This window comes from Equus quagga, chromosome 2 (assembly GCF_021613505.1).
Source record: "Equus quagga isolate Etosha38 chromosome 2, UCLA_HA_Equagga_1.0, whole genome shotgun sequence".
Classification (NCBI taxonomy): Eukaryota; Metazoa; Chordata; class Mammalia; order Perissodactyla; family Equidae; genus Equus; species Equus quagga.
The window spans coordinates 99961606-100029384 of NC_060268.1; the positions used below are offsets into that span (position 1 = coordinate 99961606).

Below are 67779 nucleotides of genomic sequence, written 5' to 3' on the forward strand. Positions count from 1 at the left end.
AATCTAAATCTACTCCCAAATAACACCATACTGTGTAGTGCAGGCATCTAAACAGTGTTCTCAATTCCTCTGTCTGTCCCTTGTGACATTGCTGTCATTCATTTCAATTATCCAGATGCTAATAATCACCCAATACATTGTTACTATTATTATCTCAGTTATCTTTTTGATTAAGAAAATAAATTATTTTATTTTATCGTCATTTACTCCTTTGCCAGTGCTCTTCTTTTCTTTACATAGATCCAAGTTTCTGACCTATATCGTTTTCCTGTATCAATATCTTCTGCCTGAAGAACCTCTTTTACCATTTCTTACTGGGCAGGTCTGGTGGTAATGAATTTCCTCAACTTTTATTGTTCTAAGGAATTATTTATTTCTTCACTTTTGAAGGAACATTTTACTGGATATAGGTGGAGGATTTTTTTTTTTTTTTTTTTGAGGAAGATCAGCCCTGAGCTAACATCCGCCGCCAATCCTCCCCTTTTTGCTGAGGAAGGTTGGCCCTGAGCTAACATCTGTGCCCATATTCCTCTATTTTTATATATGGGATGCCTGCCGCAGCATGGTTTGATAAGCGGTGTGTAGGTCCATGCCTGGGATCTGAACTCACGAGTCCTGGGCCACCAAAGCAGAGCAAGTGAACTTAAGCACTGCACCACCGGGCTGGCCCCATGGTTGGAGGGTTTTTTAACCAACACTTTAAATACTTCATTCCATTCTCTTCTTGCTTGCGTGGTTTCTGACTAGAAATCCAGTTTACTTCTTATCCTGGTCCCTCAGTAGGTATGTGATTTTCCACCACTACCACCCACCCACCAGCTTCTTTCAAGATTTTCTGTTTGTCTTTCATTATCTACAGTTTGAATATGGTATACCTAGGTGAAAACTGTTTTTATTTTTTTGGTTTTTTGGGTGTTTTGGTTATTTAACCTCCTTCATGTTCTCTGAGCTTCCTGTATCTGTAGTGTGAAGTATGCCATTTATTTTGGAACGTTAAGTGAAACGTTCTCAGCCACTATTATTTCAAATATTTCTTCTATTCCATCTTCTCTTCTCCTTCTGATATTCCCCTTATGCATATGTTACACCCTTTGAAATTGTCCCTCAGTTCTTGAGTATTCTGTTCTGTTTTGGAGTTTTTTGTTTTCATACTTCTTTTTTTTTTCTCTTTCCATTTCAGTTTGGAAAGCTTCTATTGACCTGTGTTTAAGCTCAGTGACTCTTTGGCTGTTTCCACTCTGCCGATGAGCCCGTCACAGGCATTCTTCCTCTGTTATAGTGTTTTTATTTTCTAGCACTTCCTTTTGATTCTTTCTTGGAGTTTCCAACTCTCTGCTCACATTACTCATCTGTTCTTGCACACTATCCACTTTTTATATTAGAGCCCTTAGCACATTAATCATAGTTACTGTAAATTCCCTGTCTGATAATTCCAAAATCGGTGTCATCTTTGAGGTCTGCTTCTGAGGATGGCGTTTTCTCCTCAAAGTGTGGTTTGTTTCAGTTTTGCCTTTTAGGAGGGCTTGTACTTTTGTGTTGAAAGCTAGACATGCTGTATCAGGTAATAAGAACCGAGGTAAACAGGCCTTTCGTGTGAAGATTTGTGGTCATTAGGTAGGAGTAAGGTTATGTTTAATGATTGCTGTAGCTGTAGGTGCCCGAGTCTTCAGACTTTCCGTGCATCCTCGTTGTGGTCCCCATCTTGACTTTCGGCTTCCTTAAGTACTCCTCCTCAGAGAAAGTTTGTATCCTGCAGCTCCCAGCTGTTGTCCGCTGTTATTATACCAAAGCCCTGAGGGTGTAGTGGTGAGGTGTGAGGGACGGGTGTTCTGTAGTCTTCTGATTAAATCACAGCATTTTGGTGGGCCCCTGACTCAGTGCTGTGACCTTCACAAGTGCTTCTCCAGCAGCATAGCTTTCTTCCCACTGCCTTCCTTGGCTATGGCACTTCCTGTCGATTTCCTCGAAGCCCTGACCCCTGTTGACTATGTTTTACCCCCTTAAGTGAGATAGAAAGGATAGAGAAGGTTGGAGTCAGAAGCATATGTTTCTCCCAGGTGCAATAAGGCCCTGGCAAAACCTTAACATCTGGAGAGCAAGTATTTGTCATGAAGAAGACGTGGGTATATTCCACAATGGTTACTCTCCCTCTGCCAGAGCTACAAGGGGATCTTTCTCAGATATTCACCGTGAGAACCTGGTAAGGTTCTTGGAGCTAAAATCCATGAAATTGTGGGGACCTCCTAAGACTACAGTCCCCGAGAGCGTCTCACTCGCATGCCAGTCCACACTTCATCTCTAGCAATTTGCCCAAATTACCACTAAAGTGTTCTCACCCATTTATGGCTCCAGGAAGTCCCCCTTCAGGCAAACAGCTCTCAGCTGTGTCTCTCTGGACAAGCCCATCTCTCCGGATTTCAAGGTGGTGGTTTTGCCTGCATCCTCGTTTCCACAATAAGTCCAAGAAAAGTCATTCATTGTCGGTTTGTACAGCTTTTTCTTGCTGTGAGGGAAGGAATGACAGCTTCCAGCTCTTCACATGTAGAAGCTGAACTGGAAGTGCTTTCAACGTTCATCCAAACACACTAGTTTCCTAAGGGAGAGTTCTTGATAGAAAGAAAAATAAATTCATATAGCGTTTCAAAACCAAACACGATCCACGCCACTGAAGCATCTTCCTCAGAACTTTTGCTGGAAAACAGGACCAAGAACATGAACACTCAGGTGCTTAGGTGTGGTGTCTCTGCCCAAGACATCCACAGCCTTCTCATAAATTATTCATCCTCCGCTCACTCTCCCACAAAGGCAATTTCTTCTTATCGATAATGGTTATGTTTGAAGAGATCTGGTTCCACGCACAATGTGGCCAGTACACTGGAATGATATACCATAACTGTGTTCCCTTTTATTTCTGAAGATGGAATATGTACAATAAATAATAGCCATAATCTAGGAAGCTTCAGTGTCAGGCAAACATTCATGCATCTAAAAATTGAATGCCTTCACTTAGTTTCGTGCTGACTAAATACTAATTTAGAATATGCTGACCTGTTTTTCTGTGAGTTCATTGTTCAAATGTGTAAATGACCCTACTGTCTGCTTCTTAGTTCTTATATCAAAAATGTCTTATTCAAATATTAAACATGACTGGAAACCAGAGAAATAGAAATTCAGAGAAGAAGGAGATATATTTGTACCCACTCTATGTTCACCAAAGTAGAAACTCCAGTGGAGGGGGGATCATGGAGGGGGAAAGTGACAGGCATCAGGTCGCTGACACAGTTGACCACTGTGTCATCTTAGGAAAGTCACCTGTCTGCCCATCTCTAAGCTTTGGCATTTTCACCAGGAAAGCACTTGTTAATATTATAATAAAGATTAAGTGAGAGAGGCCATGAAAAATTCAAGACAGGATCCACCAGACAGTGAAAACTAAGTTTTAATTATCGCCAAGTCCAGCGCCATTGTGCGTATCTGAAACGCTGCAAATGTGTCAGTTCTGCACATGCACAGCCATAACCAACACGGGCTTCAGACATACCGTCTCAAATTGCCTGAACTTTACGCCCCTTTGGGCTTCTCCCGCCCCACTGCTCCTTCCATCCTTTAAGTGTCTATCAGGCTTTTGACCTTTTTTTTGACTTCCTATTTCCTTTTGTTCCTCCTGCTTAGAATTCCACCTCCGGCTTGAAGTTCACAGCAGAATTTCAGCTTCACTAAGTTTTACTGTCAGCAAATCCCTAGACAGAACTTGTGTTGTGCTTCCACGTCTTTCTGCATTAGGAGACCCATGCCACCTGGCCCTGCTCTGGCCTCTTGGACCCGCCAACCACTTGGCAAACCTTAGTTGGTGACATCATAATCAGTAAACCCTTTTAAAAGGCAATATGAAAATATATATGAAGAGCTTAAATCTTCATCCCATATGACTTAGTACTCTCACTTTTGAAAATATAACCTGAGAAAGTAATACCAAATATAGAGATAAAACCATGGCATACAACATTTTTCAACATAGCCTTATTTGTGATAGTGATAAATTAGAAACAAGCTAGATATCTTATAGTAGAGGGATGCTAATTAACTTAGGGCACATGTACTCCATGGAATATTATGCAGTCATTAAAAAAGAATAATTATAAAGACTACATATCAAGTCAGAATAATGCTTAAGAGTCAAGTAAAAAAGCCATGGATAAAACTGTATATTCTGTATGATTACAATTACATAAAGATTTGGATGAATATAGGAAGAAATAAGGGAATACTCAAAAAGGGTAGTAACTATGTTCATGGGATTAAGGGCGGTCTTTCTTTTCTGTTTTTAAACTCTCTTTAGTATTACTACATTGTTTTTACAATAAAAAGAAGTCTCTTATAAATGTAAATAAACAGTTACAAGGCCAACTCAGCTTCCAGAATATCTTGCACTTTGAGCTCAAATGATTCATATTCCAGGCTCAATTTCTCATGCTCAAAGGATGTTCTAGAGGCAAATATTTTTCTTTCTGGATAGAATAAAGGGAGCCATTTAGGTTACTGAGTAACATTTGACCTCTATGTTGAAGTAACATTATACAAAGATAATGCTCTTGCTCCTCTGTGAGCAGGGCATGTGTTTTGAATTATTTTTCCCCTCATGGGGATAGATTTGAGCTGAACTATCCTCTCTCCTTTCACTTCGGCTGATGATGAAGCATTTGTAAGGCTGGGAACTATGGGGCACTTAAGAGCCTGTCCAAGCAAAACAAATTGACCTGTCCACTGAGCACACCAAGACCTTGGCCAAACATGCCATCCCAACAGGCTGAATTGAGATATGATAATGAAATGCTTGTAGGCGATTCTGTGCCAGCCAGGTGAAGCACATTCAGTGACAGCGGAATGATGAATTACCTGGAATACCACCAGATAACATTGTGTGTGTGTGTGTGTGTGTGTGTATTTTAATATAAAGCCCCTAAAGAAATAAGAGGAATACTCTTGCTAATGTATAAAGAACAAATATTATACTCACAACCGTAGTCTATGAGTATGAAAAGAGTAGAGTATGCAATAATAGTCTCCTAACTTGGTGCCCCCTCCCCTTCTGCTATCCTATCACTTTCCCAGCTCCTTCGAACCCACTGAAAGTGTTGACTATACTCACAGTGTCTCTTTCTTCACTTCCCATGGGAATCTATAGGGCCTGACCTCACCACTGCGCTGAAATTGCTCTGATTAAGGTCACAAATGAACTTGTAGTTACCATACTATTTCAGTCCTTTTCTTACTTGACTTATCTGTAACCTGGATGCTGGTGAGCGTTCCCTCCTCCAGGGACTTCTCACTCGGCTTGCGTTTTCCCACCATGGTGGCTTGCCTCCTCCCGCTGTAGGTGCACATTTTCATTCTCTCTGTGTGAGTTCCTTCTCCTCTTCCTGCCTTTACGTTGGTGTTCCTTAGCTTGTTATGACTTCTCCATCTCTACATACTTTTCCTGGACAACTTCATGCATTTCCATGATTCCAGCTCCCACCTGCCCACTGAGGATTTACAGATCTACGTTTCTATGCCAGACCTCACTTCTAAGCTCCAGACTTTTGTACGACCAACTTATCAGACAGTCTTCTGTGGATGTTCCATGCGGATACCTCCACTCTGCATGTCCATAGCTGAATTTGTCTTAGCTCTCCTCTTCCAAAACCAGGTATTCCTCCAATAGTCCATGTCTCCAAGACAGAAACCTGGTGCCATACTTGATGCCTTCCTTCTTTGTTCACATCTAATAAGTCACCATATTCTCTTGATTCTATCTCTTAAATATTTCTCATCTTAATTCCCCACCTGCATGGCCCTTGCCTAAGTTCAAGCCCTTGTCACCTCTCCTAAATGATGTTGACAGTCCTAACTTGTAGTCTACCCACCTCCAGTCTTGCTTCCTTCCAGTCTATCCTCCATGTGTTAGCATCACAGTAATCCTGTCATTCCTCAAAATAATTCAGTGACTCTTCCTAACAGAAGAACTCCAATTAGTAAATGGAGAATGAATGATCGGAATAGAAAAGCACTTCCTGAACACGACAGTAGTAATGGCTCCAGGTAAGCTTCATGGGTAAATGCTAAAATTAGTGTGCAAAAAATTAAGGAGAAACAGGACATTTCTATAGTGTCAAAGAATGTCTCCCCAAGATATTTAGTAATCACTAAGGAAGAAAATAACTTCACAGTGGATACACCTGGCATACACCTTGGCCAACTGAATGAGGTTAACATCACCAATAATAAACATATCAACAGCAAGTACCACCTTATATGATGCACCAAGAAAGGCAAATCACTTCTGTAGTATTCTTGCCAAAAAATTATAACTTCAATCGAATTGTGAGGAAACTTCAGACAAACCCAAATTGAGGGACACTCTACAAAATACCTGACCAGTACTTTTCAAACATGTGAAGGTTAGGAAAGACAAAGAAAGTCTGAAAAACCATTACGGATTACAGAATATTGAGACATGACAACTAAATGCAATGTGGCATCCTGGACTGGATCTTGGAACAGAAAAAAAAATCAGTGGGAAAACTGGAAAAGCCTGAATAAAGTCTATACTTTAGTTACTAGTATTTTACCAATGTAAATTTCTTAGTTTTGATAAATATATATAAGTTGTTGACACTGGAAGAAGATGGGTAAATAGCATATGGGACTTTGTATTATTTTTGCAACTCTTACATAAGTCTAAAATTATTTCTAATTACAAAGTTTAAAAATTGAATATTTCCCTAGTACCTGTAAAATAAAACCCAATTTCTTTAGCATAACACATGATGTCCCTCAGGATCTGACCTACTTGTCCAACTCTGTCTGCACCACTGCTCATAACACACTCGATGCTTCAGCTATGCTAAACTTCTTACCTTGTACCATTTTTTATAAACATATACACAAATACACACACACACACACACACACACTCATATACACTCACACACCCAAAACACATGAGCCCCACAGACAATTGGCCAGCTTTGCTGTTAATGGATATAGAACTAAAATCCAGGTTCTCTGATTCCTAAACTTCTAGTATTTATTGAATCAATATCATTCCAATCTACTCACTGGGACACCCAAGTTATGACATATGACATGTCAAAGCTAAGTCAAGGTAGTCAACTTAATTTTACCATCAGCTCAATTGAACCTTTTGATGGGGATTAATACCCTATAATGGTGTATGTCACACTTGGAATTGAGGACTCCAAACGCATTCGTCTCAGATCAAACATTGCAAGCAATTCTCATGAAGCCCAAAATGGGCACACTTCTGCACATTTACAAAGTGCACAGTTATGCTTTTATCAGTCCCATTACAATCCTGTCTAAATCCTAAAGAAAAAAATGAATGTCACAGTGAAAAAAATTACTGGTATATGTGAAACAGCCTGGTCTAACTTTTTAACATATTCACAAACAGGGATGTGATTCTTTTATTAGTAGTTAGGAAAGGTTGCATTAATATTCAGTAGTTAAAACGTGTCATTCTAAATTTTTCATAATTTCCCATGGGGGAATACATTTTTTGGAAAATATTCCCAGTAGGCGAATGACTTTAATAACATGGTGTCTGTGAAGATGGCAAATAAAATGACCCATAGATCTGTGCTTTGGCAAACAGTTGGAATAGCTCTCCTCTATATAGACAAGTGTTAGCCCTGTTCATCTGAGGTTGATTGAGATTGGCTGGCTTCTGTATATAAGTATATTGACAATTCTTTGAGTCCTATTGACTTTTTGTATCCCCAAATCCTTTCCTGAAAATTTTAAAAGCTAATGCCTTAGCAGAGAGTACAGACAGATGAGCTTGAGGGAACTGAAGGGTTCTGAAATAAAAGGCATGAAGACGCTCTATTTCTCAACCTCTCTCTTTCCTTCCTCTCTTGGTTGTGGAAGTAGACGGTGACGAACCTCTATTTAAAAAAAAAGGTAAAAAAGAAAAGAATAGCAATTTGAAGTAGCAGAAGGGAAAACTTCTTACTCAAGTGAAGAAAAGAGCTACTAGAAGCCACAGGAGCAGACAAGCAATCATCGCAGGTCAGAAGGGACGGCAACGCTGTCGAAAGCTTTTCTTCATGGGGTGCTGGAGAGCACCGTGGAGCACTCTGCAATTCACCAGCAGGGCCAGACGCAAAATTGCCTGGAGAGAAAGCATCACAGTAACTACACGCAAGGCCAGTGATGGACTCTCCTCTAGAAATTGCTCACAATCAGGTAAACAACGCTTTTCCCTGTGAATGTCATGTCTCAGGATTCCAACCTTTAGAAGTAGGAGCTACTTTTCTGTCTCCCAAAGTCCTGAGGTGGGTTTGTAGACGCGGATGTGAGGGGCTGGCAGTTCCCAGGCGGGCTCACATTCATGGGCAAAACCCTCAGAGATGGGGGGAAGGGATGAGGCAGAGATTTGGGACCCTCCCCCAAACCCCTTCTCTGAGGGAGAGGACAGCAGAGCGCGTGAAAACAGCACTGTCCTAAAAGTAGTAAAATGACATTATGGATACAGAAATATTGGAGGAACATGAAGATAGATCAATGAAAGAGATAGATGGATAGACCAACAGTGATTAATCTACATGCATAGAAAATGTTCTAGAAGTACATAACCATGTATTAACGGTGCTTATCTCTGACCACCGGGATTGTGGGTTGCTTTGTTTTTCTTATTTTTGACTCTGTACAGCATTGACTTTTTATCAGTGTCTGGGATAACCTTGGTCACTCATTGGAAGCCCCAGTTCTATGGAGCGTCCTTGCTAGGAAAAACATTAAACCAAAGGACAAAATGTTCCTCCAGGACCTGGGATTTGGTCACAGAAAACTAAAGAGGGGAAAAAGAGAGTCGAACCAGGATCCATGCACTTTGCTAAGTGCTTTTATTGAAAAGAATAAACGTTTTGCGTATATTTCTATAGAAATACTGGTTACCTCCCAAATATTTCCATACTACCTTCCTTTATTATTTTAATCACTTTTTAAAATGAGGATATAAAAATTACAAATGAATTGCTTTGCTAGAAGAGCAGCACTGTACATTACATTAATGGAAGTCTAAATTAGGGGGAAAATATTAACCCCAGTCTTTATTTTGGAGATGTTTGTTAACTTACATCTGAAATTAACTGAAATTGACAGTTGTTCCAAGTTACCTTTACTAACCTCAAACGCTAAAAAATGTCTAATTAAATGCCATGATCTCTTGCAGAAATGGTAAGATAATGAATTGCTTCATGGTAAAAGCATTCAGACATCTGACTCCGCACAGTGTGTCATTAGGACTCCTGAACAAAAAGCCCAGCTCTACCCTCAGAGGCACTGGCTTGTGAGGACTCACCACCTGGCAATAGGGAGCAGATGCTGTATCCCCACTATCTTAACAATTCAAATTTCACAGCAAATGTGCAAACTGGCTTCCATTGCTGCAGGGAACTTGATACTTCTGAAATATATGATGACTTCCTTCCTTGAAATTAGCTTCAGACAAGGTTGCATATTTCAAGTGGATACTAACAAATAGCTTTGAACGAATTCCTTCCTTGCTCTGGAAGGGTCATACTAGAGAATGTAAAGATCTCATTTGCTCCAACTGTCTGTGGCCTCAACATGAGAATCTTTGCCCAGTGTAGACATGCAAGCTTCAAATTTATATTCATTTCTAAAGCAAGAACCGAGAACAAATAGTAAATGGAGAATGAATGAATGATAAACATAAATGCTTCTACAGAAAAAGGATTTGGATCTAAATATTATTCTGTGTTCTTTAGAAGGCAAGACTCAGGAACCCCATCATGGTAAATATTCAAGAGTGTTCTCAGAAACTCTGCTCCCAAGTCTAGGGTGATAAGAGTGCTGTCTCCATGTGTTCCTATTAAAATATTTATTATAAAGGGTGGAACAGAGAAGCTTCTCTTATTAAATAGATACGATAGTACAAATATAAATAGCTGCAATAGCTAATGTGCAATGTACCAGGAGAGGCTTCTAGAATGCAGAGCAAGAGGCAAAGCGATCGCATGCTCAGGTTTTTTTCCCCAGATCTAATTTTAAAAACTTCAGTGCAAGCTCACTCCAAGGAGAAATTGTATTAAGCACAGCCTCATTTATTTTCTGCTGATGAACACAGCCACATGAAGAGCTGAGAAAGTCATCTCTCTCTACAAAAGAGGGCCAGCAATGAAGTTATGAGCTTCAGCTCCAAATTTCAAAACCACCTTGTTGGCTAAAGCAATTATAGGCTTGTTGCCATTGCAGTAGGCTAAATACATAGGTGACTTAGTTCCATCATTTTTTATTGTCTTACTTAGCCAGAATGGAAGGAAATGTGATCCACCTACCAAAAAAAAAAATGTTTCATACATCCATTCAGGAAATGAATGCAATGGGAGGTGATATGAATATTTCTGGAAAAGTGTCAAAAATCCTTTACAGAAAAAATTCTCAGCACAAGCATGCTCAGTGTGCATTTTTAAATTTGGGTGAGCAGAGGCTAGCAGCAAAGCGTTCGGCTGCCAGAGAAGGCTCCTCCATGGCGCATTAACAAGGACCCTGTGATGGGGCCATTTTCAGGGAATTTCTTATAGAGTCTCCACTTCATTCAATCTTAAAGCCTTGAAGATAGTCGCATAAGATATGGCATCTATTTCAAATTTCTCCGCTCTAGCCCTGCAACTGTTTTTAAAGCTATTAAGCCTATAGACAGGACCACATACATGATTTGCAGGTCCAATGCAAAATGAAATTCTTAACAGCTTTTGAACATTTTCTAAACAGCAAAAGCAGAGCATTAAGCCAAGCACTGGATTCTTCTAAGCAGAGGGCCCTATGTGTCTGCGTAGGTCGCGTGCCCATCAAGACATCCCCGCCTATAGAAATGTTATTCGCCTTCTCCTGCAATCAGTGCCATAAGTACTGGCCACGCTTCTCTCCACAAATCCATTATGATTTCTTTGATTTTGCTTCCCTCTCATTAAGCTAACATAATCAACTTCTTACATGTAAACAGTGTGTGTGTGTATGTGTGCATGTGTCTCGAGAACCCTAGGGAAAGCGTTGTGAAAAAAGAAGCAGAGAACACAGACTCTATTTACTCGGTCTCATTGAGCTCACTGCTAGACTTCTTTAGGCCTTGGTCTCATGGGCCAAAGCACGAGATGCTCACCTTCAAATCCTTGCTGTATGTTATTTTTCAAACAGAAAAGATTGCCTTCAGCGTAATAATATCAAATGCTCACATTCAATGTTCTTTTTGTATTATGAGAGGAGAAATGTCAGCAGTTTTACTTAGAGGTATAATAAAAAGGCTGCAGGAGGTTAGGCGTGAAATATTATAAAATATGAAATGCTGAGTACTTCCATTAATATTAATAATTGGCATTCTGCATTTACCCAGGTATGATTAGGACACGATTTGTTTAAATTGATGCTACAGCATAATAGATTCAGAATCCCTATAAATAATGGAAGTTTTTTATTATTAACATTTTCTTTAAAACCTGAATTATACAAAGATGTTGAAGATGATCCCATGTAAATAGACTCTGTTTTAAAGACCTATCTTAAAGCTGTACCTCCAGAACTTTGTTTAGGGAAATTCTCTAAGAGTAAATCGATGCAAAGAAGCAAAAGCTTGAGAGAAAGAATGAAAAGCAAATGGACATTCAATTATGTCTAAGCCAGGTTAATTTTTAGCCCAATCTGTAGTTTTAACACGCACAGCTAGCGCCACCTATAGAAACAAAGATGAAAAATTGTCCTGACAGCAAATAGGCCGTTTCTGCAACTACTGAACTGAGACAAATGTGACAAAGGAATGAGTCAGCAATTTAGTGGAAAGCTGTGGTCTTTGCTCAGTAAATAAAAGGAACACACTCTAATGAGCATCAGCGCTGAGCTGCTAAAGATTTATTGGCCATGGAAGACGTGGTTTATTATCAAGGCTGCTTGTAAATCTTATCCCAGACTATTATAAGAGAAAAACAAAAGTAAAACAAGTATAACAATTCTACCTGAAAGGGAGAGTCTTGAGCCCTTTATCTTAACTAAGATAACACAGTGCTTGTTCTTATCTTCTTGAACTTGTTAATGTACATCAAAAAATATTTGGGGGACATCTACCTTCTGCTAGGTACTTGAAAATAAAATACTCACTCTGTCCTCCAGGAGCGTCCAACCTAATTGGAAAAATACATACATATGTACATAAATAATAGGAATTTTTAAGTGCCATGAGACCCTCAGGACACAGATAAAAGCTATAGTGTGTAGAGGAGGGAGAAGGTACTTCTAGCTGGGAAGATCAGAGAAAGGCACATGGAGAAGTGGTCTGTGAGCTGGACCTTGAAGAAAGAGTTTGATCTGGAGATGAAGAAATCGGGACCCAAAGGAAAGTGGGTAACTACAATTTGTGAATGAAGAACTGCAAACGGCTCAAAAAGAAAGTAGACGGAGACACATTTGGAAGGGTACCCTGGAGCCAGATCATAAAGAATCTTGAACAGCAAAGTCATAAAATAGTACACACTTGTGCAGTGTCTACACCATGCCAGGTCCCAGTCCACAAGCTTTTTGTAGATTAGCTTGTGTCATCCTCAGAACAGTCATTAATAGGTAGGCGCTGTATTTGACATCTCCGCTCTACAGATAAGAAACTGAAGTCCGGGGAGCTTGCCTGACTTGACGGGGATCACTAAGCCAGAAGGCTTGAACCATAACCACCACCCACTATTGATAATGAGGAGTTTGGACTTAATTCCCTCCAAGAGGAAGAAAAGTGGAGCAGTTGCTCTTATTTTTAAAAGTACACAAATGCTTCCATGAAAAAGTGAATAAATACTCATCATAGGCAACTCAAAGGATAAAACAGAAAGAAGAGAGGAAAATACAGTTTGACTTCCCAGAGACAAACACTGTTAACATTTTATTCTGTTTTATTTCGATGTGTTTTAAAACCTCCTGGAAACAAATTAAAGAAAGAAAGAGAGCTGAAGCTGGGACAAAACATAGCCTACCCGTCACCCTGCCCCCAGCCCCCACCCAGAGGCGGCTTCTTCCTTGATTGAGAGTTGGAGGTAGTTATCTATTGAATTCGGGATGCTACTCCTCCTTCTCCTAACATTTGACAATTACAATGTCCTTTTCAATCTACTTGGTTATCTTAAGCATTTTAAATAACACAGTTTGCCTCTACTTGTTCTATCAACTTCACTTTGTTCCTCCTTCCCTTTGCAAAACGAGAGTATTAATGCCTCATGCTTCCCTTCGACTTGCCTGCCTTGGCCTTCCGCACCTGCACTATTATTTTTACAGTCCCAGGCTGTTAACCTTTATATTCTCTGTTGCAACCACAATCAAGTCTCCTATTCTTTGTATTTAGGTTGACTTTAAGAGCTAAAAACACAAATTAATATGACTAAGTATTTTTTACTACAAGGCCAAGTATAATGCTACAATTATATTTCCTTTTTTACAAGTCCAGTGTCACAGCCCCTGGACCACAGAGAGAACGATCCTCGCATCAAGGTGAAATGGGTTCTCTTGATTTCTATCAATTGTGTTTAAAATCATTGCATGTTTTGTTTTCTTCCAATTTGGATCACAGCAGCTTGTGATCTTATATGGGTTTTATTGGCGGGGCTGGGGGAGTGTTAATTGCCTTTTTTTGGAGCCTTCTGTATTCCTGTTTCAAGCTGGAATGTTTGTGCTCCTGTGGCATAGCTCCTATCCTGGATTCTCCTTCACTGTCCTCTAGGATTGGGTCCGTCCCCTGCTCTTTCTTGTCCTCTTGGAGTGGACCCAGCCTCTTTCTTGGCTTCCTCTCTTGCTTTTCTAGAGTATATGAAACTTCCTAAGAAGGATTATGCCAGAGATAAGCTCTCTGACCCCATGAATTTCCGAAAATGTCTTTACCTCGCTCTATCACTCAGATTCCCAAGAGAAAAAGTGAAACCACTATAAGCATCTAAACAGAGGAAATTTAATGTAGAAAATTGGTTACACAAATAATGGAAGTACGGAGAAACCAAACGATGAGAAAGGCAACCCAGGTATTACAAACAGTGGACATTCACAACCATCCTGAGGCTGGAGGCACACAGCAAGAGGTGGGGTTGGCAGATCCGAGCCCTGGGCCATGTCACCCAGGAGAAACTGGAGCCACGGAGAACACCCAGCAAAGGTCCGATTCCACTAGAGGGGTTGGGGCGGGAGGAATTGGAAGGAATTACATGCTGGTTTCTTCATTCCTCCTGCACTCTCATTGCTTGAACCCAACCAGGAGCCGGTAAAACAGGAACCTGGGGGCTGCAGCCTATGGAGCCAGTCCTCTGCAATACAGAGCAGAGCAGCGGAGAGGCGAGGAGTCCACTCCAGAGCACGCTTCTGTCCTCACTCAGCTTGATGTGTATTCTTGCTTGGTATAAAATTCTAGGTCCTCAGTTCCATTTCTCCAGAGCATTTAAGGCATTGCTCTACTTCCGTATAGCACCTAATGCTGTGAATAAGGAAGCTGATGCAAATCTGATTCTTCTTCCATTTTCCATGGCTTCTCTTTTCTCCAGCCCATCAAGCCACCAGAGCTTCTCATTCCAAGTAAAACCTTATTCCCATCAACATCCTTTCCTTCTCATCCTCCCTCAACCCATTCAGCCTGTCATACCTCAGAACAGAGAGAGGAAGCTTTTGGAGCAACTCAAATTCCTGGAGGTCAAGAGAGCAGTCCCCAGGAGTCCCCAGGAGGATGCACTAACTTGCCCCTGGGCCACCAAACTCTTCATGCCCGTAAGCAGACCCTCCTCATAGTAGGTGTTGACTAAATAAAGGAAACTACCTGGAGATAAGAGACCTTTGGGACTCTCACCTCTCTTGCTTGTTCATCCAGGTGCCAGCAGGAGCCCAAACTCCCCAGGTTATCCATCAACATGTCACTATAATCAGCTGGACCCATCCTGATCTGATCCTATTTCCCAACCTCCTCAAACCTTCCATCATGACCCCTGGAACAAAAGAAATATCACCTGTAAAATTCCTTCCTCCTTCTAAAACCCCAGCAACACTGACATGTGTGCCTCAGGCGTCACCTCCTTGGTTCTATCATCTACTACCCCACTTCCTACCCACTACCATCACTCTCCCTAATTCAGTACTGACTCTAAGATCTTATTTTCATTTCCTATTGCCGCTGTAAGAAATTTCCGCAAATTTATTGACTTAAAACAACATGACTTTATTATCTCACAGTTCTGGAGTCTAGAGTGATTTCAGCAGGGCTGCATTCCTTCTGGACGTAACTTTGAGAGGGGGGGAATCTGTTTCCATGTCTTTTTAGCTCCTAGAGGCTGCCCACCTTCCTTGGCCCAAGACCCCACATCACTGCAACCTCACTCTCCATCGTTACATCTCCTTCTTGGCTCTGATCCTATTGCCTCACTCTTATAAGGACCCTTATGACTAAATTGCCCCTCACCCCCATAATCCAGGATAAACTCCCTGTCTGAAGATCCTTAACTTAGTCATATATGCGAAGTCTCTTTTGCCATGTAAGGTAACATATTCACAGGTTTTTGGGATTAGAACATGGGCATTTTTACGGAACCATTATTCTAATAACCACACCCACCTTCCCTTCCACCCCGAGTCCTGTCGCCATTCTCAATGCATCAGTATCCATTGGAAAATCCATCCAACACCTCGACCTCTGAGCTCTTTGTCACTTAGTAATCACCTTTCCTTCTACCATACTTCAGTCGCCTTTCCCATGGTCATACTCATGACCTTGTCATTACCAATAACCACAACTCCTCCAAAATCTGAATTTCAAATATACAATTGTGTTTACTACAACCTTATTTCATTGAAATCACCAACTCTAACAATTATGCAAGTTCAAAAACTTCCAACCTATTAACTATACCAGTTTTTTACTTTCTTTCATCCTTCTCCCATCCATCCGACCCAGCCTAAATCTAATGGTCCAGTATTATAATCCCTCCCTTGAAAACCCTTAATTTTTTGCCCTTTTCACCCACCTACACACTCACCTGGAAATCTCCATCCCTGTTTAAATCCAATCAAGCGATTTAAACTCTTCTAGATGGGGGAGGGGGAACCAAAGTGGAGCCTCTGAGACCATCTTGTAAGAGTACACAGTCTATTAAATCTAAAATGACCAACAGCTAGTAATGCCTGCCCATAGCAGAATTCAATAAGCTGCAGCTATTATTAAACCATTCTTTTGGCCTACTTTATGTATTATTGCTGAAACAGTATAATCTTAATAGCTAACAAATGATTTCACTGTTATCATTTTTAAAAGATCTGCGTGGGCCCCATACTTTTGGGTTTCTCTGTGTCCCAGTAATGAAATATCTGGATGACAGTGCTTTCTTACAAGCACGCCCACCATTCCAGTAAATCTAAATAAGTCGAGTCCTAAAATATGAATTTTTTTACACGAAAGGATTTTCATTATTTTTTTCAAAACTATTAGTGTGTTCGATGCTAAAAACTGACACATAAAATGATATAAAATGAGTGCTTTCTGCTCATAAGCGTTTATGTACTAAAAAGACAAGCAAGGCATGATGTAAAACACAGAAGATAAAAATGACAGTAGAGTTGTGTCTGCTGTTTGACGAGAACATTTTGAACGTGGCAGGTGAGCTTCATCAGGGACTGATACAAAGTAATTCACTCAGAAAAAAAATAATATAATCTATATTTATAGAGTAATGAGCTTAGGACCATCTGTTATAAACCAGTAAAGAAGACATTAGAAACTGCTAAAATGAGATGCTAATCCAACATGCTACAGAGGTGGGGGAGGGAGAGAGGCATTAACAAAAGCAGATTACAAACAACGTCAAAAGGTATCCTAAACCACACAGTGTATATAAGGTATGAAGACCTATTTGGTTCACCTCAAGAAAGATAACTAAATCTCAGAAAAACTGAGTTGGTATCTAAAACTCAAAAAATGAGACTCTGAATGTTTAACTTAATGCCCACAATAAAAATAATAAAGAGTTTTTAACTATTGTGCATCTCTTGGCTCTTCATGCGTTACATCATTTAATCCTTATAGAAACCCTGTGAGACCCATAGTACAATCTCCATCTTACTGATGATACCTTAGTCTACTGGGGCTGCCATAACAAAGTGCCACAGACTGGGCAGCTTAAACAATAGACATTTATTTTCCCACAGTTCTGAGAGCTAGAAGCCCAAGATGAAGGTGTCATCAGAGTTGGCAGCAGGTGAGGCCTCTCTTCCTGGCTTATAAACAGCTGCCTTCTCACTGTGCTCAGATGAGAGAGTAAAAGAGAGAGAGGTCTGATGTCCACCCCTCTTTTTACAAGGACATTAGTCCTTTCAGATTAAGGCCCTACTCTTGTGACCTCATTTAACTTTCTCTCTTTAAAGGCCCCCTCTTCAAATATAGTCACATTGGGGATTAGGGCTTAAATACATGATTTTGGGGGGAAACAGTTAAGTCTATAGCAGATGAGAGACTCCAGATCCATTCTCCACACTTCCCCACCCTGCCATGAGCCCTGGAAGGCTGACCTCTGGGGACTGCATCGTCCCAGCTCCTTCTGGCTTCGAGTTGAGTTCAGCCATTGAGAGGCACCAGCAGGTGATATAAGGATGGGAGGTTGGAGTGTTTATCCCCCTGGCTCCAGTCCTGCCATGCCATAGGTTTAATGGGGGTCACGACTTCTGTCTGGTGAGCCCTCTCTTATACCTGCAGCTCTTGCCAGGATCCACTAACCATTCCCTCCCCTCGTTCCTCCAGGCCCAGAGTGGTAACAGCTTCCCACTGCTGCTAATTCCAGGGTGCTTTCCTATCCCCATGTATGTGTTATGCCAGCACATACATTTGCAAATAGTGACTTCATTAGACTCTCTTCAATTGTCTCTTTTTAATGTACCATCTGTTCCCTACCGGATGCTAATACAATAAGTGGTACCCGGGAGACAGACTCTCAAACCAGGATTCTGAAATGGTTCACATATTTGACGAGAACACAGATAACCTTTATTCTAGACAGGCGGCAGCATCACAAGTGCTCAAATTATTACTGGCAGTGGTAAGGGATGGAGCATGGGTCCAGAGAAGGGACTTGGGAGATAGCTGTGGCATTTAAATGCCAAGACAACAATGTGGCACTTATCTGTTAAGGCAACAGTGGACATTACAAATATTGTGGGGCCAGCTGGCTATTTATAACTGTCCTACACAGTGAAGAGGACACTGAAATGTTGAAATCCAAACTCAAGTAATGGGTGTAAAATCAAAATAACATTATATGAATTGCTTACCTCCTGTGACCACAGAACAGATGTAGTTGAAGACAAAGCTCGGGCCTGAGTGGATGGGTTATGAAGTCGCAGCATGAACTGACTGGGAAGACCTGCCACGTCTCTTCGGCTAAGGTGAGGGCATTGGCACAGAGTGGTGGAGACACTGGGCAGATACTAACGAGGCTGACCATTTTGAACCCCCAGATGCCCTTTAATCTCCATTGCTGGCAGCAGTAGCCACACACACACACACACACACACACACAACCCTGGCCCCCATCTAAGGAAACCAGCCTTTACTGCATTAAAAAAAAAACTCAAGGATACCTACAGCATCTGACTCAAAAGAGATGCAGAATCTTATTATCCATGCCATCCCACATTAGCTCCAGACCTAAAACGAGAGTTAGAATTCAGCCCAGTCCAGACAGAGAAGCACAAAGCTGGCTCCCGGGGAGACATGTTACATACTGAAGGAGTCATCGGAGCTCACCAATTGGCACCATCAGGAGTCAGGTTAGTGTGTATAGGAGTGGACTCTAAGGATGTTAGATTAAAGAAAATAGAGTGTATGGCTCGATTATCAATGTGGATGGATTTGCCTGGAATGCAGGATTTAAATGTGTTAATGTAAGCTTGTGGAAGTGCCTTTAATAGAGTTCTAGTTGGGTAATTGAAGCTTAGACTCAATGATGGGCTGTGGTCTATGAGTCTGAGATGCTGAACTTTCTCTAGCATACTGTAGAGTAGTGATTTTTAAATTTTAACAAGGCTAAAACTCACCAGGAGTTCCGGTTAAACAGTTTCTGGGGCCCCATACCCAGAAATTTTGATGTAGTAGGTTGAGGGGGCCCTTGAATTTGCATTTCTAAAAAGCTCATGGGTGATGCTAATGCTGCTAGCGCTAGGATCTAGGACCATACTTTGGGAAGCACTGCTATAAAGGACTCTGAAGGCTCAGGAAGACAGGAATATTGGGGTATATCTACTATGTGCAATCTGCAGGCCCACCCCTTAACCATACTCACTGAGAGTGCATTGGTAAGAGGACCATCAGAATCCTTGAAAATTTCCATGATGCCTCTATAGGTTGGAGAGGCCCATTTGGAGATGCCAAACGTGGAATTGGGCATCCTGGTCTCAATGGGAATAACAAGATCCCAGTGCAGACGAGGCCAACTTTTAATTCTTAACAATTAAATAAAGACGAAAATAATTACCATAATAAACCCCAAAGACAGAGTAGTAATCAGAGTATTTGCCTCATGGGCAAACGTGACTGACAAGATGGACCACTCTGTTGTTGGGAATGAAATAGATGAGTAAGCAGCCTAATGAAGTGCTGTTTGGTAATATACAAGCAGAAGATTTCTTGGTCTGATAAATGGACACCAGGCTTAAGATTCATGGCTTCTTACTCAGTTCCCAGATTAAAGCCAGACTCAGAAATATTTGAGCCTGGGTCCCTCTGAAGAAGGATCTTGAAATATGGCCATAAGCATGGACTGTGAGTTTTCTTCCAAGTCTTCTTTGGAAGATCCATGGCCATTTACTAGAGAAACAGAAATACCCAGGCCTCTGGGGGTCAGATTCTGCCTGTGAAGTGTCACTACTCCCTGGAGAATCACACCATCACTATGATGCATTGCTAAGTGAGGACTTAGAAAGGTCAGGTGATATGTGGAATGTTAGCCTGAGCCTGGGTCCAGTGGGTCTACAGTACTTCTCATGGTCATTTCCCAAGAATCAAAACGTATTCCAGGAAGATTGTTTTGTAACTGGAAGAATCTTCACATTGCTCTCCTGACTAGAAAAATCATGAAAGGAAGGGTCAAGTGGAAACCCCTGGAATACTCCCTACCAAGATAGTAAACCCAAAGCAATATGCATTCCTCAAGAAATGCAAAAATTAATGTCACCACCAAAGACTTTAAAATGCAAGAGTGGTCATTTCTATCACATCTCCATTGAACTTGCCAAGATGGCTGGTGCAAAAGCCTTCTAGGTCTTGGAGACTGACTTAATTATCATCAATTTAATCAAATGGTGATGTCAATTGCAGCTAAAGTTCCAGATATAGTATCCTTACTAGAGGAACAACCAAAGTCCCTGACATTCCCATCAATAAAAATCATCAGAGAAAGTTTGTCTTTACATGGTGGGGTGGTCAGTCTACCTCTGCCTTAACTCAGGGCCATGTCAACTTGACTGCTCAGTCCTCCCATACTCTGGAGCTGCACTGTCCAATATGGTAACCATTAGCCACATGCACCTATTGAGCATTTGAAATGTGGCTGCTGTGAATTGAGATGTGCTGTATGTGTAAAATACACACAAGGCTTCAAAGACTTGGTGCAAAAAAATGTAAAATATCTCATTAATAGTTTTATATGTTGCATGTTGAAATGATAATATTTTGGATATGTTTGTTAAATAAAATAGATTATTAAAATTAATTTCACCTGTTCCTTTTTTAATGTGGCTACTAGAGAATTTAAAATAACATGCACGGTTCATATTTTACTTCTATTGGATAGTTCATTGAACCTGGTGAGCAGAGAGGAGCATGTACCCAGATACATGCACGCCGGAGGAGAAGTAAAACCTGCAAAAGTACAGAGGTTGACACACTGGTAGTTTCTAAAAGTCGTAGGGGTCTACCAGGACATGTTGGGGTACCCCCCATAAAATAAGAGACAATTTATTGCACCTCCCACCCCTTACCACAAAGAAGCACAACACTGGGTGGGCCTCTGAAATTTGGAGGCAACAAATATCACATTTGAGTTTGCTGCTCATTCAGATTTTTAGCTGTCTTGTTTGTAGTATTCCCTTATTATATTTTAATGTCTTCAACATCTTTTTTTTTTTTTTTTGAGGAAGGTTAGCCCTGAACTAACATCTGTGCCCAATCCTCCTCTTTTTGCTGAGGAAGACTGGCCCTGAGCTAACATCCGTGCCCATCTTCCTCTACTTTATATGTGGGACGCCTGCCACAGCATGGCTTGATAAGTGGTACGTATGTCTGTGCCTGGGATCCGAACCAGTGAACCCTGGGCTGCCAAAGTGGAACGTGTGAACTTAACTGCTGCACCACCGGCCAGTCCCTAGTTGTATCAGTTTTTGCATCATGCATTTTGAGCCTCTGTTTTGTAACAGACACACTTAAGGCTGTTATGCCTTTCTGATGAATTTAACCTTTTATCACTATCCCTCTTTATCCCTGGTAATTTTCCTTAATCCGAAGTCTACTTTGTCTAAAATTTAAATAGTTACTTTGGCGTTTTTTTTTGCTTGGTGTTTGCATGGTATTTCTTTTTCCATCTCTTTCTCCCAGTTTTATTGACTTATAATTGACATACAGCACTGTACAAGTTCAAGGTGCACGGTAGGACTTGATTTACATACAACGTGAAATGATCACCACAATAAGTTTCATTAACATCCATCATCTCATACAGACACAACAGAAAAAAAGAAAAGATACGTTTTTTCTTTGTGATGAGATCTTTTAGGATTTACTCTCTTAGCAACTTTCGAATGCACCATACGTTTGACTATAGTCATCACGTTGCACAGTCCATCCTCAGTACTTATTTCTCTCATCACGTTGCACAGTCCATCCTCAGTACTTATTTCTCTCATCACGTTGCACAGTCCATCCTCAGTACTTATTTCTCTTATCACGTTGCACAGTCCATCCTCAGTACTTATTTCTCTTATCACGTTGCACAGTCCATCCTCAGAACTTATTTCTCTTAGAACTGGAAGTTTGTACCTTTTGACCACCTTCATCCATCATTTTATGTTTAATCTATCAACTTTATGATACTTCAAGTGGATTCCTTTCAGATGGCATATAGCTGGCACTTCTTTTTTAAAAGTCCGATCTGAAAATCTCTATCTTTAATTAGTATTTAGACCATTTACATCCAGAGTAATTATTGATATGGTTGGACTTAGGTCTATCATTATATTATCTGTTCTGTTTGTCCCCTCTGTTTTTTGTTTCTCTGATCTCTGCCTTCTTTTGGAATATTTGAGTATATTTTAGCATTCCATTTTAATTTATGTATTGATCTTTTTTGGCTGTATCTCCCTGTATGATTTTTTGTTGTTGTTTTGGTGTGGTTGCTCCAGAGATTACAATATATAATACCTAACTTTCCCAATCTACTCGAATTTAATATTTTACCACTTCAAGCAACATTAAGAAGGCTTGCTACCATATGGGTCTCTTGATATCCCTCCTTTATGTTCGGATTGTTGTGATATTGTGATTTATAAGAAATATAAATTTTGGTGGCCATTGTTCCTGGCACACAGCTCCTAAAACCCTTGGAATTTCCTGATAAGAGCAATAAAGGTGAAGGGGATGTTTTTTGTTACTTGTAAGAAACTCCTTTCAACCACACATGAGTTTATGTCAATGAGGTGATTTTTGGAAAGCCTCTAGCCCCACAGGATGGGTACAGGTTGCCAGGTGAACCAACTGTATGATTAGAGGATTGAAATTTTCAGCCCAACCCTCCCACTCCTGACCTCCTGGGAGAATAGAGGGTCTGGAGTTTGAATCCATCATCAACGGCCTATGGTTTAATCAATGATGCCTAAGTAATGAAGCCTCCATAAAAACCCAAAAGGATAGGGTTCAGAGAGCTTCCAGGCTAGTGAACATGCAGAGGCGCTAGGAGCATGGTGCACCCAGAGAAGGCATGGAAGCTCCCTGCCCCTTCTCACACACTTTGCCCTATGCCTCTCTTCCATCTGGCTGTTCCTGAGTTGTACCCTTTTACAACAAATTGATAATAGTGGTAAACCATTTTTCTGAGTTCTGTGAGCCACTCTAGCAAATTAATTGAACCTGAGAAGGGGGTCACAGGAACCTCCAATTTATAGCCTGTTGGTCAGAAGCACAGGTAACAACCTAGACTTGCAATTGGCATCTGAAGTGGGGTCGGGAGGCAGTCTTGTGGGACTGAGCCCTTAATCTGTGGGATCTTTTGCTAACTTCAGGTAGAAAATGTCAGAATTGAATTAAATTGTAGGATACCCAGCTGGTGTTTGAGAATTGCTTGATGTACGGGAGAAACTCACACATTTGGTGTCGGAAGTGAGGTGTTCTGTGCATAGAATTGAGAGTAGAGAAGAAACTCATGAGGAGTTTTTCTTATTCAGTTCTCATATTTATTACATCTCCATACACTGAGAATCCCATCATACTGTGCTGAGTTGCGCTTTTAACCTTCATGCATTTTAAAGAACTTAAGGGGAGAAACAGTCTATTATATTTACCCAGTTATTTACCGTTTCTGTTGTGCTTCTGTCACTCCTAACATTCCAAGTTTCTCTCTAGTGTTATTTCCCTTCAGCCTAAAGAAACATCTTCAGTATTGTTTTTAGAGTAGATCAGTGGCAATGAATTATTTTAGCTTTCCTTTATCTGAGAATGTTTTTATTTCGCCTTCTTTTTGAAGGATATTTTCACTGGAAAGTTTTGCTGTCCTTAAGGCAGGACTGGGGGCATAAAAACAATAAAAAAAGGAAAAATATGGGAATTCCATCCATTCTTCCCAGTTCACTGAGGCCCCCTTTTTCAGGCCCCTAGCTAGAAAGAAGAGGGTTTCTCTTTGAACGTTTTCTGTACACCCCTGCTACACATTCCTGGACTCAGCCCAGCCTCACAACAAAGCCAGAAGAGTAAAGAAGAGAAAACCCCACAAAATTCATCCCCTTTACTGTCATTGTTCAAGTTGTGACTTTTTTCCCAATCTGCCTGCTATTGTTTATCGTACAGATTCCTCAGGTAGTTGCTTTTTATACTCTGCCCAGGATTTTTAGCTCTAATCAGTAAGAAGGATAGACTGAAATAAGCTTACTCCATCTGAGTCAGCTCAGGAAGTGTGACCATCCCTTTTTGATTTTCCTAACACATCCCACACTCTAGCAATAAAGCAACTTCATTAAACTCTTCCATTATCCCTTTTGAGCCTGCCATACGTGTCCTGTCAGGACACTGACAGCTATACCTGTAGGTGCCAGGCAGGACGTGAACTTAGGTCAGCCTAAATCTATAGTCTTGATCTCATCGTGACGTCTCAAAATTGCAATTGATCTTATACGTCATTTAGTCTAAACCCTCAATCTTTACTTGCTACAAAATCTTAAGAATGTGGTTGTATAGTCTATACCTAAATACATCGAGTGTAAACCATTCTGCCTTTGCAGCATCCTAACCATTAAAATTTCTTCCATATCCTAAGCTAAAGTTTATCTCCCTCTGTTTTTTGGCCATTGAGTCTATTACTTGCAGCCATATGCACTGGTTTCTATATCCCTTTAAACACTGAAGACAGCTATCATGAACCTCCCAAGCCATCTCTTTTTCCAGGTTCAACAGTTCCAGTTGCTTTACCATATTTAAATAGGAGATAGCTTCCAACCTTTTAGTATGGAAGATACATTTTAGTCTGCCTACCCATGCCTTCTTTTCTGAGAAACGATGAAGAGGAGGGCCTAGTCTTTTTATCTGCATGACTCTCGCCCCTGCCACAGCTGTCTGGATGAGAGGTGGATCCTTGATCCAGTCTGACCCAGTTGAATTTTTTCTCCCTGGAATTTAGAAATGGTACTTAACAGTTCTGGTTTTAGACAGTGTTGGCTATTGGAGCCTAGACATCCGTTAGGTAGTTGAGAGTTTCAGCTATGTACTTCTTAAAGCAAAGAGAGCACATCTACAAAAAGAGAAACAAATGAGGTTCACACACGGAAAAGCAAGCCCAAGAAACCATTCTACACCAGAGACTAAAGAAGTGTGGTGGTTTTGTGCTGTGTCAACTTAGCTAAACTGGAAACATATTTCACATAATTCCCTCCCTGCATGGTCCTGAGTGAGAGTTGGCCACGAGAGAAACTTGATAAGATTTGGGAGTCAGAAGTGAGGTGGAGTAGATGACACTCTGAAGGACATCCCTGATGAAGGACCGTAAGGGAGAGACTCAGAGGTGCTGGTGGTTTGCAAGTCACCCTGGCTTGTTCCTGCTCCGCATCCAGCTCACTTTCCTGACTGCCAACCTTGATGGTCAACACAGATTCCAGGCCCATCACCAACTGCTTCACTGCAAATTCACAGAGGCAGGAACGAAGCCACAAGGAGCCACAACTTGTCATGGACTCCTACAGCTGCCCCTTTGCAATTGTTCTCCATCAGCTGATGGAGCCCAGTTTCTGGAACCCCAACATATTTGATCACACCCGGGCTAGTTAGTGACTTGTCTCTCACCCATTTTGGATCTTTACTTCCTCAGATCCTCCCACAATTATGTAGAGTCTAATTTCTAGAATAGATTCCTCACTCTCTAATGCTCAAGTTCAACTTCCCTGATTAAACCCAAACTGATACAGGGCTTATGTTTGTCTTGTGACTTCCCAGTTGTTGACCTGAGTCTTCGTGACACGCAGCTGTCCTTCCTACCTTTGGATTCTGTGAGATTTCCCAGGAATAAACCATTTCCAACCCATTTGGTAATCTTGGCTATACCTTGATTTTAGACAAGTCACATGGAGATTCCTAAAGCAGTGAGAAATAAAATATTGGAGCACAAAGAATATAGTTATAGAGTTTTTATCAAGAGATCATAAAATTACCTCAAATAACATCTCACTGATAGAATCGCAGAGGGAAACACCAAAAACTTTTCTGCTGAGCAGGCCACCAGAATGGACTGTCCTGGGTCACTGAAGTTCTAGACTCTAGACCAATGTTTCTCAACCATTTTTTTCATAATTGCTTCCCTAAGGAGCCTTTTTAGACATTTTTTTTTCCTAATTGCCCTCTACCACAAAATTTTAATGCCACAGATATACTGACATATGTACTGTATGTAAAGTATATCTGATCTATAGAGATAGATATAAAGATTTTTTTCACCCCTCGAAAACCAGTTTTACCCTCATTGAGAATGTATGTTCTCAACCCAGATCTTGCTACGTTTTCTTAAGTTGTTACCACTTCTGAGTCTTAGCTTCTTCTTTGCAAGCTCACCAGGAAGCATGAGATTATCCTCAAGATTCCTCCAATGTTCTGTCCCTCCACAGATACTGTCTCATCAATGAACTTGCCTTTTGACCCACATACAGCCTTTGGTTGCACCTCTGTGAGGGGTATACACTGAAAAATTGCCAGTAAAATGAGCACAAAGATGAACTATATTTTTCCTTAATCTGGCATCAACTGCTTTTGAGCCCCCAGTCAGCCTAAAGCTGACAGCTTAGCTTATTCCATTCTCAGGTCAGTCAGTCTTAGGATTTATCACCATCAGTTACCTCGGCGTTCAAAGCCCTTTCTCCTCTCTTGGACCCCACAGGGATTAGAAGCATCCACATTAAACAAGAGGGAAAGGGTGTGGCCTGCTCTCTACCCTTCCACTCCTGGGTCAGTGCCCAGCTCCCAGGTAACACCTTCAGCAGGGCCCAGAGGGAACAGTCTCCTTCTCAGCCACGGCTTCCTTTTCCTTCAGTTACTGGCAGGACTGAACTGTTGAGGTTGGCACAGCTTGCTCTCTCACCCAGACAGAGTCAAATGCTGGCTCTGGCGTGTAGCACACACCGTGGTCTGCTGGTGCCCATCTGGGCATCTCTCACATGCATACTTCTGGTGTTCCCCTCACTATCGGGCAGAACAAACAAGCTGGCCCATGCTCACAGCTGCAGTCTCGGGTTTATGCAGGCTTCAGGGATTCTAGGAAGCTCTGACACGGCAAACTTTAAAGCCAAGGGAAAACAAGGCAGGGACCCTCTTGACTCCTTCCCATCTGCGTTGTTTTCTGCCACTTAGCAAACACCATAGCAGAAGCAGCTACCAGTTGGTCCCCTCCATTCAGAAACATCACTAACCTCTCAGGGAGGAGCGCCAGCCCTTTCTTGAGAGGCAGAGTGAGCACATAAGACTCCACCCAGGGAGGATAAAGCCCTCACAAACTCCCTTTTCAACTCTCTTTCTCCCACACCACATCTCCTGATGGATGTGATCTCTAGCTGGGTAGGGGGATTTATTTTAACTACATGATTTTTCTCCTCTGTAATCCAGCACTTTCCACTTGTCCAGCAGGTGGAGGATAAGGAACCAGTCAGCGACCTTTAGCAAAAATTGTGATGTATATACAACATTAGGATTTGTCACTCCTGTCTTTTCTGTTTTCTGCCCTATGCTCCCCGGCCCTGGAAGCAGAGAATTTACAGTTTAACACTTCATACTGAGTTGTACTTATCTACTTCCTCCACATCTGTATCTCTTCCTGTATCCTCTCTCTAAATTAATGGTGTAATTATCCACCCAATTTCACCCAATTCAGAATAGAGGGATTATCCTGGGTGCCTCCCTCTTCTTTATCAGCTATAGTCAATCAGCCATTAAATCCTGTAAATTCCTCCTCACCGATATATCTCTGTCATAAACTCCCTCTTTGTCCCTCTTCTGTCTTAATGCCAGCATTCACCTTTTGCTTGAACAATTGCAATAAATTATTAATTTCATTCCCAGTCAATGAAATCTCTCCCCACCCCACGCTGATCATTTCTTCCCCACAAAATGACCAGGTAACTCTGCTGCCTCAAAAGATTTGACATCTGTGGAAACAATATAAGCCCCATACTTGAGAAAAGAAAATATGAAATGAGAAATTTTTCTTCCTTTATGAAGATGTGGGGACCTGGAATTGGCCACCCCAAGATATGTCTCTTTGGCATCAGGATTATTTGAGGCTGATTGCTTTTGATAAACTGGGACAGGGAAGGAGGCTCTGAGGAATGGAACTTGCCCTTCCTTAGGACACATTTACATTTGTAAGGTAAATCTCTATCAGTAAAAGCTGCCTCCCTCTCTGTACCAGGAAGAAGAAAGGAGATGACCTTCTCTCTAGAAACTCTTAATCAATACCAAAGGCAATGACTTAAAATCTGCATTTTATTGTGCTGGTCTGGTAATCTCCTGTAACTGACTTCCCTCCCCCTCCCAACTTTGGCATTCCTTAAGGATTAAGCATCTTTCCTTAGGCTAGGAACTGATTGCTGTGCTCACCTGTGACCGCCCAGCTCCGGACATAGACTTGCCTCCTGCTACGCCCACCGAGATAGCAGACCATTACCTGCTGTGTCCATCAAGCACTGTGCTAACAGGGCAATCTTGTGACTATTGTGGGAGGGACATTTCAATCACATGTGAAACACCCCGTTTGGGGGCTATATAACCACTCTGTGCACCCCACTTCTTTGGTGCCCTTTCTTCCTTTGGGAAGAAAGGCCCCGGGCCATGGTTCCTCATAAAGCTTTGTTTAATTTTCTCTTGCTATTCTGTCTCATGTGAATTTAATTCGTTCTCCAGCCAGACGAACCCCCATTTGGGGAGAGGAAATGTCCTCCTCCCCTACAAAGACAGTAAGCTTTAATTAATAAGAATCTCGAAGCGAATTACTTAGACTTAAGAAAGCATTTTGTTTATCACCGCGGGAGCTAAACAGAGAACCTATTTGCTAGCTAATCAAATTGGGGTAAGATCTAAAGTGAGATTAAATTGATCATGCTCGATCTATTCACTATCTTTAGCGACAGACTCGTCTACAGTGTTTTCCTGCCCTTTGCAGAGGAATGAAATAAGAACTGTGTTGCTGCCAAATTGTTTTATTGCTCACATAAAACGCAAACCTTTATGTCTGTCAAGATTTACATGGTTACAGAATTATCATAAATCCCAATTAACAATAGCTTAGGAGATAAGGTTCATAAATTTTACACGTTGTTAATCACCTTTATCTAAAACAGCACCCCTCTAGGGCTTTACCCAGCTTGACTTTCCTTCCAAGTACTTATCACCGCCCAACCTTGTGTCCGTTTTCTTGTCTCCACCACAAAGTAAACGCCAGAAGGGCAATTTTGCCAATACAACAGCCCTACACGTGTTTTATTTATTTGTATACGTCCCTAGGACAGTGCTTGGCAAAAGGGAGCCTCCGCAAATATTTAATGCATAAAAGAGAGGGAAAGAAAGAACAAAAACCTCCCTCGGGTAGCCGAGAAATGGCTCTCACTTTACAAATTCCGTGCAAGGGAAACAGGTGCACCGTGCTCAGTACAGCCCGGGGAGGGGGCCGCCCGTGCACCAGCCTTGCACCCCAAACACACGCTCACTCGGGCGTGGAAGGGTGCTGGGGAGGTCACGGAGCTCCAAGGATGCGGCCCGGTGACCTTCACCGGCCGACCTTCAGCATCAGACCCGAGAAGCCGGTTGGCCCCGGTCTCGAACTGTTCATCTCGCCAGACATTCCTGACAAGGCACAAAAAGGCGACAAGACGAAAGGAACACGGCGACAGAATAAATCTTAACTCGCACGCTAAACTCTTTCAATTTTCAAATAACCTTTGTAACTGCTGCAAGTGAAACTGTCGAGACCAAAAACAAGGACGAGATCCGTTACCCATCGCTAATATGGCCGAAACACCTTCGCTGCCCGCACCCAAAATGGACGTCCACTGTGACGCTCCCAACAATCCTCCCCCGGCCCCGCCCCTCCAGCATGGAACCCCTCCTCCCTCCTGTGCCCGCCCTTCCGGCAGGGATCTGCTCATGATTGGCTGCTGGGGGGGGGGGGGGTCCTGCGCTTCGCCGGATGTTACGTCACGCAGTGAGCGGGAGGGTCTGCGCGCGCGCAGATGGTAAGCAGTAGGTGGAGAGTCTGGGGAGCTGTAAGCGTCTGCGCCTCGCGGGCCCGGAAGGGGAACTGCGCGGTCGCTGGGACCGGGGCCTGAGGTACGGCTCCCCGGGCCCACGGGCCCCCGAGCACCGCCGTCTTCCAGGCTGCCGCCGCGCGGGGCCCTAGGCGCCTCTGCGGAGGGCAGGCAGTGGCGGCGCTCCCGGCCGCGTCGCGGCCTGGTGGCGCGTCGGGGTCGTCATCCTACGGGTAACGTGGCGGCGGCCGCGGGCCGGGAGGGGGCTCGGCTCGCTGCCCGCTTCCCCGGGCCGCGAGTGCTGAGTCACACCGGCCGTGTCGCCGCCCTGCAGAGGGGGCGCGCTGGAGGCGGGGCCGGTGGCGAGCGGGCTGCCTCAGTCTGGCGGCGGGACCGGTGCCGAGCGGGCTGCCTTAGTCTGGCGGCGGGGCCGGTGGCGAGCGGGCTGTCTGGGAGCTGGCGGCGGGGCCGGTGGCGAGTGGGCTGCCTGAGTCTGGCGGCGGGGCCGGTGGCGAGCGGGCTGCCTGGGGGCGGAGGCGGGGTCCTTGTCCGAGTCTGGGGGGCCTGGTGTCCCGCGCATCAGCTCCCAGAAGCCTCTTGAGTCGGCAGTCGTTCCCACCGCAACTGAGGCACCCGGCTCTCAGGTCAGGTCAGACCCTGGTAGAGGCGAGATGCGATCTGGGCCCCTGCCCAGTGGGTGTGCCCAGGTCTGAGATGATGTAAGGGCAGGAAAGTGCTGGAAGGACTCGCTGTTCCCCCAAAGGACAATGGCCCGTGTCCACGCCTCGCAGAGCCGGAAGGACGCTCAGATAGGTCTTTTTAAGCAGGAATTCTTAGCTTTTGGGTGCCAGTTAAAATGCCCATTCCCGTGTCCGTTCCTAGACGTTGAATCATTAGGACCAGAGTAAGACCCAGGAATATGCATTTTAAGATGCATCCAGGGGCTTCATTACCTCGTATATTTTTATGTCATATGTTGAAGGGGTGTGATATTTGGCATGTTTAGCGGGAGTTTATGGTCTTTGGTTTCCATCAATGTCTCAGCCTTGCAATGCAGTGTGTTCTCAAAGAGTTACTCGTGTCTTCCTGGGATGACATTTTTCCTCTGCTCAAGAGTTGTAGAGGCATCTTTTAAATTTTACTGTTGAATGCTGGTATAAATTTTAAGCCAAAGCCACATTTGTAAAAGCCAGCACCCTCGCTGTACTTCTCTTAAGATCTTAGCATCCACTCTGTGTTAGACACGTGTCACACAGAGTCCTAATTCTTGTTACTGTTCGAACTGGCTTTATACCTGTTTTGGTGACCCTTCCTAAACTGGGTTCTGCTGCGGGATGGATTTCTTGAATTACCAAGGGACAAGCAGAGGATTTGTCATTAACGTTTAAACAGGTCACTTTATTCCACCTTTTCTACTGAAAGATGATTGGCCTGTTCTTGTCTCTGGATCCTCTTTCTCCTTCCCTGAGTTGGTTAATGTGTTATTTTGTCTCTGTCTAACCAGCATTTCAGATCTGCTTGGTGAACCTGGTGCACCACCATGCTGGCCGCGAGACTCGTGTGTCTTCGGACGCTCCCTTCCAGGGTTTTCCACCCAGCTTTCACCAGGGCCTCCCCTGTCGTGAAGAATTCCATCACAAAGAATCAATGGCTCCTAACACCCAGCAGGGTAAAGATAATCTGTCTGTGTCTGTGTCTTGTCTGTCTGTCTGCCTCACCCCCCTTCCCCTCTCCCTCCCTCCCTCCCTCCGTCTCTCCTTCCCCCTTCTCCCCTCTCCCCCTTTCTCTCCCTCCCTCTCTCCCCCTCTCCCTCCTTCCCTCTCTCCCTCTCTCCCTCCTTCCCTCCCCCCGCCCAAGCCATTTGTTTGACAGAGTGTGAGGCTCCCTACTCTACCCTGATTTACTGAAACAGTTATCTGTGATAATGTCCCACATCAGCTCCTTCTTCCCGTTAGTTTTGTATCATTCTGTTCCATCCTTATCGTATCACTTGTGAAGGAGAAAAAGAACTCCTGTAACTTTTTCTTTACTCACAGCTCTTAGAGTTTCTCATTCAGAGTTTAGAGTAATTTGTGAGGGGTTGAGTGCGGAGTGATACACCGGAGAGATGGTGGAGCCTATAGTCGAAAGCTGAAGAACCCAGGAATATTATTACCAGTTGATCAGTAGCTTATTAGTTAGGTACTGAATAGGTCATTTCAGCTCTTGTTTAGAGAATGGCAAAATAAAATGTCTGATTAAGTTCCTTTTATAATAGATTTCTCCTCTAGCCTTCAAATTAGGAGCATAAAGTTTGAAATGTGAGGTTGATGAGCTACAAGAGACAACTGTTTTCCTCTTAACTGTTCCACTGTTGAAAAAGAAGTGAAATAGGATCGTAGTCATCCCTCCCTTTGTAGGATGTGTTAGGGAAAGAGACTTTTCTTGAGCTCTTTTCCCAGACAAAAAAATGTGACTAATGCTTATCAAATACATGTTTTTAAAAAGTTAACGTTTAAAATATAATTCTAGAGATAAAATAAAATCTGTAGTTTATGAAATAAACAGTTATTTTGAAACTTAAACTAAGAAGTTAAGCTGTAATGAATTAACAAACTCCTTTGAAGATAGAGTACAGATAGGGTCTACCTTTACTTTCTTAGATCAGCTAACATACTTTCATAGTGAAATTACATACATAGAAAGTACCAAATTACTTTATACATGGTTTTCTAGTATATCAAGATCCTCTGTTTTATCTTATTGTTAACATTTCTGTTTTGGTGTGGGTGGCGTGTGTCTTTGTTTTCATGTATGTCAGGAATATGCCACCAGAACAAGAATTGGGATCCGGCGTGGGAAGACTGGCCAAGAACTCAAGGAGGCGGCGATGGAACCGTCGATGGAAAAAATATTTAAAAGTAGGTGGCAAGGTGCCTTGTCAGTGTAGTAGGTAGCGCCTCAGTCTCGTAAAAGTAGGTGGCAGCCTGCAGTTCTTAAACTGGAGTGAGTGGGTATGTTTTAAGAGGTCCGTGAGCAGCCTCCTAAAATATACGCAAACTTGTGTATTAGTGCATTTTCCAGAAAGAGATTCTAAAAGATACAACCTGTTAAGGAGGTTCATTAAAGTTGCGTAGGATCTTCATTCAGGCATATGATAATTGTGTATGTTTCAGGTCAAGAGTAAATCACCAAAACATAGATGCTGATAAAAGCCTAGATGTTGAAGAAGGGCCCTCTCCACTGACTGCCCACAGAGGACCTCTCAGAAGGCAGTACCCTAGTGAAGTCTGTTTGGTTCAGTTTGGATTTCAGCTTTGCGAATTCAGAAATTAGATTGTTAATCTACCCAGAGCCAGGCCAAGAGCCCTGCTGCTCCTTAAGCAACTTGCAGAGTCTCCGTTTCTCATAATGGTAGAGAGCCCTAATCCATATCCCTCAAGGCGTTTCTTTCTGGTTAGTAAATTGGCCCTCTAAACCAAATTATGAATCAGACAGCAAGAGCATAGTAACGTTCTTGGTGAACAGATTAGACTAAAGGGAGTAAAATGTTCTATGAATACCTCCCTCCAGTTCCAGTCCATAAGCTGTTTCTTTCTTGGTACGCCAGAACAAGAGCACCTCCCTTGACTCTGCTGCGTAAACACTGATGACGTTTTTTACTTCAGTTCCTTTTTTCCTTGACTCCATGTAAAGCGTCGTCTTTGTCAGTGGCACTTTAGACAGAGTGTGGGATGACTTAACAGTTCTTTCTCGTCTTTACTTTCTACGACTGTCAGGAGAACACACCCCAGACTTTATGAGTAAAGTAACATGTATCACAGAAGTATCCTCCCATCCACAGATATACTGCCTCCTCAAATTTTACTGGAGTAATTGTAGGTTAATCAGGCCTGATCCTTTTTCTGCTATTATTACACCTACGTTTCAGTCGTGACCTTTTTTATTTGTCCCCTAATTTTGAGACAATTTCTATATCCCTGTATGTACTAATTATAGCTGTTACAAAGAAGTGTGGGATGTGGTTTGATTTACCACCAGCATTTTAATTTAGTCAAGACATGACGGTGTTAACGTGCACTTCCTCCTGTGTCCTGCAGTTGATCAGATGGGAAGATGGTTTGTTGCTGGAGGGGCTGCTGTTGGTCTTGGAGCGTTGTGCTACTATGGCTTGGGAATGTCTAATGAGCTTGGAGCCATTGAAAAGGCTGTGTAAGTAAATTGCTCCCAAACAATTCCAGCCTTAAAGGTTCCAGTTTTCTTCCTGTCCTTATCTTTTGCCACTGTTAGACTTTTAGAATGTTTTATGTGTAGTCTTCTAACTGTGTAGCAGTATACGTGAATAAAAATAGACTCTTATTTTGTACATATACAAATGGAATACTACTCAGCCATAAAAAAGACAAAATCGTGCCATTTTCGATGACATGGATGGACCTTGAGGGTATACTAAGCAAAGTAAGTCAGCTGGAGAAAGATAAACACCACATGATTTCACTTGATGTGGAAGATAAATAGAGATAAACAGAACAGATTAATAGTTACAAGAGGGGAAGGGGATGGGAGAGGGTGAAAGGGGTAAAGGGCACATATGGTGATGGATGAGAACTAGACTATATAGGTGGTGAGCATGATGCAGTCCATACAGAAACTGAAATTTAACAGTGTACACCTGAAATTTACACAATGTTATAAGCCAGTATGACCTCAAGAAAATAATAAAAAAGGCAATAGAATTTCTTGTTTCCTTTGCCTGTATTTATTGAAACCTAAATAAAAATTTTTTTACCAAGGTTATATGTGTTTAAACAAAGAGAAAAGGGTTTGCTTTGTATGTGTGCCAAGTGCTCGCTCGTATGTTTTACATCATTTAATTGTTACGGTAACTCCAATGTATGCATCGTTTCCATGGTAAATGAGGTGAATAAGATATAGAACAGCAAAGTGCTATTTCCCAATGTCTCCCATCTAGTAAATCATTCAACCAAAATTCACATCCATAATCCTGTAAATTAACCATGTTGTGTTTCTTACAGAATTTGGCCTCAGTACGTGAAGGACAGGATCCATTCTACCTATATGTACTTAGCAGGAAGTATTGGAGTAACAGCTTTGTCTGCCCTGGCAGTGAGCAGAACTCCTGCTCTTATGAACTTCATGATGAGAGGCTCATGGGTGGTAAGTCGGCTTGTTTTTGGTTTCCTTTGTCACTGAATATCAAAAGATTAGATGAAAAATATTAGGGGGTATTGAATGGAAAGAGTACTATGTTGAAAGTTTTCGTTCAAATAACATGAATTATTAGTGCAGCTGAGACAAAGTAGGAAGTACATTCTGAGGTAAGTCAGCTGCTCTTTGTTGAATATGTATTTTAATAGCAGCAAAGGAGTGGGAGACCAAACTTACAGGAACGTCCTACTTACCTGGCAGGAGATGAGAAGCAGCCTCTATTTTGTAGCAGCTTACTAAAAGATAAGGCAGATGGAAAAGCATCTTAAAGGTCAGTGGAAAACCGCTGTCACAAAAACTCAAGCGTTTTGTACTATTAAGAGTAGATAGTGCTGCCACAATTATTCAGAATTTCTCGTCCCTGTATAAGGTTTTGTATTCATTGAGTGTTTCTTGATCATTTGTTGTTTGGCTAGATACCAAAAAATTGTTTCAGATTTGGTTTCTATTTTTCTATTATCTGATTGAAGAGATGAACTGGAATAAGTGGTAAAGGATGTGCTGTAAGAAGTAGAAAGTGTAAAATCAGTTGAAAGACTATTTGTCTTGAATTGGTAGGGCAGTTCCATGAAGGAGACGTTTATTTCATCAGGGTCGTTGAAGGTTATTAGCATTTTTTATTTTAGGAGAGGACAAGAGCAGTTCAAGTTTGTAAAACAGCTTGAGCAGAGGAGGTAAGCATTAAAAGTGACTTTACAGTCCTGTTAGAGTGAGGTTCCAGTGTTTGAGGTCTGAGTGTGAAGAAGACACAATTAGAAAGGGACTGGTTGGCTCCCAAGCTGAGGAGAGTGCCTCAGCAGTCAGAGGCCATTGCAGGTAGTGGAACAGCAAAAATACAGTTGTGTTTGAGTTTCAAGAACTAATGTGGAAGAGACAAGCAGCATCTGTACCAGCCTTGCCTTTGTAAGATCTGAAGTGAGTGATGCTGAAGACTAGAGCAGTGAGTGTGAGAGTGGAAGGGCAGGGGAGATGGGAGAGTTCGTATAATGCTTACAGGTTCCTATGGCAAACCGTTTCTCCCCAGAGGGAGCCCAAGTCCATTGTCTTCCTACTGTAGTGTACTTGCCAAGAGGAGAGCCGTTTACAGTAGCACAGCCATTTGGAGCCCTTGGTATTCTTAGGCTCTTGCTTCTCAGGTGGACGTCATGAACTCCTGGCCTAGAGGGTCATGAAGGCACAGAATAAGCCTGGTGCATTCTCACCAGGAATGTCGGTTTTAATCAGAGGTAAATAAAGCAATGCTTTTTTGATAAAGCAAACATGGCTATATGAGAAAGATTAAAATGTGCAAAAGAGTTTAGCCTCTCAAAGAAGACTTCAAAGACGCTTTGTGCTTGGGCTGTGTTTTCAGCCTCCTGTGGGCATAAGATTACTCTGACCTGCTGTTCGGGCTAGTTAAGTGAAGTTGTTTGGAAAGTCAGACAGATGCTACAGAGAGGAAGATGAAGCCATGAGGGGGGACCTCATTTGCAGGGATGAGGGCAGAGTTTGTACCGAGTGCTTTTGGGACAGAGGAGAGGCATCTGAATTACTTACTGCTCGTGGCAGCTAGGCTACCTGTCAGAAAAAGTTCCCAGAACAGGAAGTAATCCTTGAGTAAGTCGACCAGCTGGGAAGGAGGTATAGGCTCAGTGAACAGCATGAAAGACGCATGAGACTGGACGTGTCTGCAGCCCGCCAGTCAGCACAGCTGTAGAGTGTGGAAAGGGAAAAGGCAAAAATGGAACTGGATCATGGAGGACCTTAAAAGAAAAAAATAGGATTCTGGTAAATATTCTGAAAACGCTTTCTGCAGAGATGTAAGTAGTCGTCCTTAGTAATCGTTTCTCCATTGGAAAATGGTAGAGTAGAACCCAGGGTGCTTTTCTGTAGTAATGTGGGTGAAGGGTTTCCATTCTCAGCAGACAGCAGTTGTCTTCGCCTGTGCCTCACACAGGTTTACCCTTCAGATGCCTGGGGTCAGACGGGTGATGCAGATGAGTGAGGCAAGCCTGGTGTGTCACAGGCGGTATTGGCATCTAGAGAAAGCCTTGCCAACTAAAAGCAGTCACGTGCAATTGTTTTTGAATAGTTGGGAAACAAAGCATCCGCCTGATTCTGTCCAGAGGCTGCAAGTTTGAACTTTCTGTTTTAAAGTTCCTGAAGGTCATTATCATCTTCTTCCATTAGATACACTTCTTCCTTGTTATACGCAAGGAACATTTAAATGTTACAGCAGTGGAGGTGTAAGATAGGCAGAGGAAAGGGATGAGGACCAGGTCAGCAGAAACTGGGAGGATAGAGACTAGACTCTTAGGTCTTGTCTTCTCCATGGGTTTCTATTTTTCAGGCTTTTCATTTAGCAAACATAGAATTCGAGGCAATTTGCTGTATATATTCTAATTGGTATATCATGGCTAATTTTTTAAAAAAATTCTATTTGTGCTAATACGAAAATAAATATAATTAAAAATAATCATTCCGGGATTCTTAAAGGGGTTTTGTTTCACCTCTGTCTGACAAAAATAAAATTTTAGGATGATGGTGTCAAAGCTCAGCTCATTCACTTTAAGTTGTCTGCAAAACTTTATGTATGGCAGTAGGGGGCACTCTTGGTAATTTAGCAAACTAAAGTAAACCCAAGGCCTTTAATGTGCTAGAAAAATACAGGATTCAGCTTATTTTCTTTTTAAATATGGTTTATTGAAGGGACTGACTGAACTTGGAACTTTTGGGTTCTATTTTGTTGTTGTAGAGGATTGATTTTTCTTAGTAACGTGTCTTTCAGACAATCGGTGCAACTTTTGCAGCCATGATTGGAGCTGGAATGCTCGTGCAGTCAATACCATATGACCAGAGCCCAGGCCCAAAGCATCTTGCTTGGTTACTCCATTCTGGTATGTTCTAATTTTAAATTGCTATTAAATAACCTTGAATACTACCTTTTCTGGTGGTTCTTCACCGTAAGTGGCATGTACATAATTTAATTAAGCCTCATGTTTAGAAACGCAGTTTTCTGTACTTACTACAGGTTGTATTATTGCTAGACCTCTACTCTGAAAAGTTAATGATTCTGAGACCATGGGCATCCCCAGCGTTACACCTGCCCCCTGTGACAGTCTAGGGTGTGCAGAGATTTCCTTTTATGTATTTTCTCTAATACCAGGAGGATTTCAAATCTGATACAGAATCGTTCTTGTTATGTATCTTTAGAAAAATGAAAAACTGAGGGGTGGAGAAGAGAAGGAGAAGGTAAGACATTTGAAAGAATAGGAGTCGAGGTTTTGGCAGTGGAGCATTGAGACAAAGCAGTAAAAAAGGGGCCAGCCTGGTGGCCGTTTGGTTAAGTTCGCATGTTCCACTTTAGCAGCGTGGGGTTCATTGGTTCAGATCCCAGGTGTGGACATGGCATCGCTTGGCAAATCATACTGTGGCAGGCATCCCACATATAAAGTAGAGGAAGATGGGCACGGATGTTAGCTCAGGGCCAGTCTTCCTCAGCAAAAAGAGGATTGGCAACAGTTAGCTCAGGGCTAATCTTCCTTAAAAAAAAAAAAAAAAAAGAAGAAAGTATTGAAAAATCACTGAATAACCTCCTGTATTTTAAGATTAGCATCATGTGCTCATTCTCTTGTTTCACTTTGTCCCTTTTTGGCAGCAGTAGGTTTGACCTTGAGTTACTCATTTTAAGCTTTTTTATCTCAGTTCTTAGATATATGAATATTGTTCTAAAGACTAGTGGTACACTCAGCTCTAAATAATGAACAACCTAGAATTTGAGGACGTTACTAAAAATCTAGATTATTGTTTGTACTTGTGAGCTGTGACTGTTTGACTAGGAGTAGTGTTACTGTTGTGATTTAGAGTTTGGAGAGCCCCAAGTTTTGGTGGTGGAATTTTTGGGGTAGTATTACCCAATGGGGGGAAGGCTTTTTGTAATCATGTTGTTTAACAATAAGGTATAACACGTACAGATGGCATGTTAGTTAGCAGTGACATTTTCCCTTTGGTGGTTATTTAGTGAATACTCATCTGACCTCTTGCTCTTCTTCCAGGTGTGATGGGTGCTGTGGTGGCTCCGCTGACGATATTAGGGGGGCCTCTTCTCATCAGAGCTGCCTGGTACACAGCAGGCATCGTGGGAGGCCTCTCCACAGTGGCCATGTGTGCGCCCAGTGAGAAGTTCCTGAACATGGGTGCACCCCTGGGAGTGGGCCTGGGTCTCGTCTTCGTGTCCTCACTGGGTAAGCCACTGTGCCTTAACACTTGGTTCTTGATGTCCTAAAATCATCGGACATACTCAGGTATCCTAGTGCAGGGAATTTATTAGGAGTCGTTTTTAAAAGTTGTTTAAAAGATGGAAGCTCATGTGCCTGGATTTTCTTATTTGGCATCTTAGTAAACCATTGTCGGTTTTACCAGAGACATCTAGAATGGGGAACTGGGTCTAGAGAACATGAAAATTGCTCTGATGTGGGAGCCTTCCTGTACTCTGGGGCAGTGACCCACTACAGGAAAGAGTATCGTGGATTTTGAACTGAATGTACATAAAATTGGTGCCTGTTTTCAGTTAGACATTTTCTTATCTGTGCAGAATACCAAAAAAATTTAAGTAGTGTTAATTATAAATCCAGTAATAGAAAAGTCCTTTTTCAAAAAAACCTTTTTTTTCCTATTTTGACTCTAGGATCTATGTTTCTCCCACCTACCACTGTGGCTGGGGCCACTCTGTACTCAGTGGCGATTTATGGCGGGCTAGTTCTCTTCAGCATGTTCCTTCTGTATGACACACAGAAAGTCATCAAGCGTGCAGAGCTGGTGCCAGCATATGGAGTTCAGAAGTATGATCCCATCAACTCGTAAGTAGTCTTCCCTTTGTTAGGTGAGGACGTGAGGACATTTGTGTTATGTTGGCATGTTTCGTTTTATGGCTGTATGAGTTTCCTAGGGCTGCTGTAACAAATTATACAAACTGTGGTTTCAGAGAACAGAAATTGATTCTCTGTGCAGGAGGCCAGAAGTCTGAAATCAAGTGTCATCTGGGTTGGCTCTTTCTGAGAGCTCCAAGGGAGACCTTCTTCCGTGCCTGCCTCCTAGCTGCTTGTTAGGGCCCGCAGTCCTGGGCGTTCCCTGGCTTGTAGATACATCAGTCCAGTCGCCACATCTGTCTTCCTCCCTGTGTCTGTCTCTTCTTAGAAGGACACGAGTCATATTGGCTTAAGGCTCACTCTACCCCAGTATTACCGCACCTTTGTTTGTTTATTTGTTGGTGAGGAAGATTGGCCCTGAGCTAACATCGATTGCCAATCTTCCTCTTTTTGCTTGAGGAAGATTGTTGCTGGGCTAACATCTATGCCAATCCTCCTCTATTTTTGTATGTGGGATACTGCCACAGCCTGGCTTGATGAGCAGTGTGTAGGTCCACACCTGGGATCCAAACCCACAAACCGTGGGCCACCGAAGTGGAGCATATGAACTTAACTACTACGGCACATGGCTGGCCCCTACTTCATCTTAGCTCGCAGCTTAATTTTACCCCTTTTTTGTTAATTAGCCCGTGATGCTCATGTTGGTCATTTAATCTTTTTAGTAACTTATATTTAACAGACTTTAAAACTGAAGAAATGTGTTAATCAAGTATTTGTTGGAAAGTATACATAATTGACTTGAAATTTTTAATAGAAAAGCCCATTTTATTCAAGATTGGAAACAGTATGAAAATTCCGTTTTGGAATTCAGCTTCAGCTGATACTAAGTGTTCTATAATAATGCTTTTTTCCTTTTCTTGGCCTCTCCATCAAAGTAGGTTATTTTATTTAAACAATTTTCCTGATTTTCATGGTGGCTATCATATTTTTTAAAGTAATTTGTTTCTCTTTCTTTAAAGGTAAAGCTTAGTGTAATTATTTTTAAATGCTGCTGTAAGGCTTACAGGTTTGTAGCAGCCTTTGGTTGGGAGGGTTGTGCGGGTGGGCTGTATTTAAAATCGCCAGACTTGTGTCTAACACCTTTTGTGAAGGTGTTTCTTCGGTTTTGTTTTGATTATATCATTGTCAACCAGTTTTTTCCCAAAAGATACTAAGTGTCAGAGGGTAGAATAATGATTTTTTTTTATAACTGCTCTTTAACATTTAAAAGATTAATCTTCTAGAAGAAAATCTTGACTATTTTCCAGTCTCAGGCATCCCTAGTTGGCTTTTTTTAGTTTCCATTTCATATACCGGGACACATAATCAGCATTGCTTTTTTCTTTTCTAGTTTAAGAAATGGTTTTTGTCATTGTTATTAGAATTACATCACGTATGATGGGCGTAATTTTATTTTCTAGGATGCTGGGAATCTACATGGATACATTAAATATATTTATGCGAGTTGCCAGCATTCTAGCAACTGGAGGCAACAGAAAGAAGTGAAACGACTCGGCCTCTGAGTTTGTACACCGGATATCGTGCTTGTGTGATAGGGGCGGACATTCATTACATAGTTGGCTCAAGCAGCTTCCCTTGACGTGTAGAAGTTAAGAACTTGTCAACATGGTTCAGATGTTCCAGTGATACGATGCTTCTGGTCTGCTTGTACTTCCGGAGAATAAATTCAGTAATTCTCTTCCAGATAAGCACATCCATTTCCAATTCTCATGTTTTGAGTAATTCTAAAATGTTTTAATGAATGTGAAAACTAAGGTTTGCTCTGAGAATTTGTGTTTTATGTATTTTTAAATTTATCTGGTTATGTGAAAATTAGCAAGCTTGTGTTTACCTGCATATTTGGAGGAATGCCGAGTATTAACAAGTAATGTCCTAAGGGGCATAGAGGTTCGGCACAGGGACCAGGGAGAACGGAGCCACCTGCTCTGTTTCTTTGACTGCTTAGAACTTAGCGCTCGGGTAGCTGGTGGGGAGCCAGTGAGAGGGAAACAGTCATTGCCATGTCGGCGTTCCTCTGCTGAGCGGACCGAAGCCGTGAGCGTGAAGCTGACAGGGATGGCTCAGTCTGCTCTCCCGGCTCAGCCTGGGCTTGAGCGCTCTCTGCAGCGGAGCCTGAGCGTGCTTGGCTTCTTGTTTGACGTTGTCCCACAGTCCAGAATGTTGATCATGTGGAGGATTCCTGGTCTGTGATACATGTTACATATGTGTGTGTGTGTGTGTGTACCTTTTACTTTTGAATCTGCTAAAACAAAATATCCTTAACTTTTCTCAGGACAAAATATTCCCAGCATGAAATTGTTGTATTTTCAAGTATGCAAATAGTATGTTTATAATTGCTGAGTTATTTTGCATATTTATTGAAATGTTTAGTTTAATAGAATACGTGCTTGCCTTGCTCATCTCTTCAAGCTTTGAAGCTTTTATCAGAAAAGCCTCTTTGTGGCTTACACTTGAGATTATGAAAGCAGTTTTTCTCCTAAGACTCTTGGTGTCTTGTGTTCCCTCTCAGACTAAGCACTGAAAAGGAGAACTAGTCTTTCTTCATGGACTACACAATAAAAATGCAGTGGGGGAAGTGCTTCGCTAGAGTTCCCCAGCAGAGTTTCCCTTCTCTCCTGCACACACCATCACTGAACTTGTGAGGTTTGTAGGGTTTTTGATACAGAAGAGTTACTTTTGGAAGTTCTTAATGAATGAATGAAGTCTATATGATTATTGAGATTGGCGTTCTTGGCAAATATTATAGTAATCCAGAAATAACTATTCTAACCGCCTCAGATCACATAGGATGCTTGTTTCTGAAAGAATAAAGGTTCCAGCCCGATCTGTGATTGGTCTGTAATTTTTCTAAGTGAACCATATTCCTGATACCGTTTGAATAGGGGTTGTGTTCCAGAAAGCAGCTTGCTTTTTCACCAGTATAGAATAAACAGTGCATCTTCTTATGACTGGTGCTTAGAGCTAGTCTCCCCTTTTTTGAGCCCCAGCTCTTCCGCTTACTTTTTATATGACCTTGGGCAAATTAATGTGTCTGTGTCCATTTCCTCATCTCATACCTCATAGGGTTAAGGTTAATGTGTGGGCCCTTAGTAAGCACTATATAAGTTTTAGCTGCTGTTGCTGGTTTGTTTGGGGTTTTTTTCCTTAAGAAAAATGTAAGTGGCAAGCTTCTATTTTTCCCTTTTCTACATTACTCCCTGAACAATACCAGTATAATCTTTAAAGTGAAATCTTAAAAGATCTGTTGTCTTTAGTCAGGTTTTGAACCCAAAGTTTATGTTCTTGTGTTTGGATGGTATCACACGCAAAACAAAATGATATAATTCCAACAATGAGTATCAGGCAGAGGTTTATCTAGAAAATCAAAGGGTGTTTTTCTCTAATGACCTAGTATTTTATTGCAACACTTTCTCTGACTTTGTTAAGACAATGAAGACTTCAGTATAAAAGGTGAGTTAATATATAAATGGCGAATTCCTATATAATATTATACTAGATCTAAAGTGAGAAAAAAAATCACTAGTTCCGTGGCTCCTGTAAACATAGCACTGGCGGTTTTTTCCTCATAACCCACAGGGAAGAGTGAAGACCTGCAAATTGATGGGCTAAGGCAAAGAAGAATATATCCATTTCTTATTTTCTAAAACGTCATCTGACATGTTAAAAGGATAACTAAGATGTATGGTTAAAAATAATCACATAAAGGGGCTGGCCCCCTGGCCGAGTGGTTAAGTTCACGCACTCCCCTGCAGGCGGCCCAGTGTTTCGTTGGTTCGAGTCCTGGGCGCGGACATGGCACTGCTCATCAAGCCACGCTGAGGCAGTGTCCCACATGCCACAACTAGAAGGACCCACAATGAAGAATATACAACTATGTACCGGGGGGGGGTTTGGGGAGAAAAAGGAAAAAAATAAAATTAAAAAAAATATATTAAAAAAAAATGTTTTAAAAAAATAATAATCACATAAAAACATAAAAGGCACTTCCGATTGGGTTAGAATGGTTTCTAATGAACATTCAATCAGAAAACATCAGTGTATCAGGCACCATGCTAGCTGGACCCAGTAGAGACTACGATAAATAAAAGTCACTGCCTTTTAAAGCCTAGCAACCCCCTGTAAACACAACCATGGTCCATTGTGTTGAGTGTCAGGAGAGAAGGGAACAAAGTTGAAATGTGAAAGAGTAATGAGTTTCCAGGATGTGCCGGGGGGTCTTCAAGAGTAAACAGTAGTTACGGCCCATGAAAAAGGCAGGAGGGCACTTCATAACAGCATAAGCAGAGAGATGGGGAAGACTGTAAGAAAGGAAAGTTCCCTCGAAGCCGGATTTCCTGCTCCCAATGGGTGTGTGTTCTGTGCCGAGGGCCCTGAGCCCTTAAATATTTTCTGTGCACCTCAAAATGTTAGAGCCTGGGGAGAAAGGCATATTTCTCTTAAGATTGTTCATCTGGATGCGATGTGTCCATGTTAAAGTTCCTGAAACTGATACCCAGGATTTGTATCATTCTAGTAGGGTCCAGATATGCTGGCAACAGGATTGAGGTAAGTTTTGTGTGTGTTGTGCGCTAAGCCCTTAACATGAACTAGAACATTCCTTCCTGTGGTTCCCATTTTGTGGAGGAGTAAACCGAGGCCCACAAGCTTGATCTTTGCACAGGGTCTTCTGGCTGGGCAGGGTGAGGTAGTGGAGTTGAAACTCCTAACCAGTTATCCTGGGCAGGTTGTGTGAGTGCCGTGGGGCTGACGTCCTTTGAGAATCACAAGAGCACTGTGCAGATTAAATGGTCAGGCTGGGATCTACTGAAGATACCTGGAACATTAGAATTCTAGTGTTTATCAAAAGGGCTTGGCCTCAGTGTCTGAAGGACAAGTGGTACTGCGAGTCCTTTTCTGTATTCCTCAGTCCACTTGCAGCTACAAATCAAACCTTTTTTTTGTCGGGTGGGGGAGATTAACTCTGAGCAAACATTCACTGCTAATCCTCCTCTTTTTGCTGAGGAAGACCGGCCCTGAGCTAACATCCGAAGAACCCATCCTCCTCCACTTTATACATGGGACGCCTGCCACAGCATGGGTTGCCAAGTGGAGCCATGTCCACACCCCGGATCTGTACTGGCAAACCCCAGGCTGCGGAAGTGGAACGTGTGCACTTAACCGCTGTGCCACCGGGCTGGCCCCCAAACCATTTTTTTAAGGTTGATATAATCAGCAGGATGGAATCCTCCCTAAATGTACTCCATGAGCTAGTACTCAAAACAGAAGCCGCTTTTCAGGGAAAGATGGAAGTTAGGACCTCGAGGACCTTGTCTTTTGTGAAGCAGTTGAGGAAGATGGAGCGAGTTCTCCCGGTATTAACACTTGAAAACAGCAAAAGGAGCATTTTGTGCCAGAAGCAAGGATGAAATCAAGTCTGATGGGGAGAGGGGACTATATGGACCATTCTGGCCAGTATCTCCCAGGGCTGCTGGACAGATAGCATAAGGGCAGGTCCCGCATCGTCTCCCCTCAGCCTCAGCATTCGTTCGGCTCTGCCTGCTTCATAGCTTGTGTGGTTCCTCACCTGGCAGAACAAGTACCAGGCCTCCCAAGGGGCCTCTCGGCACCCCAGCTTCAACGGGGGGGCTGATGGGGCGGGGTGTGTTGCAGCTGCATTGGATGCACATAGGAGCTGTGGGGTTCCCCATGGCTCCCCCAGAATTACAGAATTAATCTATTCAGGCAGGACCCAATTGACACTCATTCTTAAAACTGGGAACAAGTTTAGAAACAATTTTAAACATTTAAAACAAATGCTTTCCACTGAGCACTTTGTAAAAGCTGCTTCATCACCTGCAGGTTCGGTGTCAGCTGGCCGTCATTTCTTCAGGCCAAACTTCCATGTGCCTGGAACACGTGGACTGCTCACCCACAAGCCCCACAGTGGTTTCACGGAGCATCACAGAGCCTGGAGAAAGGCTTATGTGACGACCTCATAGGAAGGACGTCATGTCTTAATTTTATTTGCTCTTTAATCGTGTCAGTTACCTCAATTCTAAAATGCAGTATTTTTCACACTTCACTTCTGAAGTGTGTTTCATTTCATGATTTTTCTTTTTGCAAAGCTAAATAGCGTGTCAAAATCAGTGGCACGTTTGAATTGAAGAAGCACGGTATCTTGCCATGGTTTGTTCCCCATGTCTAATAGTTCATCGTCCTGTAAGAACAAATATCTAAGGGATTATCTCTTGATAGCTATAGATAGCATCCTTTACTGATGATTCAGAGGGAATCTTCCATAAGAAAGTACAAACAACCCAGCCCCACCCAGTTATGTACTTTATACGGGCTGAGTGGACTGATTTCCCAGCAATGCAGAGTGACTCCCAGACAGGAAGACCAGTGGAAGCCACGAGAGAGTGTCAGCTGTGTGATAGGATCTGCCTGTTCAGAAGGAGAGTGCGAGATCCAAGGATTGCTCAGTTTGGTACTCCCAGAACGAGTTAACTCTTAGCACCGAGTGTGGGGAGAACTAGGCATGAGTAAGACCCTCTGCCCTGCCATCACAGCCTGGCAGGAAACCCATCAGTCTGGAAGGGGCATCTGATGGGCAGAGGAAGTGGGTGCTAGCCAGGAGAGAGCTCATGGTGAGAGAATGCCACTGGCCCTGCCCACCCGGGAGCAGTGAATGCTGGAGGCCAAAGCCCTGACTGTAGGGGGCCATTTAGGGCCCGAACACAGCAATGTTCATCTTCACAAGTCACACTTTTCTTTTGAGGAAGATTAACCATGAGCTAACAACCGCTGTCAATCTCCTCTTTTTGCTGAGGAAGACTGGCCCTGAGCTAACATCCGTGCCCATCTTCCTCTGTTTTGTATGTGGGACGCTGTCACAGCATGGCTTGACAAGCAGTGTGTAGGTCCACGCCCAGGATCCAAACCAGTGAGCCTGGGGCTGCCAAAGCAGAGCGAAGGAACTTAACTGCTGCGCACCATCCCAGCCCCCACAAGTTACTCTAAGAGATCAAGTCAGCAGATATTTATTGGGCACTTAATTAGGTACCACATGGTTAAAAATGTGAGAACTGGCAGCAAATGACCCAAGGTAGTTATGAAGCCATAATGCACAGCTACGAAAGCTTCATCCAGACAATGGCTGCAGGAGTTCAGGAGGGGCCGTGGTGCCGAGGGCCACAGGAATGTGGGTGTTGCCCACACGCCCCACCACAGAAGGCTCCGTGGCTGGAGGGGGCTCCCCACTTAGGCAGGAAGGGGAATGTCTGGGGCAGCCCCAGCACATGGCATCCTGGGAAGTACCCGGACCTTCTTTGCAGAGAACCCAGCCTCTGCGTGCAAACCGGGTGTGTGTGACTCTGTGTGCTCGCAGTGCAACCATGTGAGCGCCCGAGCAAAGATGGGAGTATATCACCCACCTTATTTAGTAGAAGCGTCACTTAAAAAGTTGGAGAAATTATGACAAGACTTCCACTGTTCTTAATTCTAAGTGGCAGAAAAAAAAATGGGTAGGAGAATGGGGTGTTTGGGATCTTTTTCAGTATATGATAGCTGCCCCTGAGTAATATTCTTAAAAAAGAAAGTATGTCCAGAGAGAAAGTCCATTGAAACATTTTAAAGGAAGGCTTTCAGATTTTAGGAGCTTCGTGGAAAGACAAGGAACGCAGAACATCCCTCCACCCTGTGGCCTTTGGCTCGCCCCGGCTGAGTGGAGCTGGCCCCTGAGCCCAGAAGGTCCTTGCAGCCCTGACTTGCTGCGTCTGCAGTGACCTCGGGGCTCAAGTTTACTGCAGGGCGACAGCCGCACCTTGTGCACACACCTCGTCCTGGAGGTGCCGGGTGGGGATGAGAACAGGGGAAGGTGACACCTCTTCTGGGAAGCGGGCTGCCAAACCTGCAACACCCAGGCTGACGCGGACAAACAGGATCCATCCCAGCCCTGCCCGCCGTCCCCCCAACCCTGCTCTGAGCCTGGCGGGCGCGGTGTCCTGGGCCTGCCGCCTCCCCCCGCCACTCTGCCGGCCTTGCCCTCCCCAGCACAGCCCATGTTTGTGATTGCACCGGGCCGCAGTCATTTAGACCAGAATTCCAGGGCCATTTTTTTTTCCTTTGCCCCGAGTTGTGGGAAGAAAAGATAGTTGTTGTGCCTGATGAAAGCAAGTGAAAGGTGGGTGTTTTTTGGAGACAGGTTGCCACTGAAAAGCAGAGAGGAATCTATGCACCCCACGCTCGGCACTTGACCACCTAATAGGACAAAAAATTATTTTCATAAAGCACAACGCTGTGGGGTTACACTCTCAGCAAAAGGATCTGTTCTTCTCCAGCTTCGGCTACGGCTTTACTGAGGAACAGAGAAGTTGACTCTGTGTCCAGAGTCACACAGCTAAACTGTGGCAGAGCTCTGCTTAAAGCCTGGATGGTGTGGTTCTAGAGCCTGTGCCTTTAACAAGTGTAGGGGCGGTACAGAGACAGAAATGGACAACAAGCATCCTGAGTGCCCCACTCCATGCCCAAACCACGGGGTGGGTGTGAGGGTGTGGGGGCTAAAGGCCCCAAACTCCGGAGAGAGAGAGTGGGGAACTGTTGCCATCAGGGACTCGGAGATGGTGGCTCACAGGTGCTGCGGCACCAACAGGGAGCAGCCACAGGGTGGAAGAGACAGCGCCCTCTGGTCTCCCCATGCGTCTGTGTCGTGGAGGAGAGGGTGACATCCTGGCATGGCCCCCACGGAGGAGCCTGCAAGCCTGCCGGCAGCCACCATGGCAAGGCAGGGTAGCCCACGGCCACCGCTGTGGGGGGATAGCCTGAGCCAGGCGGGAGGGAGACGCGAGTAACCGTGGAAGATGCACAGCATCCAGGAGAACCTAGGGACCAGGAGGGTGGGGCAGGAGGAGCAGACGGGGTTGATCAGCGGGACTGGCAGCAGGAGCCCAGGCTTACAAGGAAGCTCAGACTCGTTGTCAAACATAGAGGAAGCCATCAGGGTTTTATACAATTAGGGGGTGGCGTGTAAGCTGAATATCCACATTGTGGGCTATCTTTGGCTGCTCCTGGGCTCTCACAGAAACAGCCTGGAAAGAACCACAGCTCTGGGGTCAGGCAGCCCCGGGTTGGGGTGAGAAGCTGCCAGAATGTTCTTTGTGAGGTGAAGGGAAACTTGGCTCTCCTTTGGGGCAAGTTGGAAACGGAATGCCTGCCGCCCTGGGGTGGAGGAGAATTAAATGAGAAGACAATGGAGGGGGCCCCATGAGTCTGGCCCCTCCCTCTATTGTAAACTGACCTGCAGTTTTCTAGGCAAATAAGGAGGGAGAGTCATTTGGGATCAATCACAGGGTCCGTAAAGCACCGTTGGGACAAGAGTGGCCGCCGGCCAAGACAGCCCTAACCACAGAGGGTGGGGACGTCTTGGGCACTTTCCGAATTAACTGGGAAATCATAAATTTGACTTGAAAACACTTTCTTCCTTGTAAATTCCCCTGTGTGTTGGGTGCGTCTCTGGAGATTTTTTCTTCTCAGGAAGGCTGCCAAGTGTTCAAAATCATCTCTGGAAATTATTATTTGAAGCCTCAAATTGGATTATTTTTGTACCCAAAGTGCATATGCTTAAAACAAACAGGTGTTCCTGTTAAAGTGCTTCTCATTTTCACCTCCCTCGGCTCCGCTCCCCATGAGATTCCAGACATTGTAAAGAGCCAGAGGTGTTTCTGCCTTTTCTAACGTGAGACATTGACAGCTATCTTTGAAATGCGAAAAAAGCAGGTGAAAATCTGTGAAGAGTGGTTGTCTCTGAGGAGTCAGGTTTGGGATGGAACTTATATTTTATACCCTGTGTTCTTTACATTCATGCGGCATAGATGGCTTCAGTATTTTTTTTTTCATAAGCATTTAAAAAAAGCAGGTGGAATTCTGACATCTGAATCTCTTCTTCCTTTGAACATATGGCCCCAGGAACACCTGCGAATCTGTGAGTTGTGTGTGTGCGTAGAGAACACCTGAGACAGCCAGCTCTCGCTGACTCTGAGCTGGGCAGGCCCTTACAGCTCTGTTCCGTGGTGGGAAAAAAGCTGGGCTGAGAATATGACATCCATGTCTGACTCCACGGCTGAGTGGCTGAGTGTGCTAGAAAGATTCCCCATGTCCTGGCTTAGCTGGATGGTGGATCCAGACAAATCCCTCTCTTCGCTGGCCGAGAGTTGCTCCTCATTTCTGCCCCATTGCTGAGCAATTCGAATTCAGTCACTTAATCCCCTGCTCCTTCTACCAGGGAGGATGTTCTTTCCCCTCTGATGACGGTTTGCCGAAAGCAAAAAGGAACCATGCCAATGCAAAGAGTACTTGTTACAACAGGCGACGGGTGCGTGGCCTCCAGAGGTATGCTGTTGCCCAGAGAACTCGGTGGTGGAGCCCCAAATGACCCCAGATAACAATCAATAAGGTAGTGCTCATAAGCCTTGATGTGGCCCATGGGTGCAATCTTAATCTCAGCTGGCATCGGTAACCTCTGCTGTGTTTATGGACCTTTCCCACGCTCTCTAAGTAAGGACAGTGGCGGGCTTGAAAACACAGCCTCAAGACACGCCCCACCCTCTTCCTTCCCCTCCTTCCAGCACTGGCTGCCCCCAAATCCCTCCCGGGCACCAGCGCTGGACTTGCCCCTGCTAGTTGCCCCCAGCTCTTCCTGACCCTGTCCTCTGCCGTGGCCACCGCCAGCTCAGCACAGCATCGGGACTGACGGGGAACCAGGCTGGGGCTGGCCGGTGACTCACACAGGCTGACACGTGGCCCTTCAGCTCAGTGGCCCCAACCAGTTTCTTTGTGTGGTCTGGTTTTAAAGTGTTTGCAAATGCAAGCATGCAGGCGGGCTGTCACAATACCCCCTGGCCTCTGGCTTGCTCAGCCGTCTGAGTGAGTGGTCTAAATTGTGCTTCTAATCTCCAGCACAGGAGGAGCCCCAGTGAAGTGCCCCGTTGGCCCGTGTCGGGCAGCAGGGAGTGCTGAATTGGCTGCCGGGAACCGGTGAGATCCTGGGGACCTGAGCCAGATACTGGCATCTTCCCACCAGCTCTTCGAGGCTGGAAAGCAGAGCCAGCTCCTCGGTTAGAAGGGTGTGTTTCCTAAGGGAAAGGACGGATGGACATGACATCACAAAGGCAAACGCAAATTCTCTGCATCCGCATGGCCGCCTCCACCAACAGAAGCTTCCAGAGGCCAGGCATGGCGTCTTCCATGTCCCCCGGGCCAAGCGCACACGGAATGTGACGCCTGGGGCCTCCTGCACCCATCGGCGAACGCTTCCCCGTGCCTGCCCTCGTTGGCTGTTCCCGTCCTCCACGCCTTTGCTCAGGCTGATCCTGTACCTGAAATGCCCTTTCGTTTTTCCCTATGCACCCATCCCAGTCCAGCTGCAGCCCCACATCCCTCACAGCTGTACAGCGTCCCCCCCCCCCCCCCCCGCCCCTCCTTGGCAGGGGGCTTCTCATGCTGGCTTGTGAGAGAGGCAGCGCTGTTCCCCTTTCTCAGATAGGAGGCAGACAGTCAATGGCAAGTTCAAGGTCACACTACTGAGATGTGGCAGAGCAGGGGCTCAAACCCAGGGCGTGGGATTTAGGTCCTCTGCTCCCTGCATTCCACCCATTGCTCTAGCCTCTTCCCTGAGGCTTTGTAAAGGGTTTTATGGTCCTTCTCCTGCCACATCTAAGGAATGAGCAGGAAGGTCTGTATTTGATGGAATTATTACTGACTCTAAAAGTTAACGTTCAACCCTGGGCAGTGACTTTTCGCTGGCAGGAGTTTCCTGCTCTGACCACTGAGGCCAGCGCTGGCAGCGCTTGGGCTGGGCGTTTACAGCTCCGTGTGTTACAGCTCACGAAATGCTCCCAACTTCTTGAAAAGCTGGTTTTTTCCTCTTGGGAGGGGCCGACTCTACCCTTCATGAAATTTCCAAGGCTGCTGGTGCCCTGCCCATCGGGAAACACCTCTCCCTGTCACTCTATAAATGTCCGAGGTGGCCCCGAGGGAGGGATTCTGCCGCACCGCTGCCTCCCCAGGACGTGAGACTCAGCCACCCCGCCATGAGGTTTCCAGTCCTCCTCAGCCTGCTCTGCATCTTGCTTCTCTGCTTCTCCATCTTCTCGGCAGAAGGTAGGGCTGTCCCCCCGGGGTGCTGGTCCCTGAGCAGGAATTTTAGCATCTGGGAAGGTCGGAATCAGGAAATGTCCGGGGCCAGGCCCCCCTAAAGGCAGTCCTGGGCCTGGGAAGATGCGCTCTCACTCCAAACCCCGTGAGGCACCTCTATCCACCAAGGGTGGCTTGGGAGCCTTAGACCCCACGATCCCCGTCTGCAGCTCCCAACATGCACACTTGAGCTAGGGAATGAGCAGCGTGCTTCTCGTGCAAATGCACAGCCTCCCAGCTAGACAGCTTTGTGCGCCTGTCCCGCCCAGCCAGAAGTGCTGGCGCCACGCTGTCGTACTTGTGTCACGCGTGGGGCACGGTACGGTACATTTGTGCTGAGTAAATGAATAAATTAATTAGAAGGCCAGCGGAGTGTGGACATCCCAAATCTCACGCACAGTAACGCCTGGGGCAGAGGGGGTGTGAGTGTGTGCAGTGGGGGCAGGTTTGTGTGTGTTTAGAAGTGGGGGGTGGTCCTTGCACCTCGGTGGATAGGAATATTTAGCTCTCCTGCCCTTCTTGGTTCAGACGGCTGTGTATTTTGAGCTTTTCCTCTTGCCTAACCCTCTAGAAACTGCCTACTTTTATTTTTTGTTTTGGGGCTTATGGTTATTGTAGCATTTATTGGAGTTGGGAATATACAGATACGCACAGGAGTGAAAAACACCCATAATTTCATGACTCAGGAATAGCCGTGTTCAATGTTTGGTTTATTTCTTTTCAGTTTTTCCTGCTAGCATTTTCGTCATTGGTAAATCTCTATACATCCAATGTTGCATCTCTTTTCTTTATCACTGTATTATTCTAATCACCAAAAATACTCGTGATTGAAATTACTCTGGAAGCATTTATACCAGAATGTCAACAGCAACGCCCTCTGAGCAGTAGGGTTATAGGAAGGATTTGTTTTCTATAGTTTCTGCAATGGACATTGCTGCATATATTATATGAAACGCGGTGATTACAATTCCTCATAAACCCACCTCCTGGGATTTATGGATTCTATTTGTGGACGTGTTCGAGGTTGCCCATGTTGCCTTAGTGACTATTTGGTGAAGATGAATCCCTTTCCGCCCAAAAGTACAGATACTTAGGAGTATCTGTAGCAGATTCTCCAAAGTGGTGTCATTTACCTAATATTTTATATGTGACGATGAATTTACAAGCTTAGGCATTTACATTGTCCACGGCTTTGCACTATTTTAAGTATGTGGTAAAAAGCATATGTGCCCATAAAACATTTTCCATATTTAGGATTATTTTCTTAGGCTAGATTGCCAAGGGGAGAATGACTGTGTCAAAGGGCACAGACACCTCTGAGTGATGGTGCCGAACCATTTCTCCATCAGGAACAAGGGGAAGATGGATTCCTGGGGCAGAGTGTCTCCCCACGCTGGCTTTGTTATTTCTGAACCATAGTTCTCTCAAGGCACCCCCTTTCCTGGGCCCTCCCCTTGCCTGGCCCATCCTGAGTTTCCTTGAATAAATATTCCTGAGCCCCGGGCCTTGGGAGCAGGAGCTCAGACCAGGCCTTCCTGCACAGACCACCCCCCTCCCCGTGGTGTCCCCAAGCATGCTGACGGGGGTCTCTGCCCTCTGTGTCCACCCGCAGGGAGAAGGCCGAGGCCCCGCCCCAAGCCCGGGAAAGTCCGGCCCTGCTGTACTCCAGATGGCACCCCGGTCCAGGGGAACCCGAAAGGTGAGCGCTCGCTGCCCCGGCGGGGAGGGGCGGCAGGGGAGGCCAGGAGGGGCGCACGCGGGTCACCCGGCGGGGCGGGCGCGGTGCGCTGGGCGGAGGGGCCGCGGGCAGGGGGTGGTCTCGGCCTCCTAGGGCATCAGTCTGGTGGGGAAGACTGCCCCCTCCCAAAGTGATCATTTTCAACTGAATGCGTTCCGTCAAGGGACAGAACAGAATGCAGTTGCGGAAATGGTTTGGGGGCACCCTGTGCCCGGAGTGGGTGACATCAGAAGGGGCGGCGCTCCGGAGATGGGAGGGAAGGCGCGCAGCCGCCCCGGGTCGGGGAGCCGAACGGTGCAGGCGAGGAGGAGCGGCTGCAGGCAGGGCTGGACCGGGGGCAGGGGACAGAGGGGCCCGGGGGCGCGCACAGGGTGAGCGGCCGGGGATGGAGCGCGCAGGTCGGAGAACCAGTCCTGGCGCCGGGCCGGGGGCGCAGGGTCGGCTCCGTGCAGAGGGCGGCCGGGAGGAGCAAGGCCGCCCTCTCCCGCAGGGCGGGGGGCGCAGGGCTCCCGGGGAGACAGCCCCAGGAGGGCGGCCGGTCCCAGCTGCCCGTGCCTGGCCACCAGGCCAGGGGCAGGCTGCCCCTGGGAGTCTCCTGGCCTGGGCGGAGCGGTCAGGACGGCTAGACCCCGGCTGGCCTTCGGTAGGAGGGTCCAGAGCCTGGAGCAGGCAGAGCCCCCATGGGACAGCAGCAGAGCCTGGAGCCAGCCGCACCTGACGCACACCCAAGGGCTCCTGACCCCACTTTCTGCAGCCTAAGGCCCCTCTCGGGGGTCTGAGAAGGCCCCAGCCCTAAGCCCACGACCAGAGCCAGCGCCTCCACACCCCTCCCAGCTACCAAGAGGGCTGGGCAGCAAGGGGGGCCCGGTGTGAAGGAGACGGAGGGGGGGGAGTCTGCAAGCTCAGCCGCAGGGCACCTCTCCGGAGGAGCTCACAGCCCCTCCTGCCAAAGTGGCATCACTTCCCGCCGGGGCAGGTAAAAATAACCGGTTCTCACACATGCAACTGGGTGTGAGGCGCCTGCCCCGCAAGGCGGAGGGGGAGGCCCTGACAACGGACTGTGACTCTGTCCCCCCGCTCCCCCGACCACTGGCCCCAGCCTGGAGCGCAGGAGCGTTTCTGGGAAATAAAGAAGGCGAAAACCCAGGGGAGAGAGGTGGAGGCCCTCCCCACCCAAAGGGCAGGGTGCCCCAGCCTGCCTTTCTCCCCACGCCCCTCCCTGGAGGGACTTGCTCAGAGGCAATAAAGAAAAGAGAGGCTAAGATGTGCATGCACACACGTGCACACACATGTGCACACGCAGTTCACAGGAAACACAGCCTGGTTAACTCTTGTGCACGGTACAAGGGCAGCCGTTTTGTTAGTCACACAACGCTTTAGCATAATCTGGGCGCACGTCTCCCAGGTTGAGCCTGGAAATCTTTTAGTGGATATATTTTTTAAATTCCACAGCAGAAATCTGCAAACAATTTAGAAGAAGAAAAGCAAAACAAATTTTTTTTTTTGATGAGGAAGATTGGCCCTGAGCTGACATCTGTATGCATCTTCCTCTCTTTTGTATGTGGGATGCTGCCCCTGCACGGCTGGATGAGCCATGCGTAGGTCCATGCCCGGGATCCAAAGTGGTGAACCCTGGGCTGCCAAAGCGGAGCACAGGAACTTACCCACTAAGCCATCAGGCCAGCCCCCAAACAAACATTTTTATTGGGTCCTTATCATGCAATCTCATTTAAATCCTGGGAACCACCCTAGGGAAGCATTCTCACCATTTTACAGATTGGGAAACTGAGGCTCAGAAAGACTCTGAGGCAGAGCCGGGAACCTGGATCTTTCCACCTCTTCCCACTACAACCGGCCGCCTCCTCAACAGAGAGTCGGTCCCCGCAGCATGCTTACGAGGACATGCGTGTGCCCGAGGGAGACCAGGCTCCCGGTAAAGAAGGAAGGCACCGTCCGGGCTGGCATCTCAGCTCCACCGCCTGCTGGCTGTGTGCCCCCAGGTGCAGGTCACCCAGCTCTGCTGAGCCTCAGTCTCCCCATCTGTGAAAGGGGATGATAATGGAATCAGCCTCGCCGGGCTGTGGTGAGGAGTCGGTGGGGTCGTGACTATGAAGCCGGGCGTTGGCCTGGCACCAAGAACCCCTTAGACCTGCCCAGCTGTTGCGGTGGAGGGAGTCTGGGCCCTGCCAGGGCAGTTGAAGCAGGAGCCCCAACTCCCACGCTGGAGATGGAAGCCCGTGCAGTCTCGTCCAGGCTCAGTGGCTCCACCGCCATCCTCCAGGGCTGACCCCGGGCCTCCCTCGACACTGTGTAATCAATAGCAGGGCGCTGGGTGTGCCCGGTCCTGGGAGCTGGGCCTCTGTCCTCCAGTTCACTGACACACGAGAGTGTCCGTGCACCTGTCTGTCACAAGAGAAAATAACCTCAGGCTACCTTAAGGATGTCCCTGAGCTGCAGCACCAGCTGTGACAAAATCATCATCAAAAATCAATGTGCTGGGCTGGCCCAGTAGCGCAGCGGTTAAGTTCGCACATTCCACTTCTCGGTGGCCTGGGGTTTGCCGGTTTGGATCCTGGGTGAGGACATGGCACCGCTTGGCAAGCCATGCTGTGGTAGGCGTCCCACATATAAAGTAGAGGAACATGGGCACGGATGTTAGCTCAGGGCCAGGCTTCCTCAGCAAAAAGAGGAAGATTGGCAAATGTTAGCTCAGGGCTAATCTTCCTCAAAAAACAAAAAAAAATCAATGCGCTGAGTGGCCAGTTTGTTGAATTTGCCACATTTACCAATTCACTAAAAAAACCTTTCTCTAAAGCATCTGAAAAGACTGTGGCGATCTGTATAGCAGCATTGTCATAGCAAGCAATTTGAAAAAAAAAAAAAAAGAATGATGAAATGTTGACTCTGTTAGCACTTGAGGGGCATCCGGCTTAGGCTGGGCTCCGACTGACAGCCGTTCCGGCGCCACCAGCTGGGAAGGTCTGTGACCCTGGGGCCTCGGTCAGGCTGCCTTCCTTCCCGGTGTCCTGAGACCATCAGAGAGCAAGCTCCTGGGGAAGACTGGGGACGTCTTGTGGGAAGGTCCCTGGAGCCTGGGAGTGGCCTGCCCATCCCAGAGACTGCCACAGCCTGAAAGCTCTGTGCCACCCTCCCTGGTCTGAAGTCCCGCAAAATAGCATGACCCACAGTGGGAGACAGGGGTGCAAGGGGCCCAGAGAGATTCCCCCCGACCATAGGGCCATCCTTATCTTCAGGAAGGGAAGGGGCCCAGACTGAAGGGATAAAGTTTACCCTTCGAGGACCGCGAGTGTGAAGACTCAAGGGTCTGGGCAATGTTGGGTGGTTCCAAGGCAGACCCAGGGTGGACATAAGGGCCCAGGACAGTGGACCCTGGAAGCAGGGAGGTGGAGAGGGCACCCAGCCCGTCCTGCCCTGGACCATCAGAGAGACTCGGATCGGTGGTCTGGCTCCTGGTGGTTATATTTGTTAGCCACAGCTGCATAACGAAACAGTGCCCACTTCGGTGGCCCAGAACAATAAGTATTTACCATTTTCCATGAGTCTGGAGTTCAGCTGGGTGGTTCTTCACGTCTTGGCTGACTCATTCGTTCTTCCCAAGGCTGGAGAGGCGGTTCTGCTGATCATGGCTGGGGTCTCTGACATATTTGGGGGGCAGTGGTCTCTAAGTCTAGGACGGCCTCAGCTAAGCAACTGAGCTCTCTTCCACGTGGTCTCTCATCCGCCATTAGGCTGGCTCAGACTTGTTCACATGGGGCTGCAGGGCGCCACCCGCGTGAAAGGAAGCACCTGAGGCCTCTTGAGGCCTCAGCACTGGGCACCTGCCATCTCCACCGCACACTATTGGCCACAGCAGGTCCACAGGCCAGCCAGCCTCAAGGAGCAAGGAAACAGACCCCTATCTCCATGGGAGCAGCTGCAAAGTCACATTGCAAAGGAAGGGTGGAGAATTGTGACCATGTTTGTAATCGGTCAACTACAGTATTTATTGTAGGGGCCAGAGAAGACAGTCTTGGGGTCTGAGATTGGGGATGGGGGTGGGCAGGGAGGGGAAACAGTGTCAGGAAATCATGGTCTTCCATCAGAAATGCCAGTGGAAAATTCTCACAACATGACATTAATAAAAAAGAGTAGTTTGCACTGTATATTACTATGATTATCCCTATGGGAAAATGAAAGCACTTTCAAATAGGAGCAAAGACTAGAAAGAAATCCACACCGATATTAGCATTTATTTATGATGGAGACATGAGGCTATGGGTGAATTATGATAATTAAATTTATTTTTTGTATAGCTAGTGGTTGTATAGCAATTACTACGCAGCATGTACAGCTGCTAATTCACTTAATCCTCACAGTAATCCTAAAAGTTAGATACTATTACTATCCCCATTTTTACAGATGAGGAGCCAAAGCACAGAGAGGTTAAGTAATTTGTTGAAGGTCACACAGCTAGTAAGCAAGTGGTAGAGCTGGGCTTTGAATCCAAATAATCTGGCTCCAGATTCTGTTCTTGACTATCACACTGCCTTGAATATAGTAATAACCTAGAAACAGAAGGAGAAAAAAGAATACTCTCACTACCATCACTTAACACTTCTCATTTGTATTTCCTTTGTTTTTTTCATCTAAACATGTTTACCCAGTTTTATTTTTATTGTACCTCATTTTTTAATTTTTTAAAATTCATGTTACATCATAAGCATTTTTCTTCGTGTTGCCACATCGTCTTCATATCACAGGGTTTTATCTCCATTAAATGTTTCCATCACCATGAGGCAACCTTACTCATTAACCATTTCTGTACTGTAGGATATTCAGATTATTTCCAGAATGAATTTTTCTGCGATTCAAAACAAAACTGTGAAGAATAGCTTCGTGCACGCAGGCTTTTCTTTCTTGTGGCTTATTCCCCGCATAAATGGGACTGGTTTGTCAAAAGATGCGGACTTTAGCTTTGACATACCTGCTGTCTCGTGGGAGCCAGCCTGAAGCACCAAGGGCCTGCAAGACCCTGTGGGTGGTCCCCCTGTCCTGCCCCAGCCGTCAGACACAGGCCTCCAGACCCCTCAGCTGCAGGGCACTCTGCTCTGGGTGGACCTAGGTGAGCAGGTTAGCTGAGGGGACTGAAACAGCCTGGGTGGTCACGCTGGCCATGACAGGCCCCTTCCGGGCCTCCAGGAAGGAGGGTAAGATCTGATTCTTGCTTTGATTTTTAAAAAAATCTTTGTGTCTAGAAATCAATCTTAATTGTGTTTCCCCTCTCTCCCCTTCTGGCTCTGCCTGCCTCTCTGCCTCTTGTCCTGTCTTGTCCTGTCTTTCTTGTCCTGCCTGCCCATTGCTCCTTCCCAGGACACCCTTCGAGGATCTGCAGACCGTGCAAGTTCAAGCCAGAGGCCCGCTGGGTGGTACCTGGGGCCCTCCCACAGGTGTAGAGCCCCCACAACAAGGCTTCACACAGCTGGGATCTTCACGCCACTGCCCAAGGCCCCCAGAAGCCTCCGGTTCCCCCAGGGTACTCCCCTTGAAGCTGAGGCTGATGGCAAAGATCCCAAGGGCTCTGGCCCCCGGAAGCCTCTGTCCATGAACCATAAGTCTCATCTCTTAAAGACATGAAAATTCTTGCCTCCCATCTTGGCTTGTGCCCATGCTGCCTTTTAGAAAAGCCTGAACCAGAATCTTCAGAAAACCACAACATGGATTCAAAGCTCACAGCTTTGGAATGCCTGTCTTGCTGTGTGGCCTTGGACAAGTAACTCAGCCTCTCTGGACTCATGTTGGCTTCGAAAATGTCAAATCCAGTAAGAAGAAAACATCTAAGGAAGGCCCTTCAGTCGCTGGCACTAATGGGTTTCTCTCACCGCTTTCAACATTCATGGCAGTGAGCTGGGATGTTGGAAGGCTCATCTCAGACAGCAAGGACCCTGGGAAAGTCCCAGAACTCCAGATCCTGGCCCCAATCTTGCCACCAACCTTCAGAGTTATTGTAAGCTAGGCTCGGCCCACCTGGCCCCTCCGGGGCTGATGGTCAAGATTCCACCGTGACCTTGGGCAGCTACAATTCCAGACTTCCGAGCCTGCCGGGGTGCAGGGTAGCAGGCACCCAAGAGCGGCTGGGGGACCGCAGAGGCTCGATGTCCTAGCCCCCAGCTATCCCTCATCCATGGCCCCTGTGGGAATCCCTCCCTGACTTCCTGATGTGAGTCTGCTGGAAAGAGCAATCCAACAGACAAACAATAAATAAGTAAATAAACACGATGGTGGCGCATCCTTGTTTGAGAAAGTCGGGGAGGGCCCGACCCACGACATTCTGCTAGAGGAACCCGTGCCCCGGAACCTCTCCTGCTGGCCACCCCTTTGTCCCAGCACAGTCTAACCAGGAGAAGGGGGAGTGGGGAATAGTGACAACAGTGACAAGGGTCTCCTATTGAGTGGGACATGCCAGGACTCAAATCCCAGTGGTGCGCAGGATTTTCTGCGTGACCTGGGCAAGTCAGCTCCCTGTTCTGTGACATGAGGAGCACAGACCTCTCCAGGAGGCTGACGTGAGGCTCCAGCACGTGGACAGGTGTGCAGTGGCCGCGAAGGGCCTGGCACACGGAGGGGCCTGGATCGGGGAAGTCCCTGCCTTCCCCCGCCCCCACCCTGGGGGAGTGTCTACACCCACGGTGAACGCAGAGCGCAGAGCTGCAGCTCCTGGGAACAGATGGCCTGGGTCTAAGGGGCTTATCTCTCAGTGGAGCTCCCTTCTAATCCGATTCCCCCGGGAAGGTGAGAAGCCTCTCCTCACGGATGTGTCTGAGGCCCCATCAGGTGTGAGGCTGACGGCGGAGGTTCCCTCGCATGGAGTTCTGGGGACAGAGGCCCCAGGACAAGCCGGAAGTCCTTACCTCGTCGTAGGCCAGACCTTTCCCTTCCCTTCAGAAGCCGCGTTCACGGGCTCACCTGCTCATCTGTTCCCGGGGCAGGAAACACTCAGACGGAACTGGGTTCTGAGGCTCAGAGGCGGACAAACAGGGTCCCCGAGGGCTGAGAGGCAGTCGCTGAGCCCCCAGGGAGGACAGAGGGTGGGGGGGTGTAGAGGGGGAGAAAGATGAGGAGCTGACGTTTGAACTGAGGTATGGGTCCCGGCTGGAGAAGTGGGGGTGTGAGTATGTGGGTGTGAGTGTGTGTGTGTTGGGTGCAGTAAGGGAACCGCAAGGGCCCAGCAGGAAGATGAGCGTTTGAGGAGAATTCAACAACCAACAGCACAATTGGGGGACAGGGGCTGCGGAGGCCGGAGTCTGGACCCCCATCAGAGAGTCTGTCCTGAGGATCGTGAGGAGCTGGAGCTGCTCAAAAGCAGGAGGGGGTGCAGGGAGGGAGGGCTGTTAGGAGGGGATGGAACCAGCTGGAACCAAGGCAGGGCAGTGGGCGAGACCCGGGGGCGGGATCCGAGGGGCTCCTGGACAGCAGGGAGTGGCCTGTAGACCTGGTAGCCAACTGGGCCGTGGGGACGCGTCCACGGTGCACGTTCCTGCGCTGTGTCGCCAGGAGCCACCCCAGCGAGGGGCTCCCTGGGCTCCGGGCAATGTGGGAGCTGACTGACCAGTCCTTCCAGCTCCTTGTCCCTCACCTGCCTCCTCTCCCCTCCACACTCCCCCACCGTGAAAAAGTAAAGAGAAAACTCGCACCAAACTAAACGTGTGTGCTCTCGAGTCAGCAGGAAGGGTCAGTTCAAGGTGACGTGCCCAGGGGCCCCGAACAGGGTCCCTCCTTATGCTCAGGCAACAGGCCCCAGAAGCCCCGGCTTCTCTGACCGGCCCAGCAGAGAAGGGCAGCCCCTGATGCACACAGATAAGAGGATGACAGCCTGGCCCCTGGGAAGAGGGGGTGCACCATCCCCGAGGGGCAGGAGGGCAGTGCCTGCAGCTCCAGGCCACCGGCCTGCAGGGGATGGTGCTGCAAAGAGACCAGCCTCGGGCCAGGTGGGCAGGGACCCAAAGGGGGCTTCCAGGGACACCAGCCCCTCCGAGCAGCAGGCTGAAGGCAGGAGGCACGAAGGGGAGCTGAAGACCCTGCAGCCACCCCCTGCTCCCTCTGTCCTTCCTCTGAGGACAGAGGGAGCCTGAGCCTGAGTCCCAGGTGCACAGAGATGCCCGTGGAGCTGGAGAGGGCCAAACGCCGCAGACCTCCCTTCCCGCCTCTCCTACGGCAAGCCACCCCCAGAACTGGCAGCGTGGGTTTGAAACTGGGTGGAAGCACGTCGCCTCCAATGGTAGGTGGAGTCCTCGGCAAGGCCAGGCGAGTGAGGCCGTTCAAGGCCACTGGGGGCCCCGTGAGGATGCAAAAACACCCAAACTCCTGGACAGTGACTTTAAGTCACAAAGCTGGAATTCTTATGTTGCCTTAATTGACTCCTTGAAGAATGTAGACACATCGGGCAGGTGACAGAGGTGTCATTAGAGAAAGTGTGCAGTCTCCATGGCAACCAAAAGGGCCCACACTCCTCTCCGGGTGGGACGCCTGTTGTAGTCGACAGAGCACAAGCTCCAAAGAGGGACGCGGGTTCAAGTGACGGCTCTGTCGTGTGCCCACTGTGTGACATCAGACCTCTTGGAGGCGCTGGTTCCCTGTCTGTAAATGAGGGCTGGGACCACCCACCCAGGAGGGCTGTTAGGGGGAGCGATGAGAACATGAGAGATGCCTGCTCTGAAATAGAAGCCGAACGCTTCTCACAGATCCCCTCCACTTCCACCAACCTGAATGGCGGCAGGCCCCGCCCCCTCTCCCTTCCGCCCCATTCCAGATGGGGTCCTCCTGGCCCCATTCCATCCCCAGCTAGCATAGAACCCCCTGATGGGCACCAAACGAACTTCACAGCCCGTGCGCCCACCACTCCTCTGATCCATCCCTGGGCTTATCTCAGAACAGACTGTCCAGGGTAAGCCACTTTCCGGCGTCCTGCCAGAGCCCACGCCCTGGCTGGTTAATGTTCACGCAGGACCCCACACGTGACAACCGGAATGGCTCCATCGCCGTTTTCCCTGCCTTGAAAACATCATAAAACTTGCAGGATCTGGGTGTGTCTGGGACTCTTGTCTGCTCTCCCAAGCGGTGGCTGGACCTTGCCTGTTAACCAGCAGCCTCGTGACATATGGACAGCTCCAGAGGCCATTGTCAGACTTGTTATCAACAGCTCCCTATCTGGGAAAGGTCTTTGGCTCATCTGCTATTTCATCTGTCAAACTGCACTGCCCCTCAGGACTTGCAAAGTGTGCGCCAGGAGGTGGGAGGTGTCAAATCACAAGATTCAGAAGTGAAAAGGTCCTTTTCCTCATCAAAATGCAACCATTTTTGGGAATGTAAATTGGTGCAGACACCATGGAAAACATTATGGTGATTCCTCAAAATATTAAAAATAGAACTACCACAGGATCTAGCAATTCCACTTCTGGGTATCTATCCAAAGAAAATAAAAACACTAATTTGGAAAAAAAAAATGCAACCATTTTGCTTCTTCAACTCAATGTTTGAATATACTGTGGGTATAAACACTTACACCTGGGTCGTGGTCGCCACCCCTCCCTAATGTCTTTCTCTCGGCCATTTCACATATTTCTATTTCCTGCCTGGCTCAGCATCCATTTCAGTTTCTATGATCAGTTTATGGATGGATGGAGGGGGAAGGAGCATGTCAAAGGCATGCAAAGGGTCAGTTGTTGACTAGGACCAGAAACACAGACTTATGACATTCTCAGGTACCCCTTCATTCATTCATTTATTCAGTCATTCCTTCAGCCAATCAACAACCACCCACTGAAGAACTACTGTGTGATGGGCCGTGTGCTGATACAGAAGCAACATATGCCTGAAACACGGACCCTTCCCTAAACGGTGCAAGACATCGAAACAGACAGATTTCAGTACCATCGTCTTTTAAGGGCCCTGCTGAGGCCCCAAGCAGGGACCAGTTCTGTTTGGGGAACAGAAATGTGCCAGAAAAAAAACCTTCCAGGGGAGAAGACTTTCTGTGGTGTGTCCCCTCCCCAGGCCGAGACAGCAACGGAGACGACTGTAGAGTGAAAACAGTCACTGTCAGGGCTGGAGCACCTGCCTGTGAATGCCACATGGACCAAGAGCCAGCATTACTGCCCCGGAGTCCCAGCCAATGGGTACTAGCACCAGCTAGATGGGTCCTGGGGACAGGTGGCAGCCCCAGACTGCCTTAGGAGGATAGGGGATGTCGTCCCTATGACAGAGGAAACTGAGGCAGCCACACTCCACCTGGCCTGGTCACAGTGAGGGGGCAAAGGGAAGCCACATGTCAGAGTAATGGTGTCCAGGGCTCCCCAGGCCCGCCGAGCCCACAGCTGAGCTTCTAGTCCCAGAGGGACTCCCAACTTCCTGCCAGGGGGGTACACCCTGGCCCAGACCTGCAGAGGACGGTCTGAGGGAGGCTCACCCAGGCTGGGATAGGTGTCCAGAGAGGGTACATCCAGGCCAGGAACATCCCCTGAACATAGGCCTTCAGACTCAGCACTAAATCCCACCCTGGACCAAGGCTTCTCCATCACGAGCCGTCATTTTGTCGGAACTTGGCAACTGGACAGAATAGCTCAGGATGCCAAGTACCAGGGCAGAGGTCAGTCTGCCAGAGGGTCACACTGAGACAGCTGGGGCAGAAGCGAGGCACGGGAGACCTGCCCTCTGCCCCTCCTAGGTCAGGGCCGTCAGGAAGATTACCCCGAAAGCAGGTGCCTGCTGCTCACCGCCTCCTCGGCACGAGAAGGAGCCTGGAGAGCTCCTTGCCCCATCTCTCTTGGTGCAAGTGAGCACACACATGCTGGGCATGCGTGTTTATATGAGGCGAAGTGAGCAGATTCACACATAGATGGGTATACATGCACGTGTGCACAAATGGGTCTGCGAATGGGACTAGAACGCGTGTGTGTCTGTGGGCAGCTGTGTGAATGTGTGCATGTGGCAAGGCACTGAGGCTTAGCGCACTGAGATCAGACATGGGCGAAGAGTCACAGAGCCCGGGTTGGCGTGTTGGCAGGTGGAGCTAGAACACACGCGCACGGCCAGGCTGGCAGCTGACACTCCCACTCACCGACAGCTGGACCAGCTGCTGTACGTCTACCTGAGGAAGCACCGTCAGAAACCCGACCCAGAGATGACCTGATTTTGTATTTCACTGCAGAGGCCGAGGCGAGGAGGCCCCAGGGGAGAGGGAGCTCGTCACCCTGCAGGGTCTCAGGGGTGGAAGGCAAGGTGACTGGTGCGGCCGAGGCTGCCCATGTCCGCGGGTGAGGGCCAGCCTCCGTGACTCACAGCACGTGAGCCCTTGCTTCCCAGCCACGACAAACCGAGCCCTCCAGGTGGCTTCCAGGCCTGCCACACTGCAAGGTCAAGGTCAGGGTCCATGGGGAGGATCTCCACGAAGAGCTGCTGTTTTCTCGAGTTCTCAGGTGCTCTGAGGACACGGGCTAGTCTAGAGGGACCAGCGCATCCTAGTTTACCCCAGCCCATCCTGGTTTTAGCATCGGAATTCCTGGAAACACCCTCCACCCCAGGCAAACCAGGACGGCTAGTCACTCAGGGTGGTCTCTCTAAGAGAAAGAATATAAACTACAAACACAAAATTAGGGCTATGGAAGGGACTGTGAGCCAGGGGCTCGGGACCTGAGGCTTCAGGAACTTCATAGTCCTCTTTCTCTGCTGCGGAACTTTTTTTAGAGCCAGCCCAAACTGGATGTGAATCCAGGCCCTGTTCCTCACTGGCTGTGTGATCCCAGGCAAGTGACTTACCTTCTCTGTGCTATAACTTCTTCCTTTCTAAAGCAGAGACAATCACACCAGGAGAGGCTGTGCTGGTTCCATGAGATAATGTGGGTGACAGTACACACACACACACACACACACATATAGATATACAGTGTTTGGGGTGCTCCCCTATTGCTCTCCAGTGCAAGTCTATTGGACGGAGTGAACTGAGGAGTGAACTGAAGAGAGAGGAGTCGAAGGCCCCAGAGCCACTTGATGGCAGTGAAGATGGACACACAGAGCTGGCTCTTCTCAGCACACTGACCTCTGCCTCCAGCAAACAGGGTGATCTGCAGAAAGCCTGTCTCCTCATTTCTTTACGGCACTTGTGGAACGCTGGGCTTGCCTTTGTCCCAGCATTTTGTGGCACAGAGATGCAGGAATGCCTGTGCAATTTAAAGTGCATCTTTGCAGCCAAAGGGTCAAGCCCAAGGGGATTCAACAAGAAGAGTTTTTGGTCAATTGGGCCTGAAAATTGCTGAGCTCTCTGGACCACTGATTCATCTTCTCCATGTCCTGCATCTCTAACTCTTGCTGACAGTAGATCTAGGAGGGCTGCCCAGGGATGGGGATGCTCTGCTCCCGGGAAGGCCCCTGGGGAGGAACATTGAGACCCCAGCAGCGGAGGCCTCTCCGAGGAACACAAGGGGTCTCTGGCTGCTTTTCCAACTGAACTCCAGTGTCAGAGCAAGAGAACCAGGTCCAGCCTGGGGAAATTTACCAGCCCCCAGAAAGGATCCTGAGCCTACCTTCTTCTCCTAGGTGTCATCATCCAGGGCCCCCAGGGCAGCACCTTGCTTTTCCTGATCATCATCCAGGGACGGGGAGCTCACCCCTCCTGGGGTGGTCCATGCCTGCGTTGGCCAGCTCTGTTAGCAAGTCTGTCCCAGGATGGGGCTTGAATCTGCCTTCAAACCCAAATGCTCCCCCTTCTTTTCAAGGCCTGACTGGGTCCGCTGCTTCTCACGGTCACCCACTGGGGACCAGGATGTGTGAGGGCAACTTCCACCTCCCATCTTAGTGGAGACTTGTCTGCCCTCCCTGCTGCCCAGCACAGTGTGGGCCCCTACTGGGGAGTCCATTCCATCCTCTGGGAGAGCTGGCCTGGCCTGGGGTATTGAGATCCCCAAGAGGCGGGCCTGATAACCCCCCACCGTCTGCTCCTCTCTGGACCACTACCCTCCTCTTTGTCTCTTGATCTCACCCCCAAAGCCTTCAGGGACACTATTCCTGGAACCCCCTTGGACTTCTAAGGCCATGTGCTCCCCAAAGCCCATCCACCCTTCTTCTCCCCTGCTCTCATTTCTCCTGGAGACCAGAAGGAGGGATCCCTCCAGGCTGAGGCCAGCCTGTTCCACAGTCTGCAGTGCTCAGGCTCAGAGAGGGCGGCAAATCCCTGAAAGTCACAAAGGAAGTTCAGAAAAAGGGAAAACTCCGGCAGAGCCCAGTCCTTCCAGAACTTGGAGACGCTGAGAAACCCCACTTTTCCAGTGCGAGGCTCAGGGCCACCAGGGGCAAGGCACTTCGCTCTCTGCGCAGGGCTCCCAACTGCGGACCTGGGGTCCCCTGGCTCCTGCGCCCCACACCTGGGCGAAGGGGGCGTGGTGGGAGAGAGGGGCTCCCCGTCACGGCCACCCCCTCCCGCTGCTGGGAGCCGGGCCCCTCGGCTCAGCTCCCGCTAATTGGTCTCCTCAGGCGGCCGGCGGGCGCTCCAGCTGCTCAGATCCGAGAGCAGTGTCATCGGCTTAGCGCCCTCGCGCCACCCAGCGCTCCCGCCCGCGCCCCTCCCGCCGCCGCCCCCGCTGTCGTCGCTGCCCTCCTCGCCCAGGGATGCTCCGCGCTCCTGCGCCCGGCCGACGACACCACCCGCCCGCGGAGACA

At 46.4% G+C, this 67779-nt stretch overlaps 3 protein-coding genes across 4 annotated transcripts in view; all 3 read left to right on the forward strand.

Moving 5' to 3' along the window:
• Positions 1-29996: 29996 nt before the first annotated feature.
• Positions 29997-41935, forward strand: GHITM (growth hormone inducible transmembrane protein). 2 transcript variants are annotated; one of them, XM_046654077.1, is made up of 9 exons: positions 29997-30133; positions 31556-31720; positions 32852-32951; positions 34131-34242; positions 35067-35208; positions 38027-38135; positions 39294-39482; positions 39926-40097; positions 41567-41935. In XM_046654077.1, the coding sequence occupies exons 2-9, from the start codon at positions 31592-31594 to the stop codon at positions 41649-41651; spliced, it is 1038 nt and encodes a 345-aa protein (XP_046510033.1). In that variant the 5' UTR covers positions 29997-30133; positions 31556-31591; the 3' UTR covers positions 41652-41935. The 2 variants fall into 2 exon arrangements, with proteins under 2 accessions (XP_046510033.1, XP_046510034.1); XM_046654078.1 differs by lacking the exon at positions 29997-30133 and adding an exon at positions 30148-30284.
• A 10102-nt stretch (positions 41936-52037) lies between these two features.
• On the forward strand, positions 52038-60306 carry GPR15LG (G protein-coupled receptor 15 ligand). Its single transcript, XM_046654394.1, has 3 exons — positions 52038-52301; positions 53947-54033; positions 59443-60306. Exons 1-3 carry the CDS (start codon positions 52232-52234, stop codon positions 59523-59525), a joined length of 240 nt encoding a protein of 79 aa, XP_046510350.1. The 5' UTR covers positions 52038-52231; the 3' UTR covers positions 59526-60306.
• A 7472-nt stretch (positions 60307-67778) lies between these two features.
• CDHR1 (cadherin related family member 1) overlaps position 67779 on the forward strand; it is a 19678-nt gene continuing 19677 nt past the window's right edge. The window contains exon 1 of the mRNA XM_046655495.1: position 67779. This exon is cut by the window's right edge and continues 54 nt beyond it. Within this exon, the coding sequence (XP_046511451.1) occupies position 67779 (1 nt within the window).

Coding starts and splice junctions, on each gene's coding strand:
- GPR15LG (XM_046654394.1), top strand. CDS start 52,232: ATGAGGTTTCCAGTCCTCCTCAGCCTGCTCTGCATCTTGCTTCTCTGC. Junction 52,302..53,946: donor CTCCATCTTCTCGGCAGAAG/GTAGGGCTGTCC, acceptor GTCCACCCGCAG/GGAGAAGGCCGAGGCCCCGC. Junction 54,034..59,442: donor GGTCCAGGGGAACCCGAAAG/GTGAGCGCTCGC, acceptor GCTCCTTCCCAG/GACACCCTTCGAGGATCTGC.
- GHITM (XM_046654077.1), top strand. CDS start 31,592: ATGCTGGCCGCGAGACTCGTGTGTCTTCGGACGCTCCCTTCCAGGGTT. Junction 32,952..34,130: donor GATGGAAAAAATATTTAAAA/GTAGGTGGCAAG, acceptor TGTGTCCTGCAG/TTGATCAGATGGGAAGATGG. Junction 38,136..39,293: donor TGCTTGGTTACTCCATTCTG/GTATGTTCTAAT, acceptor CTCTTCTTCCAG/GTGTGATGGGTGCTGTGGTG.